This window comes from Medicago truncatula, chromosome 2 (genome assembly GCF_003473485.1).
Source record: "Medicago truncatula cultivar Jemalong A17 chromosome 2, MtrunA17r5.0-ANR, whole genome shotgun sequence".
Lineage (NCBI taxonomy): Eukaryota > Viridiplantae > Streptophyta > Magnoliopsida > Fabales > Fabaceae > Medicago > Medicago truncatula.
The window spans coordinates 10,667,440-10,727,835 of NC_053043.1; the positions used below are offsets into that span (position 1 = coordinate 10,667,440).

A 60,396-nucleotide genomic window follows, 5' to 3' on the forward strand; every position below is an offset into this window, starting at 1 on the left:
TTGCCAAGTCTGATAAATAAGTTTGATTAAAAGTTCAAAAAACTTAAAACTAACATAAAAATATTAAAACTATTATAGAACTTATAGCAATGACATTACATATTTCACTTGGACTAAAATACTAAAATTAATTTGATAGAAAGCACTTGAAATTCCAGTCTCAGTAGCCTCAGTTACACATCAAACTATTCAAAGACGTTGAAGACTTAGGTAAAGAGTGTTGTTGTTTCCAGCCGTTGGAGCACCAACAATCATGTATGCACCATGCTTAACTCTTCGAGCTTCGACCAGCCTCTTCCACTGACCTCCAACCTTAAATTGTTTTTCAGGCAGAGATTGGTAAACAGCAATATAGTCCCACCGATTGCAGCAATCGTCAATGACCTTGATAATGGTCGTTTTCTTTTCCAACGTCAGCTCACGAAATTGCTTGTTCTCGAGCATCTAAAAAAAAAAGACATTAACGGTTAGTGTTTATAAATTAATAACCATGATATAAGATATTATTCATATATGTCTCTTACCAAAATACCAGATTCAACATCATCAGCTGACAAATGAAATTGTTAGCATAAAACACATATATATAACACATGTCACGTTGGAAAGAGAGTAGAATAATATGGGCATGGGAAAGAGAGAAGAATAAATATATGTGCATGGAGAACACTAACAAATCACGTTGGAAACATAGAAATGAGGTCAAGGTATATTAAATGTCATCATTCAGCCTCTTGAGATATGATGACAGTCAGTCATTCACTATTTTTAGAATCTTTTTATGATATTTTTGAGTTCACAAGCAAGCTTAAGCAGCAAGAAAAACAAGAAAAAGCTGAAAAAACTGAAAAGAAGGCATCGTGTCACAATTACTGAAAAACGTGTCAAAAACGTGTCACGATTTGGAACATAGGATGAGGTTCATTCGACATTGGTTAAAACGTGTCACGATGGCTATTTCGTGACACGATTTTAGGAACATGTGGCAAGAGAAAATATGATTATAAAAGCCACATAAAACAAAGTGAGAATTGAATGAAAGGAAACAAAAGAATGTCATAATATGGAAGGTGTGAAAAGAAGAAACAACTGGGCTTTATTTATCATGTTTCTTGAGCATAAAGAAACGTAACATGCTGATTGGAATTGAGAAACTAGGTTACAATAAGGTTATAAAAGCAAGAGGCATCAAGTAACAAAACGACGGCTGCGGATGAATCACGTTTTGGCAGAAGCAACTTGTTCACGTTTGGAAAAAGAAAAGGAGCCGCTCATTCACGCTACAGGAGAAAAAGAAATAGGAGCACATGATATGGAAAAACAATAAGAACAGTAGCGAGTGAAAAGTAACCGGGTGGAAGGCCGGCGGCAACGACGGAACTTTATCGGTTTATTTTCTTTACTATATTGTTTGTTATTTTAATCATGTCTAGCTAATTTTCATTCTTTGTAACCCTTATTGAACCAATGTTGCTGTGAAACTCTATTTATTGTGAATGACAATCTAGATTTTATTCAATTCAATTGTTCTTAATGCTTTTTATATTCTGATCAAATATAAACATGATTTAGTGAGAATGAATGACTACTGACCATAGCTTTCTACTTAGACAGAATTGAATTGTTCTAATAAACATGATTAGTCTGGATAATCGTTTGTTAGTGATAAAGATTACTAGACCACCTAAGGAATTAAGGGCTGTAGTTTGAGAAGAGGGTTCTAACTCAAGGGATTGATTAGGATTATTTTGTTAACTATCGTGGAACTAGAGAATCATTCATAAAAATAGGTGCAGTATATCAATTAGGGGAACATCGATGATTCGAATGCAATCAAATCAAATCAACTGCCTCGGGCATCAAAATATTTTATACATCTTAAATATTTACTTTATTGCTAAATTGAAATTAACACAGTCCTCGTGTGAACGATATTTTTACTACTTCGATAGTATTTGGTACACTTGCCAAAATATTTATCAAGATACATGCATCGGTTCAAATGCAAAGGTTGTGAGTGGGAAATTACTAAAAATTGAACTTAGATTGCTGAGTAGGAAAACACTAACAAAAATTAAATGCTTAGGTGATGGGGGAAAAGATTATGTTAGAATTAGGTTAAACAATTGCTTGACAAGACAAGCTTTAGTAAAATTAAATTCTAATTTTTTGCCGGAAATGTTTTTTTTATGTTCTTAATATGTGTACAAAAAATAATGAAAAAATTCAACCTCTATATAACTTTTTCGGACGCGCAGTTAGAAAAATATTGCAATTTTACGTGTTTATTGAGGATTACTCGAAATACTAAGAAAATTTTCATATTTAAACAGCTTAAAATTCAATTTTTAGGTTGATGTTTTCGTGTCTTAAATTTTAGGCGTGTTAAAAATTCATATTTAATCCATCCCTTGTCGAAAAATTCAAATTTTTTGTGGGAGATGTTATTTTTTTGTTCTAAACATGAGTGCAAAAAATCGTAAAAAAGTTCAACCTTTAGGACACTTTTTCGGACTCGCACTTGAAAAAAAATTGCGATTTTGCATGGTTCGGTCGAAAAATCAAAATAAATCGAGACTTAGTCGAAATGTTACGAAACTTTATAGACACCTCTATATAAATACATATAGATGATGTTCAAAGTTTCGTAACATTCCGAATAAGTGTTGCTTTTTTTTTATTTTTTCAATTGCGATTTTGCGTGTTTCGGTCGAAAAAATAAAAAAAAAAATCGAGACTTATTCGGAATGTTACGAAACTTTTCACATCATCTATATGTATTTTTATAGAGGTGTCGTCCCTGTGAGCATGTTGGCAGAGACATGCATTGTTATATGCAGGGGACGGGGTTCGAACCACGGACACCCCACTTATTCACTTTGAAAAAGATGAATTCTAGCCACTAGGTTACCTGACAAAAAAAAAGAGGTGTCTGTAAAGTTTCGTAGAATTCTGAATAACTTTCGATTTATTCTGTCAATAGGAAGTCACCATTTCTGTCGCTGGGGTAATTTGGTCATTTACTTGTGTCAATAGGAAGTATTCAATGTCAAAAAAGCAATTTTCCCAACATAATATATATACAATTCAGTCCCTATTATAAGCAAAAATCAACATATTCGATTTATTTAGTAAATAATGTATGTGGTCTATAATAAAGACCATATACATCATTAATTGAATGAACTTAAATTGTATATTTTTTCTTATAATAGTGACCGGAGGGTGTATTTTTTGAATAGAGAAATATGAAAATAAAGAGCTCAACCAACACAATATTGATCTAATAAATATTAATACTAATGGTTATGTTAAATCATTTAAATTAATATAATTAATTGAATAACTAAAATAATAACTATGTAATTAAATAAAATAAAATTAATGGAGTGCAAAAAAAAAATTGCAAGAGATTTGATAAATTTAGGATCATATCTTACTTTTAAATATAATCAACTATTTTCTCTTCTCAATTTCTCTTATAACGAACGATTATTAAATATAATATTTTTTTAGAGAATATATTAAATATATTTTCGCTGAATAGTGATATTTGTTGAGTCATTTATGATATCTTTTGTGACAACATATTTTTTTCTCTATTATTGATAAAAAAAAAAAAAAAAAAAAGAGAAAAAGTATTATTTATACTCAAGTCATAAGGGATGCAAAATGAGGTTTGTTAAAAACAGAACTCAATGGTATCATTCCTGATTGGTGGGGAAACATTTTTTGCTTACTCATCCTTGAACCCTCCCTCATGCTGGCTGGACCTTTCCCCTTTCCTATTCTCAAATCCACATCATAATTAATCGTGTTAATTAAAATCAGACTAAAAAAGCATTGAATACCGGTTCAAGGTTTAATGTTCTGATCGGGTTGAACCAGAGTGATCAGACCGGTAGGTGGTAACCACTAGTTCAAATTCAATTCAATGTTTCTTTACCTTTTGCTGCAAGTCACGTGCTAAGAAAGAATCATATTTATTTATTTATTCTTTTTCTTTATCTACAGTTTTTAATCATTTATCTCAAATTGTCCATATGGTGAAAGAAAATACTAAGTCAATGTTGTCGTTAAGCTTAGAAAGAAAGAAAAATAGCCCACTAGTCATCCATATATAATATACTATACGTTGTTGTTATTTCTTAACTTTATAATTAGAAGAAAATACAACTTAGACTAAATATTCACCCAAAAAAAACTTGGAATAAATACCCAAATTAGCAGAACTTTTAATATGGATCATCTTCATAAGTGGTGCATCATGGAATCGTACTTAAAAAATGTTTAAAATTAAAACAACAGCTGACGTCGTCTCTCGGTTGGAGATGTTAATAATCCTCCTCATTTTTACAATTGAAATAGTGACTTAACCGATAGTGGTGTGATTAAAAAAAAGTAGAAAATAAATATGCCGCTCATATTGAACCAACATAGATAATGAGTTTTTATGTGGGACTATCGTTGAAATTTCTAAAATAGTAACAACTAACAAGGTGCCACTGTGATTTTGTCAAATTAGAAACATGTACATTTTCACTCTAAAACATAAGCAAAGGGCAGGTCAACTATGAAACTTATGTTTGCTAGAAAATGACAAATAAGGTTGTCTGCATGTGTAAGCTAGTTATGTCAATTGTCAACGCAGAAACATTCAAAACCTGATAAACTCAAGTGACCAAGTTACATGTCGTGATGCACCATTAACTATATTTTCTTATTGCCATGATTTATTAAAAAAAAAAAAAAAACTTTCATACTTTGTAACACTTCCTATTTTTCATATAATATAATCTCAATAGTATCACATTGCTAGCCAGTTTCAACTCTTGTTAACATTTGTTTAATTTTTATATTAATGTGATTGTTGACTTTATATGTTCTTAATCCTACTGGTTCATTATTTTATACTTATGTTCAAATGAAGGAATCATCATCGTTGTTTGCTAGTTGTAATTCTCCATTACTATGTAATTGTTTATTTATTTGATCTTATACTAAATGAAATGGTCACTGGATAAATTAAAGAATTCTTAACTATGTTGACTTTTTCTCCATTGATGTAATGGAATAAAATGAGGATTGTAATCTTTTTATTCAGCATTTGAAAGTGTCATTTTTAGGTTGATCATGGGTGAAAGAACTCTAGTGTTCCTACTCTTCCTTTTCAGTTATTTGTTAGTTGTTGTAGTAACAAAAACATCAAATGATGATTGTAAGCTTTTTTTTCCAATGCTATGCTCTATGTTGAATGTTTTTCCAATCATTCATCTACAGATTTCAGCCTATAACATCATGAAATCAGAAATATTCGACTTATTCTTTGTTGCGAAAAATTTGAATACTTGATAAACATCACATTTTCGAAAGAGACCTTAAGCATTTACTTTTATTCTTTCGTAACAAATTTTGTGTTTTAAGATTTATTGATTATGATTTGGCTTTGATTGCAGACCTTGCACTTTCAACTTTAAAGTATGAGTGGAAGAATGTTCCGCCAAGTTGGGAGGACTCAGAGGATCCTTGTGGTGATCATTGGGAAGGCATTGAGTGCTCCAATTCGCGCGTTATCACCATGTACTTTTTTTCTTAAATTATTAAATGAAGTAAACCTCTCCTGAGTTGTCTGACATGGGTTTAACAATTGGTTGCTAGTATTTCAGATCATTGTCAAGCATGGATTTGTCTGGCCAGCTTTCTTCAGAAATTGGATCACTATCTGAATTGCAGATTTTGTAAGTGTTCTACTTTCTTTTTATCTAGTAACATATTATTATATTCAAGTCACTTCTTTCAAATGAGTTTATAATTTATAACTTCTCTCATTTTAACTGTGATTTGAGTACCGGGAAACAAATTTTTCTTTGCAGGGTTTTGTCCTACAATAAGGATTTAACTGGACCTCTTCCGGCTGAAATTGGAAACTTGAAAAAGCTGACAAACTTGTAAGGGAGTTTGAATATTATTTGGATTATAATCCATAAAACTTGATCAAACAATCCTAACAATGCTCTATTTTTACTTTTATCTTACAGACAGCTTATTAATTGTGGTTTCACTGGTCCTATCCCAGATACAATAGGGAATCTACAACGGCTTGTATTCCTGTAAGGGTTGTTCACTTTATTTTTAAAAGATATATGCGAGCGCACACACAAGGTCTCATCATTTGGCTTAACTAATAATCCGTTAAATGACGGTTACATTTGAAGCAGTGCTTTAATCGTAGATTGCAGAAAACAGCGGTCTGTTCAGATTCTGCTATGCACCAGTGCTATAACACCGATATAGCCACTATTTGACAAGATTTTGTATTAAATAGTGTATCACAGAACAACTACGAATTGATCAAATTCTGCTAGGTTATAGCACTGTAGCGCCGCCATTTAACACCATTTATTTGAAGTCCTTTATACTTCCTTTGTTGATCTTTATATTTTGAGTACAATGTTACCAATACTTGTTTTTGCAGTCATGTATATTTTTCTGCTAATGTACTGATACCTTGTGCTATAGTAACTAAGTCAATTTCCATGGCAGATCTTTGAATTCTAATAGATTTAGTGGAAGAATTCCACCTTCTATTGGTAATCTGTCAAATATTAATTGGCTAGACTTAGCAGAAAACCAGCTTGAGGGTCCCATCCCAGTATCTAATGGAACTACTCCTGGTCTTGATATGCTTCACAAAACAAAGCACTTGTATGTGATGTTAACTTTTTTTTCTTTTGATAATATTTACAGTAATTTGCTTCATATCAATCAAACTCTTCATAACAAATTTCCATTTTTCTACAGTCATTTTGGGAAGAATAAGCTTTCAGGAAATATTCCACCTCAGCTTTTTAGCTCTGATATGTCCTTGATACATGTGTAAGATTCATCCCAAATTTTTCATCAAAAATTTGATCGCATTATTGAACAGATTTTAGAAGGAAGCCAACCAGTTTCCGAACGGCATTTCCTCATCGGTTAAGGAATCAGAAACTGAAAAATCTTTACTGAAAAGTGTATCTTTTTGGCAGGCTTTTTGAAAGCAACCAATTTACTGGAACCATTCCATCTACACTTGGATTTGTACAGAAACTGGAAGTGGTGTGAGTGTCCATATCTCATATTTTAAATTAATAACTTCAATTCTTGTTTTTCTTTTGTCTTGAAATATATTTTTGCATCTGCAGGCGCTTGGATAACAATATTTTAAGTGGACCTTTGCCTATAAACATCAACAATCTTACAAATGTTAGAGAACTGTAAGTACAAAAAGCACATGTTCCAAAAACAATTTCATTACTCCTTCATGTGTAATGCTGGTGGTATCCATCGCCATGAATTTCAAATATGTTAACGGAAGTTTTTGAGTTTATGTCTGTCAGGCTCGTCTCCAAGAATCGCCTATCCGGTCCCCTGCCAGACCTTACTGGAATGAATGTCCTCAGCTACCTGTAATTAGCGAATCATTTATCTAAGATACTTCTTTTTTATGCATAACTTTTTGTCATTTCAAACTGCATACTAATTCTGTAACAATGGCTGAGTCGGTTATTTAAATTATTTTGAAGGGATGTCAGCAATAACAGTTTTGATCGATCAGACTTTCCGTTGTGGTTATCAACTCTACAGTCTCTAAAAACAATGTATGTTTTTCTTTCTATACTCTTATAGTTATATATAATTTTTCCCTCTCTGTCAGGATTCAAAAGCTAAATTCTCATAGTTTTCTTTTATAACGGAAGAATGATGGAAGATACACAGCTTCAAGGACCTATTCCTGTTTCTTTATTCAGCCTGGTACAGTTACACACAGTGTAAGTACCATAGTATTGCATTTGACAGTGCAAGTATTTTGTTTCATCTTTTGCTATATTTGTACATGAGCTAATTTTTTTTACATTAAATGACTCATAGGATGCTGAAAAACAATAATCTGAATGGCACTTTAGATATTGGCACAGCCATTAGTGACCAACTGGGAGTCCTTAATTTGCAGACTAATTTTATTGAAGATTTTGATCCGCAAATTGATGTCTCTAAAGTGGAGATAATGTAAGTCATAATCATAGCAGTTAGTTCATCACAATATGTAATTTCATTTTTTCTCTAAAAGTATAAGTTTCAATATTTCATGATTTCTCGTAAGGTATATTATTGAATAATATATTTATCTGCAGACTTGTGAACAATCCAGTTTGCCAAGAAACCGGAGTTAAACGGACTTACTGCTCGATTGCAAAAAACAATGACACATATACAACACCGCTAAATAACTGTGTTCCGGTTGAATGCAACAAAAATCAGATATTAAGCCCGAAATGCAAATGTGCATACCCTTATACAGGAACTTTAACTCTTAGAGCTCCTTCCTTCTCAGACGTGAGAAACAAGACAGTATTTGCAATGCTAGAGTTTACGCTGATGGAATCTTTTAGACTTCATGAGAAACCTGTTGATTCAGTTTCTTTAAGCAATCCAAGGAAGAATGCATATCAGTATCTTGATCTGAGTTTAGAAATATTTCCATCAGGTCAAGATTCTTTCAACAGAACCGGGATTTCTGGCATAGGTTTTATGCTTAGCAACCAGACGTACAAGCCTCCTGCTGAGACTTTTGGACCATATTATTTCATTGCTGATAAGTATGAACACTATCTTAATGATTCAGGTAATTATATCGGATTCTACATGTAGTAATGAAATCAGTTATCGCATGGTTTTCTCATTTTAACGCTGTATTTTTCTCTTGTTATTTAGTAATAGAAGGTCCTGTGAAATCTAGTAAATCTTCACATATCGGCATCATAGCTGGAGCTGCTGCTGGTGGTTGTGTCCTGGTTTTATTATTACTCCTTGCAGTAGTTTACGGTTTCCGTCAAAAGAACAAGGCAAAAAGAGCAGCTAAGAAAAGCAATCTTTTTGGTAAGATCCCTAAAAAAGTACATTGCTGCTATTTTTGTACAAATCAGGGGAACTTTTTAATGAAAATATGCTTGCACTTCATAGTTTATTATATATTCAATTTCATAAAATGCAGAACAATGGGGTCCTGATGAGAGCAATAGCAGCATCCCACAGTTAAAAGGAGCAAGGCGTTTCACTTTCGAAGAGATTCAGAACTACACCAAAAAATTTGCAGAAGCCAGCTATGTAGGATCCGGGGGTTATGGGAAGGTATTTAATGTTTCCTTGCCTTTTCACTAAATTTATGTGTTTGTTCACTTAATTTATCTTCTGTAGTTAAGAAGTAGTCATAGTCATATACATTAGTTCTAATAAGTAGCGGTGTTGTTAATCACGGAAAGTAGTGGTTTGTTCAAATTTGGATACACTACAATACTGTAGCTAATATTTGACTACACTGGTAAGTAATAATATCTACTCACACATATGCACAATTGTGTAGTTGGTTATATCTGAATATCTGCATAAATAATGTATCGAAGATGACACATTCAAACATAGTTTCATGTGTTGTGTAGTATAGCCACCGTTATTACCGTGTTAGAATGTTCATAGCTATAACACTACCTAAACTTTTACTATCCAAATTTGCAAAAGTGTCTTAAAGGTATAATGATAATGACAGGTTTATAGAGGAGCTCTTCTCAATGGACAACTAATTGCAGTAAAACGAGCTCAAAAGGAATCGATCCAAGGAGGGCTGGAATTCAAAACAGAGATTGAACTTCTATCTAGGGTCCATCATAAAAATCTTGTTAGCCTTATTGGTTTCTGCTTTGAGCAAGGAGAACAAATATTGGTTTATGAGTATGTTGTAAATGGTACTTTGACAGATGCTCTTTCAGGTACAAGTTTATTTGCTTAAATATCACCATATAGTATTCGGATGATGATTTAAAGTAGAAAACCATAATGACAGTAATAATATGATTATATATGGCATTTGCAGGGAAGTCGGGAATTAGATTGGACTGGATTAGAAGGCTAAAAATAGCCCTTGGGGCTTCTAGGGGGTTGGATTATCTTCACGAACATGCCAATCCTCCTATCATACATAGAGATGTCAAATCGACAAACATTTTACTAGATGAACGCTTGAATGCTAAAGTATCTGATTTTGGTCTCTCCAAGCCTTTGGGTGATGGTGCAAAAGGTTATATAACCACTCAAGTAAAGGGGACAATGGTTCGTAGTATATTCTTCTAAACCTTTACATACTATTTCAATAATACACTCCTTTAAAAAAATACACATGAAAACCAAAAGACACCATATTCGACATCAAAATTTTGTTGTCAAAAAAATCATTTCTCATATGAAAATCACTATCTGCTGCATATTAACAGTACCATACGAAGACATATTAACTTGTGATTAACATTATCTTCTGCATATGTAGTAACATCTAATATGAAAAGCACGATGTAGATCTTCTCAAAATTATGTGATGATGGTAGCTTTTTGTATTTGATATATATAGGGCTACTTGGATCCAGAGTATTACATGACACAACAATTGACTGAGAAGAGTGACGTTTATAGCTTTGGAGTGCTAATGTTGGAGTTGATAACAGCAAGAAGGCCAATAGAAAGAGGGAAATATATTGTGAAAGTGATTAAGAATGCTATGGATAAGACAAAAGAATTATATGGTCTTAAGGAAATCATTGATCCTGTCATTGATTTTAAGGCATCCTTGAGCAGTTTTGAAAAATTTATTGATCTTGCAATGAAATGTGTTGAAGATTCAAGTTCAAGTAGGCCTTCAATGAATTATGCATTTAAAGAAATTGAAAACATGTTGATGTTGACTGGAACAAACCCTAATGCTGAATCAGCACCTTCTTCATCTAGTTATAATGAAAGTGGGAATTCTATGCATCCTTATGAAAATGAGTACTTTGATTCAAGTGTGATACTTCCGCGTGCATAAAGTGTACCATTGTAGGATCATTTTTTCATGTTTCGACTCAAAATTAACTTGTTGAAGTAATGTATAAAGTGAGGATGCTGTTAATCTTGTGTGTATTATATTGTTAGCTTAAGATTGAACATGATTGAAGCTGAAGTTTGATGTTAGTTTCTTGTTTACTTTCAGATTTTAGTTACTGAATTGTGTAACATATATTACTTTTGAACATATTATTGAAATGGAATCTATTCAAGTTGGTTGGTGTGTGTGGGAACGAAGTATTACACTTCATATGGCAGAGTTTGTTAGTATTTAGTTAGTTGTGTGACTTGTGTCAAGAACTCCGGATCTTTCCATTTCTTTTACACGATTATTTTTAAAACAATAAAAACTTTGTTCATTAAATATAGCATACAAATTCATATGTCTTCCTCAAATCATTGGTTTTTCCAACAGAGCTGAAATGTACCACACATTCTTTTGAACCACAGAATCAACTTTCATTCCAACATGCCATCGCAGTTTATGGAATCCAACTCTATCCAACATCGGCACATAAGTTTTTTTGATCTGTGAAGCAAAGCAGAAGAAATGATCAAGCCAGAATAGACCTCCTGGCCTCAACACCCTGTATATATCATACAACACAAACTCAACCATGGTATCTGGCATCCAATTGCCAATGACATCCCTAGAATGCACAATATCCAACGTGTTGTCGAAGAACGGAAACCTTTGAGATATGCTAATATACATCGATATTAAACCCCTTGATGCAATCATGTTGTTGAATGGACCATCCAAATTCAGCGTGCTTGTAATGATTGTCACGTTTCGTTCTCTCATTCTTGCAGCAAATGTTCCAGTCCCACCACCAATGTCAAGTCCTATCCGAATTGTTCCGGCTGCTTTTGTCGCAAGAACTTGGTCTATTCCAAAATCAAGTCCACCATCATCAAATATCCACTTAATCTTTTCTTCTTTCTCTAAGTCAAAGCAACTTTTGCAGTCATAGGAATTACCAGGCTCATTCTTTCTATCAACAAGACACTGGTAACTTTTACAACTATAAGGCTCCCAGATAACGCTTGTGTCCGGTGGAGTCATCCAAAGACTATCCGGTAAAGGCGTTGGCTCTACATAATTTGTCAGAGACTTCGAGTGGCATCTCCGACGAGGTAACGGTTCACACCCTTTTAGTATAAGTCCTTGTGAAAGTACATCATCTACAGGACATTCCCCTCCAATGTCATATGTCATATATTGCTTTAACTCCTCATGAAGCCTCAAGCAGGCTTCACCAACAGGCATGTAAATCTCCCCTGACCCGATCTTCGGTGAGTACTCGAAAGGGAGCTTGTGAGGGCCAAGTGCAATACCGAGCTCATCAGATATTGTAGCAGCAGCTGTATTGGAATCACCGTTTACAAGGTTTGCAGTCAAGGTGTTCTTGTCTGCATGGTTGGATTGTTTTTCTTGTTCGCGGGTGAGATCGATAAGCAAGGCCTGGACAAGTAAATTAGTGGAGTTTAGTCTTTGATGCAGCTCAGATAATATTGTGTGGCTTGCAGCAAGTTGAGCTTTGGTGGAGTTGAGTTCCTGCAAGATGGAGTTTGAGTCACTAGGACTCATAGAAGAGTACTTATACATGAAACTAAATGGACCAGTGAACATGTAAATGGTGACAAGGTTGGTAAATATGATTAGCATAGAAGATTTCAGCTTGTGCTTTTGGTTGTGAGTCATATGAGATTGAGTGTGAGTCTTTTGATTGTTATAAGATGAAAGTTTTTCGAGTATTTGTTGGTCACGAGTTTCGTTTCCCATTTTTTTTATTTCTCAATGGTTTGAGAGAAAGGAACAAAGAAGAGGTAGACTAGAATGTACAAGTGAACAGAAACATTCAGAACCTGATAAACTTAAGTAACCAAGTTTCATGTAATGATGCACCATTATCTATATTTGTTTATTGCCATGGTTTAAAAAAAACCTTTCATACTTTGTGGGACATCCTGTTTTTCGATATAATATAATCTCATCAGTGTCACATGGCCAGCCAATTTCAACTCTTGTTAAAATTTGAATACTTTATATTAATGTGGTTGTTGATTTTATATTCTTAATCCTACCAACTCATTATTTTATATACTTCTGTTCAAATGTTGGAATCGGCATCATTATTTTATCAACCATGTGATTGTTTTTTTATTTACTTTCATGCTGAAATGAAACAATCACTGGATAAATTAAGAAATTTTAATTATGCAGCCGTTTTCTCCATCGATGCAGTTGTTGAAATATTTATTCATTATTGGCATCAATACTATTTGATTTTATGCTTATTGTGTTTTATTTTAATTCCTTATTTCACTTATTAATTTGTGGTTAGTGATGGCTGCGGTGGTGTTTACGGTAGCATTGGAGCCTTCAACTCAGGAGACCGGGGTCACAATAACTCTATAGGTTAATGTTCAGAGTATGAATGGCTCAAACTACACAGAGTGACCCTAAATCTTATTTGTAAAGATTTAGGCTAGTTTAATGTGTCCATTAACTAAAATATCATATTAACTCTTGATTTCCATTTACTCATCATTTTTATAACTTGAGTAAACTGATCCCTATCCCTAAGTTGATCGGGCTCGAACAAGTATGTCACAATAAACATACAAGAAACAAATATGTAGCAATCTTGTGTGTATTATATTGTCCGCTTAAGATTGAACATGATTGAAGCTGAAGTTTGAGGTTAGTTTCTTGTTTACTTTCAGATTTTTGTTAGCTGGATTGTGTAACATATACTCCTTTTGAACATATTATTGAAATGGATTCCATTCAAGTTGGTTGGTGTGTGTCGGAACCAATTACTACAGTTTGTATGTCAGAGTTTGTAAGTATTTACTAGTTAGTTGGTATGAAACGTCCGGAAGGGTTGATAGACCCGCCTTCATATGCATGGTGGAGGCGACAACTGGAATTTCAAGTTTTCAGTGATAGAGATGGCGCACGAACAGAAAGGCTGAAGGTTTTGTGACGTTCAAGATCAGTACACAGTGGTTCGAATGGTGGAGGTTTTTCTGGAAAGTGTTCTAGCACAATGGCTAACTGTGGTTGATGGCGGCCATGGTCGTTGTAAGTGGAAGCAGCTAGGAAAGTTGGGTGAGGGCAGTGAACACAACATAGAACAGAATGCGGAAAAAAAGAAGGAGATCACACTGGAAAAGAGGAAACCATTTGAATACAATTGTTATTACATTCTCAAACTTTTTGAAACTAGTCAACATAATAGATATGTCAGAGGGTCGAACCAAAACTCTAGACACCTAATGTTAAAGCTGTGGCTTTTTAGATAAAAGATGGAGAGAATAATAATAATAAAAACTTTGAATATTACTGATAATTACTTGATACTAATCCTATTATAGGGAAACGTAGACCCAATCCTAAATAAATAGGGAAATATATGAACAAATAACAGTAATAAATAAGAAATGTGGAAATTAATTCAAAGAGATAATCTACGACACATTACGATTGAAAACTAATCCTAGGAGATAAACTAAGATATTCTAGCCTAATATCAAGATATTATGAGATATTATTTTATATGCTTACAGCCTTCATCATCATTTACTCATTTACTATTTACTATTCTTAATTTGGTAAGAAGCTTGAGAAGCACACAACTATCACTGCCATTGGAAGAAACTAAATCATGACTGAAGTACCGTGTATCTTAATAGAAGTTGCTTAAGTTTAGAAGAAAAATATAACATCTGATTTGCTCAAGAACTCGAGATCTTTCCATTTAAAAAGAAAAACTTTGTTCATTAAATATAGCATACACATTCATATGCCTACCTCAAATCATTGGTTTCTCCATCAGAGCTGAAATCAACCACACATCCTTTCGAACCTTAGGATCAAGTTTCATTCCAACATGCCATCGCAGTTTATTGAACCCAACTCGATCCAACATCGGCACATAAGTTTTGTTGAGCTGTGAACCAAAGCAGAAGAAATGGTCAAGCCAGAATAGTCCACCTGGCCTCAAAACCCTGTATATATCATACAACACAAACTCAAGCATGGTATCTGGCATCCAGTTGCCAATGACATCCATAGAGTGCACAATATCCAACGTGTTTTCGAAGAATGGAAACCTTTGAGAAATGCTAATATGCATTGGTATCAAACCCCTTGATGCAACCATGTTGTTGAATGGACCATCCAAATTCAGTGTACTTGTAATGACCGTCACATTTCTTTCCCTCATCCTTGCAGCAAATGTTCCACTTCCACCACCAATGTCAAGTCCAATCCGAATCGTTCCGGGCGCTTTTGTTGCAAGAACTTGATCTATTCCAAAATCAAGTCCACCATCATCAAATATCCACTTAATCTTTTCTTCTTTCTCTAAGTCAAAGCAACCTTTGCAGTCATAGGAATTACCAGGCTCATTCTTTCTATCAACAAGACACTGGTAACTCTTACAACTATAAGGCTCCCAGATAATGCTTGTATCTGGTGGAGTTGTCCAAAGGCTATCCGGTAAAGGTGTTGGCTCTACATAATTCATCGGAGACTTTGGGTGGCATCTCCGACGAGGTAGTGGTTCACACCCTTTGAGTATGAGTCCTTGCGAAAGTACTTCATCTACAGGACATTCCCCTCCAATGTCGTACGTCATATATTGCTTTAACTCCTCATTGAGCCTCAAGCAGGCTTCACCAATAGTCATGTGAATCTCATCTGACCCGATCTTCGGTGAGTACCCATAAGGGAGCTTGTGAGGGCCAAGTGCAATACTGAGCTCATCAGATAGCGAACCAGCAGCAGTAGTTGAGTCATCCTTTCCAAGCTTTACAATTAAAGGGTTCTCATCAACACGGTTGGAGTGCTTTTCTTGTTCGCGGGTAAGATCGATAAGCAAGGCCTGGACAAGTAAGTTGGTGGAGTTGAGTCTTTGATGAAGCTCCGATAAGATCGTGTGGCTTGCAGCGAGTTGAGCTTTGGTGGAGTTAAGTTCCTGCAATATGGAGTTTGAGTCACTACTACTCATAGAGGAGTACCGATACATGAAACTAAATGGACCGGTGAACATGTAAATGGTGAAAAGGTTGGTAAATATGATTAGCATAACAAACTTCAGCTTGTGCTTTTGTGTCAGAATGTGAGTCTGTGGATTATTATAAGATGGAAGCTTTTTCGAGTATTGTTGGTCATGATTTTCATTTCCCATCTTTTTCTTTCTTTTCGATGGTTTAAGAGAAAGAAACAAAGAAGAGGTAGACTAAAATGTACAAGTGATTTAAGGTGAACAGAACAGAGAACATTTTTGTGTGGTTTAAGGTGCTATAATATGGGAATTTTGCTGATGTACAGATCCAAGAAAGTTAAAATAATTCCACGTTGTATGCATTTCCTAATGAGCATGCACATTGGTCATTGTGAAGCGCCGGTGTGGGCGTTTAAGGAATGTAATTTGGCCATATTAAATGATGTATTGTAGCCCTTGCAAGTTGCAAATTTCATTCATTCATGACTGGCTTCTTGATACTTGAGCACTATCTTCGGATCTCACCCACTAGCTACTAAATTAGTCAACAATTATTCTTGGAATTTCATGTCAACCTCACATTGTTTGCATTTTTTTCAAAAATAACTTGATTCCATGTGAGATTTGATCGGCAAACGGTATTCTATTTCTATTTTTTTTCCTTCAGTTCATTAATGTGAGCAACTTGCTTTAATGAAATAATGGTTGAAGAATCCTCCATTATAGTTCTCGTCCAAATCAAATTATTAATGCTAAAAAAACCCTCAAGCAAGCATACTGATTGAATTCAACATGTTTGTAATTTGATTTTCCACATGCATAAAATTAGCATTATGATATTGATGCTGCACCAGGACAACTTGACAAGTGATGCTGATACAGCAGAAAATAAAGTTACTTTGGAATTAAAAAAAAAAAAATGAACAAGGGAGTACTATAACAAAAGTAAGAGGATAAAGAGATTTATTTACTAGATGAACGGTAGTATTATATAATTACATTAATTATTGCTTATACCTTACATCAAAGAAAAGAAAGGAAGCAAAGACTATTTTGCCTCAAGGGAAGAGCTAAATGAAATCTGAATTCTATTTCTGTGAGGTTGTTCTCTGCAGGAAGCCTTTAGCCATAAGGCTCTCTGCTGCTTCTCTGATAGCATCTTGAATGGGTGTGAAGACTAAGCCCAAATCTATTAGCCTCTTTGCTGCCTCTTTAAATGGTGTCAAACCAGGTTGAGTTTCATTCGGGAAACTGCATGTAGTTCATGTTCAGAGAAAACTATCATATTATATTAAAAAAAAATTGCACATCAGAAGTACAAAAAGAAAAATCTAACTATGAATTGTAATTTATTTAATTAAAAAATTTAACTGGATTAATGTTTATTCTTGGTATCCAGGTTGTCCTGTTTTCCTATATGAAATAGGTTGCTAACCGATCTTAATTGCATAAAATAATTTAAGATTTAGAATAAAGCATGTCATAGCATCACTTATCTCTAAATTAATCATTTGCCATGGCCCATATGTTCCATAAAGAAGCGATGGGGGGAAATAATTTTGAACACAAGTTTACAAAAGAACAGTGCTAACAAGGTATCTGTAATAATTTCAGCCATTGGGAAACAATACAATGGGGACCCTTTTTCTGATCCAACTCATGCTTTTGAACTCGAATATGTTGAACAGTTTTCAATAACTAAAGAAAAAAAATACTTCAAAATATACCCCATAAGTGATGATGATAAATTTAGATTTGAATGGTGTCATTTAGACCAAAAGAAAAAGTTGAAAAGCTCAAGAGACATCTAGCATACCGCACATGCTCCAAAAAGTAATAGCAACCAGTATCTGTTCACTCAATGGGTTATAGTAACCACACTGCATAGATACTCTTACTTGGCCCCTCACTACTCCATTATGCCGTTAGCAACACGTTTGAAGCTGGCAAATATGAGTTTGGTTCCAAACCTATGTTTGAGAAACTGATGTTGTTTGGTACATTCTTCATAAAAATGATTCTCTTTTCTCTTTTAAAATTGGGGTTTGAGTATAAGCAAGAATGTCTGAGTGTGTTACCTTTGCATTAGATTTTTCCTGCTTTTCTCCGTAACTTATAAACATTTCTAACCTTATACATCACATATCTAATAACTTATTGAAATCAGCCAAAGATTGATTTCTACTATGATCTATGATTGGAACTTGAGAAGTAAGTTTGCGAATCACTTCCTTCCTTAATTCGCTTAAAAAACAAAAGACTATATGTATCATTCAAAGTAGCAATAGATAAAATAACATGTTCTAGTCCAAGATTACAGCCACTTCATCAAGACAAAATGTCTAGTCACATAGTTTAATTAGATAATCTCTTAGTTCAACGATTTGCCAATTGTCTATTGATTCTTTATCCTGTTAGTGCTTTCAATATAAAATAATTACTTCTCAATCACTACACAGGCTGGTAATAGCTAAAGGACCTCCAACCATCACCCAATGCTTGAAAGTTTAAACTCATTAACACAGCATATAAGAACTTCAGTCCATTAGAAAAAGGAAAGGAAAAACATGTATAGAGCTTTATGTAATTCTTAACTCTGTATTTGTTCTCAATTCACCCAAATATCTCTGTTAAGTTCTTGTTTAGATAAGGTTGGTTGACACTATAACAAAGATGGCTGCAATGCAATGTTCTCCCATAAACAAAACATATAATAAAGATGGTTGTCAGAAGAGTTTCAATAAATAATAGAGTTTAAATACAAGTGTATATGCTTAAAAGCCATCTGCATTCTGCACATCAACCACAATATAGAATTATAATAAAAAATGGTCCCTATCTTCTTTGCTAATTAGGGTCTTTATATGTGCACTAGGTTATTTATGCTACAGCTGCCGGAAACGTCCGGTTTTTTTCATATTCTAGACTGCCTCCCGAATAATTGACTATAGGATAGAACTAGGATGTTCTATTTTCACCGTATTCGTTTGATTTAACTACTTTTTAAATATTTCAGGAAAATTGTGTCATATTTAGTGTCATCAAACCTCATCTAAAAGTGATTTTAATCAAACCTAATCAAATACTACTCTTCTAAAATCAAACTAACTTTAAACCAAAGAAACAGATGTTATTTCTATGATGAATGGTTTTAAACAAGAGAACATAACATGGCATGGGAATGAAATGAAGTGAAGCGAAGCAACAAACTAACCTGTGAATAGGGTAATCATGGTACAATTCAGAGACAATTTTGGCAAAACTAGAAAACTGATAGATACCATTAACACAAAGATATCTACCAGCAGCAGTTGGAGTCTCGTAAACCAAAACATGAGCTCTAGCAACATCTTTAACATGAACAGCACCCAACCAATAACACTCCTGTGTATCCTTCTCCCCCATCATCAACCTCTGCAACACCGCAGAACTTGCATTCATCTGATTCTGAAGCAACGGCCCCAAACAAGTCCCTGGATGAACTGCAACCACATCCACACCGCTGTGTTTCTCACAAAACTCCCACGCCACCTTCTCCGCCTCCGTTTTCGACACGGGATACCACTTCCCCCTCAACTTACAGTACTCAACATCAGTCCACGACCCCTCGTCAATCGCCTTGTTTTCCGGCCAATTAGGGTTTGGTACCTGTTGGAGGGACAAATTTACTTGTACTTTTATAAATAAATAAATATGCAAGAATGGCTAAAAGTATGTTTAAAATTGATTTTTAGTGAATTGATTTTGTAAAATTGATTCTAGCTAAAAATGAATTGAAGGTAAAGTGAATTATGTTTGTATACATTTATATAAAAACAACAAATTTGAGTGTTAAAATCAATTATAGAATCAAAAGCTCTAATTTCTAGCTTCAACTAGAATCAATTCTAAAGGCAAAATCAATTCAAGTGGAAAGCAACCAAACTTGTTATACTCAATTCTACCGCTATAGAATCAATTTTGGCCTAGTAGAAGTGAGCAAACATATACTAGGGCCTGTTTGGATTGACTCATTTGAGTTTATCTACTGACACAAGTTTTGTGAGACCCCTTGGGAGAACTCATGAAAACAGCTTATGTCAATTTTCTCGAGCATTTTTCAGCTTATTTTCATAAGTACTCCAATCTAGCTTATAAACACAACTTGTATGCGAAAACAATTTAACTTTGTTTTATCTTTTTCTATAAAAATAGCTAATGTATGAGCGCTTATCATGATAAGCACTTCTACTATAAACTACAAATAAGCTGTTTATCCAAGCATTTAAGTGCATGGATGATATTGAGAACAGTACCATGGCTGAAATGGAGGATGTAAGAACCACGCGCTTCACACCCGCGCGTTTTGATGCTTCTAGAACGTTAAGCGTTCCTTGTACAGCGGGTTCCAGAAGTTCCTTTTGTGGATCGGTTGGGTCTTCGAGAGTGCATGGGGAAGCGACATGGAAGACACCGGAACAACCGTTGATGGCGTTTGAGACGGCGGTGGAGTCGAGGATGTTAACGGGGAAGATGGTGATGCGAGATTGGGCTTCGGGGTGGAGTGTGAAAAGATGAGATGGATCGGAATTGGGGAAGATTGTAGCGTGGATTTTGTAGTGTGGGTTTTGTTTAGATAATAGGGTGTGAACTAGCCATGATCCGATGAATCCGTTTGCTCCGGTTACGCATACCACCTCTTCTCTGTTTTCGCTTGCCATCTCCGTATCTGCTTCTAGCCATGAACTAGCTCACAATCTTTGCATTGGAGTTGCTGCATGTGGTATCTCCAATGTGGTCCTTATTTAACAAGAGTATCGATGTTCCCACATGTTGTTTGGCTGTGCCACACGAGTAAAATACCAAAATACCCTTCGGCAGTTTGCTACCGAGGTTTTTAGGAAATCGGCGGCAGTTAACTGCCGAGGAAATTTGATTATGCAGACAGCAGGTTCTGCATAATTCTAAGTATTTCCAAGCCATTTTTTCGGCCAGTTTTTACCTGTAATTAAACCAGAGCATTCCAAAGGTAATATAATTCATATGTATGATTGAAACTCGGACATAATGAAGATAAATACAATATCTTTTACAATTGTTAATAATTAAATTAAACCGACATTTGGTTAAAATTAAACAGACGTTTGAAATTCATCAAAACATTACAAAGTGTCCATAATTAAACTACTCATTACACATCATTAAATTAAATCCCTACTTACATTCAATGCAATTACATATGGAACGAACATACATATATAATATATTGTCTTCCACCATATTCCGAAACATAAATCCGACGTCGCCGTCGTCGCGAATAAGCAAAGGCATATAGCTTGCCGTTTTCCATGCGTATTCATCTCTATCTTCTCCTAGGTCTATGCATGGCATTTGACCAAACAAGTGACGTGTATATTGATTTTCACCAAGATGCTCAAAATAAGTGTTAAGTTGTGCTTTCAAATTGTCAAGAGAGTCTGTCGGCGTTATCATAACCTTAACCGTCTTTTTAAACGCGGAGTACCTAACCCGCCCTTCAATTTGTGCAACCTCAGACATGTCTCACTTGAAAAATTTTGTAACAAAAGAATCATATATTAGAACAAAATTAAATGGAATGTAATAACGAATAAATGAAATGCGGAAAACATTAAAAAGCTATAAATTAGTATTGCATTATTTTCTCCACATAAAAATCATATTATCATATATATATATATATATATATATATATATATATATATATATATCAATATAAATTACATAATGTTAGTTATATATTGGCCACCAAAAAATTGGCGTTACAATTTCGACCCAAAAAAATACATCGGTGTAATTTCTACCAAAAAAAAGAACTAACACCGACAAAAAAATCACTCATTAAAGACCAAGTGATTGGAGAAGATCAAGTGACATAGAATCTTCCTCATCTTCCGCAATAACTTCAAATTGTTGCTTTGGTTTTTCGGGAGTGTCCAACAAAATAGGCGCCGCTTTGTTTGACTCCTTTTGTGGTTTGCACGGTTTGTTTCCACTTTCAATAGCCATGAGCTTTCGGAACAAGTCATGTCGATCCAAATACTCATCTTCCCAAGTCATCGCATCTTCTTTCTTGTGATTGTGCCACTCCATAGATGATGGAGGTAGTGGACAACCATTCTTCAAGGAAATAAGCACAAAATGATTTGGAATTGCCCCAAGGGACAAGATGGGAGTTTTTTGATTACCCGGCGGTGGTGGCCCTCTTAGTGGGAAAAACGATTCCGATTTTCCAACTTCAAGATTTGTCAACACAACCACACACATTTTGTAATAATTAGCAACAATGTGTCCCATGTCCGGAAATGTCAACCACTTATCAACAAGATGTGCACAAGTTTTTGTATTTGCGGGAGGATGTAATCCGTTTAAAATGTAGTTATAACGATCCTCACCCGCAAATACTTCAACATAATCATCTCTATGATCCATCAACTCTTGGATAAGATGTGTACGGATCATGAGATGATTTTTTTCGGTCAAGCCCATGAACTCCGCTATAGCCCGGAATCCGCAATGTCCATCGCCGATAACATCCACCACTTTTTCAATAAATGGAACCATGAAGCGTGGCATATAATCAATAGGACGCATAACCGGGATAGCTTTAGGCTTTGGATACCGAGTAGGTGGTGGAAGTGGGGAAAGTGATGTTTTACCAAGACGAGCACCTTTTTTCCTTTTATATGATGATGTAGTTGGTGATGGTGACGGTTGGCTATCCAGATTTTGGGAATCAACAACCTCCCAAGAAGAAGGGATCCGACTAGTCGATGTAATTTTTCCTTTAGACCTCGCAATGTCGACTTTTTTCTTTGCTCCCTTGGTTGGTACTTTTCGTGGTGGTGGAGACATCAAGGTGGTTTCAGGAAATGCCAATTGCCGCAAACCCTCTTTGACCTCAAGCTTCATTTGGAAATGGAGTTTCTTTAGACGCTCTACAATAGCCTTCAACTCAACCTCGACACAAAAAGCATCTTCATTACTTTGTTCACCCATAGATAACCGAAGCCAATGGTGGTATATCTCATCCAATAAAATTGGCTTCTCTTGAAGGAGTTTTGTAGCAATTTCACATGCACATGGTAGTCCATAAGATGTCCTTTGAACACAACCACAAATGTCATTGTCCATGCACAATGTTTCCCTACAACGTTTTTCTTCCAAAGCAATGTTGTCCAAAGCATTTCTAGACACATGACCACCTAACCCCGAGTACAAAGTGACATCTTTGAATCTATGTTCCAACACGCAAACATTTTGACCAAAGGATGTTTGTATAGCGGTCAACTGGAGCAACAACATGTGATGTATTTTCTCCCAACAAGTACCCAAATCACCCACACTATTGTCCAAGTATTTCTTCAACAAAGCATGGGCCGATTCGACCCTGTTTGTGGTCCTGCAACCAAGATGCAACACATGGTCTGTCCATGCCCTCACAATTTTGTCCTTCACTTCATCCAAGGTGGTCATGGCATAATCTACAAAAATTGGGAAATCACTACATGAATCTTTGAACTCCACTAATGCATTTGCATATAATTGTTGATTGGGAGATTCAACCATAGCTTTCCATGCGTTCATTATCTTCTTCACCACATCCCGATTGCTCACCTCTTTCCCATCCTTTTTAAAGCCCAAAGGATATTTACAATTCAAGACACACCTTTGTTTAACATTAGCTTGCACATGAAAAAAACAATTCAATGCATAACTTTCCGGAAAAACATGTGCAACCGCTTTCATCAAAGACATATCCCTATCGGTAACAATCACCTTAGGCATATTCATCTTTGACGAAAGAAGTTTACGCAACATTGTTAAAACCCAAACAAAGTTTTCTTCTTTCTCATGTGTCATAAATCCAAACCCAACCGAATATGTCAAATCGGTTGAAGTCACCCCAACTACCTCAAACATTGGCATCCTATACATGTTGGTCTTGTACGTGGAGTCCATAACCAAAACCGTTGGAAAATTGTTAAACAATTTAATGGATGTTAGATGAGCCCAAAAAATATCTTCAATAGTATTACTTTCAAGTTGTGTTCTTGAGTAATAAGTATAGTTGTGCTCCTCCAACTTCGAGATTAGAAATTGCAACGGCTTCTTGTCACCCCTATTTGCCTTCCATATTTGTTGACGTTCATTGTACACTTGCTTCACATTTGTCATGCAATGTGGTCTCTGGTTCTTCAAGTGTATCAAAATATTTCTTGGAAGCATCTTGCTCTTGGTCAAGTCACGTACGATCTTCTTGTCGTCCTCCTTTAATCTACCGGCAAGAATGTGTCCTTCTAAAGCCGGCTCCATGGGATGGTTGTGAACTCCATTAAGAATGTTCAATCCCCATTCCTTTGTTTGCTTACTTTGATATCCACTAATCATGAATAAGCAACCGCATTTTCTTGAGCCCGTGTTCGCATGCTTCGGTTTTTTTTTCGAAACTATGTGACTTCCACTCCTTTCACACACTAGCCGGAACATTGGATTGATCAAGCTTGATCTTTGTGTGACAATGGTAAATCCCGCCTTATTTGCTTGTCGGCGCACCCACTCAAGCAATTCATCTCTATTTTTCGACTTAACGTCGTCTGGAAAAAAATTAGCCGTGTCGACCTCGTGGGGTTGAAGTGGGAGTACACCGGAGCCGCCAACATACTTTGAAGCTTCAACATGGACGGAAGCTTCATCTATGTTTGTTTTCGCTTCAAAATTAGGCGGTTTGACATCTCCGGAATTTTCGACAAAATTTTCTTTTGTCTCTCCCGGAACATCTTTCGCATTCTTTACCATTACTATAATTAAACAACACATAAATATGAATTAACAACTAAGTAATGCATAAACATCAATGCCATAATGAATCAAAACAAAAAAAACAAAAAAAAAACAAAAGAAAATTTTTTTTGAAAATTTGGCAGTGGCTGCCATTTTTTCGTGGTGAAAATTTTCACCAAGAGTTCCTCGGTACCTAGCTACCGAGGTTTTCCTCGGCACTAAACAACCGAAGTTTTCCTCGGCAGTTAACTGCCGAGGATTCCCATGACAGGGTTCTACGTAACTGACGTAGATACCCCTAAAACACCCAAAAAATGACTCAAATAAAACGCACAATACCTGTTTTTTTACGTCAATAGTGTGTTGATACCTCCTATGCTTGATGCTTGAATGATTTTGGATCAAAAATTGATTATAGAAATAATGGATTTTGGGATTGAAATGAGGTTGGAAATGAAGGTGATGAAAAATAGTGTGTAGGGGGAGCAGGTAGCTGTTTCATCGTATGAAACATTTCCCTCGGCAGTTAACTACCGAGGAATTCCTCGGTAGTTAACTGCCGCCGGTTTCCTAAAAACCTCGGCAGTTAACTGCCGAGAGGGTATTTGCGTAAATTACTGGTGTGGCACAGCCATACTATATGTGGGAACAGCAAAACTCATTTAACAAAGACCACTCTCCGTTAAGACCCTCCATTGAAGAAATAAAAAATTAGTACCCATTAAAAAACGGGCAATTATACAAGGACCCCTTCTCTCCTAGGTAATTAACCGGTCCCAAATTTAAAAAGGTAATAAAATGTGTACTACTTGATCCCACTTGCATAAAGGAGTAATAAAATGTGTACTACTTGCTCCCACTTATAAAAAGGAGTAATAGGTAAATTATTTTTGTTTAATAATGTAAAGATAGTGGGATATATTTAAGTACTTTTAATTGGAGTTCTTATTAGTATATTCTCATTGGAGTTATTGAGTCCTAAGTAAGTACTTTTATTAAAAAGTTATAAATAAGTGATGTGTCACGTGGATTTCATTTAAGAAGTCCTTGTTAAGGAACCACTGTTGTGGATGCTCTTAGTATTCAATAAATTTTAAAAAATAATTTTTTGTTTGTAAATGTAACTTATCCCACTTATTTTTGTTTGATAATAGTTTTTTTCCAAAAGTAGTTTTTTGTTTACTAAGGCTACGAGATCTTAGACTACTATGGTAGAAGAAATTTTGACAAATTTTACAAATGTATTGGGGTTGAAAGTTAATATTTCAAAATCGAGAGTTTAAGTAAGATTGAATCGATGGTTGCAACAATTAGAATTAGGCAAACCTTTTTGCTGGAAAAGTATCTTGGTTTCTCTATGGTTTATGGGCGGTCAACTAAGAGTGGCTATGGATATTTGATTGATAAAATTCAAAGGAGATTAGCCTCATGGAAAAACAAGCTACTTAATAAGGCGGGTAAATTGGCACTAGTTTAGTCGGTGTTGACCTGAATTCCCATATATTACATGCAGATTGCTTGATTACCCTCTTCTATTTGTGAGCACATAGATAAGTATGCGCGCAATTTTTTTTTGGAAGGGGAACAAGGATAAGGGTGTCCATCTTGTGGAATGGGATAAGATCACCAGGCAGCGGAAAGTTGGTGGTTTGGGTATTTGATGAGCTCACGAATCAAATACAGTTATGCTGGGAAAGTTGGTTTGGGATATTCATTGTAACTCATATAAGTTGTGGGTCTCTCTGCTTGGATACAAGTATGCTGGGGATAAGTTCTTTCTTGATATACATATATATGACCCAAGGTTCCACTGTGTGGCAATCTATCAAAGACAACGTTTCGAAATGGGTTCGACTATAGACTAGGAGATTGGTCTTCTTTCTTTAGGTATGCACCATAGACTAAATTTGGGAAGTTGTGTGAATAAGTTTTATATGTTGATATTCATGATGTCCACTTGACAATAGCTAATGTGATTCAAGATGATACTTAGGTGTTGGATTGTTTATATACCTAACTTACTTCTCATGTAGTCGAGGGTATCTGTGGCACCCAGGTGTGTTTGAATGGTCAGATTCGGGATGGCTTTACGTGGAAGGGTAACTTGGATGGTGTTTATTTGATGAAAGTTGGGTTTAAGTGGCTTCTGAAGTGGAACGCAAGCGAGGATGAGGTTGGATCATGGAAGTGGATTTGACGTTTAACTGCTCTTGAAAAGATTAAATTTCTATATTGGACGGTTTTCCATGATGTTGTTCCTACAAGGTTGTTGTTGCACAACAGAGGTATGCTAGACACTAATAACTGTCTGAGGTGCCTCAATAGTGGTGAAAGCATCCTGCACTTTTTTCAGGATTGTCTATTTGTTAAGCATCTTTGGCTTGCTCTCGGATTTGACAATATTAACTTCTATTTGGAGAATTCTATAGTCACTTGGCTGAGGCAAGACGCGTTTAGCACAAATAATTATTTATTCTTTGTTGGATTTGGTGGACACGAAACTCACTTTGTATGGAGAATGAGATAATTTCTATTTTCTCCTCGAATGTAAAAATTTACAATTTTGCAGCCCTTCTTTGTTTTGTTTTCTCTTCGGTTTTATCCACGGATATAAGAGGTCGTTATGTCTTGGCATTTGGAGGAGAGTATGGTCGTTGTGTTGAATGTTGACGACAACAATTTTGGAAATCCTGGAATAACCAATTTTGGTTGCGTTCTTCGTAGTAATGATGGTAGTTGACTACATGTGTATGATGTAAAGGTTGGTATTTCCACAATCGTACATATAGAGTTGTTAGCTCTGTTTCATGGCCCTAAAGCAGCTTGAGAAAGAGGATATATGTATGTCATCTACTACTCTGAATGTTCACTTAGTTTCAACCATAGTGAACCATTGATATCATTATGCTTGTAAGTAATGTGTATAATTTATTACAAAGGAATTGGAGCGTTCTAGCAAACTGATGCTCCTGAAGATGTATCATAGAGATCGATTATTAGTTGTTTTCTTATTCTTTTCTTTTTGTTAGCTTTTTTCCAACAAAAAAAAATGTGATTGAAAAGAGTATACATTTTTACATTGTTTTTGTGAAGTTTTTGAGTAATATTTTAAGAAAAAAAACATTGATGGAGTGGGTCGGTCCGGGTGGTTGACCCGTTATGTCAACCCTGCTTTTTGTCATGACCCGCAAGAAAACTGCTGGATGGAAAATCCGTCTTTACTTTCCTTCCTCATTTTATTTCTCAAAACAAACACTATTTGGGCGTTTTGTTACACTCTCACATTTCCCTGTTCATCCATCGGATCGACAATCTCTATACCTGTACAAGGAAAACAATTTCACACAATATCAGATTCTGATTCACTCATTCTTCCTTCGTTCTCCCTCATCATCAATTTCGATCTCTCTCGCTTTCTTTCTATTGTGAGAAATGGACAAGGTTGTAGAAGAGGTGGAAAGGGTGAAGAAAGAGTGGAACGAAACATGCATCAAAACACAGGATCACATCAATGCAATTGGAGAATACGGTAAATCAGGAAGATCAAAAGATGAAAAGAATTCACTTGCTAGATTAAACGGTATTGCTCAAGATGGTTTAGCGCTTCTTTCTTCTTTGCATTTCAATCTCGATCTTCTCGCTCCTCAGTTGCCTACACAACAAGAAGTTGATTCTGCTCGTCAATTGCTTCAATCATGGAAAACCCTAACTCAAAAGTACTCTCTCTTTCTCTCTGTGCTTGGTTTATAATTGATTATTTGTAAATAAGTGAATTGAATTTCTCGAAATTGCAGGGGTTTAGGGATTTGGATTTCCATATTTATGAATTGTTGAATTAGTTTCTGTATTTGAAAATTGTCAATCAAATTAGTCTCTGTATCGTGATCAGAAATGTCCAGTTTGTGCATGTTTATAGAAATTTGTTTAGAGCTTCTTTGATCTCTATATTTTGATAAACAATTTCAGCAAAATCGTTGTTTGAATTAATTGATAGAGGGACTAAATTGATTGGTAGACTTTAATTTCGGGGACTAATTTACTATTTTGTAAATTTGTGGGAGGATATTGTCAAATTTATTCTTTGGAAGTAGTTCGGTGTAAATTTAGTCTTTGGAGTTTTTATCATTTCAAAATAGTTCCTCAAATTGTGATGGTGTTTTAGCTACTTCAATTGACTGTAATGAACTATAGACTTGTAATTGCAATTCCACTTTTTATGTGGACAATATATAGGTAGCTTTATGTGCAGACCAAACATTGATTGTTCTGTAGACACCCAATATGTATCAATTTCAGCTACTAATAGTTTAAATCACTTCGAAGGGAATTAACTTTTGAGGGAAAAAAAAAAGCCTTCGATGATAAACAAAATTTGGCACTACAAATGCAAGTGGGTTATGGGCACTTTATGCGCTGAGTGTTTGTGGCTTAGACATTTTGTACTAATTTGTTCTGTTGGACAATTTGCTAAAGATAAAATACAATTTAAAGAAATTCGTTTTTAATTTTCTCACACACTCCCTATGCTGATATACACAAATATTGGGGATCACGCCATTTAGCAATCAAACACAATATCAATCAAGAGAAGGGGAAGGAAGGGAAGAAAAGTAGAATCAGAAAACATAAAAACTCCTTCACAATTGTAAATAAGTGAATCAAAGTCCTAAAAATTGTAGGCAGTGGGCAATTTGATCTCTGAAATTGAAGATTGTGATTAATTTAGTTTCTCTGTCATCTAATAGGACCAGAAATGCTGAGTTGACACATTGTTTAAGGTATGCTCAACTCAGTTTGAGCATGTTTTTGGACATTTGTTTAGAGGTTCTTCGATCTCTATTTTGAAATCCAAAGTCAAAAAAATTGTTTGAATTGATTAACAGAGGATTAAATTGATTGGTAATCATTTCGAGGAATAATTTACCATTTTGTAATTTTGAAGGAGGAAATTATCTTACACTTAATTTGTGGAACAGAATCGGTGGTTCACTCAATTCTAAAGAAAATGGATTTAAAATGAATGAATCACTTGACTTTGAAAGTGGTACGCTGTCAATTTAGTCCCAGGATTTTTTATTATTTCAAATAGTCCCTCAAATTGAAAATATCTATTTATTTTAGTCTTTTCAGATCAGTCAATTTAGTTTTCGAAAATGCGTGACAGAGACTAACTTGATTGAAAAATCTCAAATGAAGTGATTATTTTGTTAATTTCAGAAAACAAGTTGACATTTTCCAACAATGCCATGACTAAATTGGCGATTCACTTGGTTTAATATAGAGATTAGTAATGATTGTGTTTTAATGTGTTTACAATTTCTGTTGATAATATATGTTTGTATGTTTTGAACAGTTTGCGGATAAGTTTGAGGAATGCTAATCTACAAGCCAAGGCTAACTTGAGGAAAGCTGCTCAAGAAGAGGCAAATATACTTACTTGAATATCTTTAACCTTAGCATTGTGGTGTTCATGTTGCTTAAATACTTTTCTGGTTTGATTTTCCAGTGTTATTGGGAACATCTTCTAGTCACTGACTCTGAACCTATTAGTTATATTGTGGTTGTGGTCGTGGTCGTGGATGTGTGCTATTTGTTTATAATGATGGATTGGAGAGTGCAGTGTAACTTATTCCGTTTTTATACGTTGCAGAGAGAACTACTTCTAGGTGGTGGAGAAGAATCAACAGTTCGCAGACGCAATTTGCAGTATGTCCTTGGTGCAATTTTCAGTTTGCCCTAGTTTTATTCATCGTTTATTCCCATTTCATTTGGCACTTGACATGATGCTGGGATAAAGTATTTTAATTCTCAAATCTGTGTTCTTCGTCCAGGACAAAAGCTGGAATGACATCTGCCGCAGAGAGCATAACAGAAAGCCTCCGTCGTACCCGTCAATTGATGGTTCAGGTTAGTAGTTAGGTATCTTTCTTTGTAAACTTTAGTTTGATCATGCTCCTGTGTTAGTATTTTGCCCCATCCTTTTCCTTTTTAAAATATAACCTGTTTATGAATGATTAATTAATAATTAGCATACTCGTTGTATCTGTGTGTTAATCAGGAAGTTGAAAGAAACACAAGCACACTTATGACTCTTGGTAGGTATATTTTTCTCCTATCCTGTCTATATTAATGATTGTTGTTTACCATTCTTTCTATTGATAGGAATTTACATTGATGGTTAAAAATAGAGTTCAATATCACAAACCAATATTATTGAATCTTTAGACTGTGATATGATATAAACCGATTATGTTCCTTATCTTTTTAGTATTTAAAACTCTCTTGATGTGATATGAGTACAGACTTATGGTGAAACTATTCAAGGAAATTTCTATCCCCTGCCACTTTTTGGGCTTGAACTTTATAGGGTGTTTGGCCAGTGATTTTTAGCACTATGGAAGGCTTTGCAAAGGGATTGACATCTTATCTGATGACGCTCCCCATTTTTATTGTGTGTAAAGTCCTTTCTTTTAGCTTCTGCTTTTTCCTTCCATGAATTCACCTTTTATCCCCCTTTCCTACCTTACCCCTCCAAAAGATTAAGCATAACCTTGAAGCATAGTAAGATCTTAGAATAGAATTCATCCATTCTAGCCTAAGTACAGGAAGCATTAAAAAGAAAAGAAAACTACATGAAGCTGAATATTGAAGAAAAATGAAGTTGACACATGTTGGCAGCTTGTTAAATCATGTTTTAACTTTTTAACAATTGTAAAGCTTGCTCTGTGTTAGAATTCATAAATCTGAATCATTTTATTTTTATTTGTATTCCATTAGCCCAAACTGTAGAATGTAATGCATAATTTTCCGAGATGCAGTTAATTACATAGTGCAGCAAAGGTTAAGGATATTGTAGTTTGTATTCCTATATGTTGAAATAAAAAGGTCAAACTTTCCATGTGGATGATTTTGGTATGCAGAGCCCTGAATTAGGAAAGGTAAATGTGATGGGAAACCGGAGTACATCAGATGATCCTAGCCTCTGAAGTAGTTAAGGCATTGCAAATAGAATAGACTAACCAACTACTGTTAGTTACAGAGGACTTAGGATAGTTAACAGGGCAGATAATTAAAAGGAGAGAAACTGGAGGGGAGGGCATAGGGCAGAGACTGCAGTTAGCATTCAAGGAACATTTCTTGACTTCCTCCTTAAATACAGGTGCCTTTTTTCTTCGAGTCCGGGTTTGCTCCATTTATATACCCTCCATTTGTTGTCCATTTATGAGAGAGATAGACACAAGTGATAGATTAGTGAGACCCATTTTCATAAGTGGGTCCCAGTAATCTTCCACTTGTGTCTATCTCATAAATGGAGGGTAGATAAAGGAGCAAACCCGGACTCCTTTTCTTCAGGGGGAGGCCGTACGTATTGATTGGCAGAGATCCTAGTCTAGCCGCAGAAGTATTCAAGGCATTGTAAATAGAACAAACAGACTAACTACTGGTTAAGACTCAGGATAGTTGGACAGGCAGTAGAAATGAAAGAGGAGAGAGGATGGCATTGGAAATTTAATTTTGGTTGCATGTAGTCCAATCTCTCATATTCCCACGGACAATTCTTCCGTCTTGTATCTTCCATAGTGCCCTAGTTCTGATACCCAATGTTGTCAAAATTGTGATTGAACATGTAGGATTGTACGATACACATTTAATGTAGTTAACCAATCCCGTGACACACCTAAAATCTCCTTTGCGTGTAATGTAAATTTGTTCACTGTTTCTGTTGATATGCTGGTTGAAATTTTAGTTGAATTAAATTTCTATTTTGATGAGTTGTGATACTGATATTGTTTTCATCAATATGATTACAAGAAGTATGAAATAATCTTATTCTCTGTATTTGTTTTGCAAATTGCTTGGATATATAGATGAATCAACTGGAGTGTTAAAAAAGGCTGAAAGTGAATATAAAGGGCACCGCTCATTGTTGACGAGAACTAGAAATCTTCTTTCCACAATGCAACGTCAAGATATCATAGACAGGTATCGAAAAAAATGATTCTTTCCTGAATCCTACCATGGTGGGAGTTTGGCAGTATCAGGTTGTCCTTTTTTACTGTGCACTCACGTTGTTTGGTCTTTTTAAATCCTAACAATCAATTTGTATACAAACAGGGTGATACTTGGGGTTGGCTTTCTGTTGTTCTCCCTTGCCGTTCTTTATGTTGTTTCCAAACGTATTGGAATACTTACGTTGCAGAGAAAGGTTACTGGGGCCATAAAAGCTGGTATGATGGGCCAGGCAGGGCTAAGACCACAAGCTGTTGCAGAGAACATGAATCCTCATCAAGCCAGAGTTGATCGTGTTCATAATATAGAGGCTCCTTTAGAACAACAAATACATGATGAACTTTGATACATTTCCAATAAATGGTGTTGTGTTGTCCGCAATTATTTACATTAAGAGATATCGTTTACCTTCACACACAACTTTAGCACCCTTCCGATTGCTTAAAATGAAAAGTCTTTATCATCTTGAGAGTTGAAAAGCCATGTGGTACCTTTCTAATTAGAAGGTTACTATGAGAGGATTATTAAGCTGTTTTATGATATCGATTTTGAATTTTTTTTATCCTGTAGCCATTATAATTTGGGCTAGTGATCTCGTATTTGTTGACATAGTGAAAATTGTATACAAGAAAATTTTGGAAATAACGTGTTGTCTCCTTGCTCTCTCACGGACACATCAAAACTATATTTAACAGCTGAAAAAACATGCAATCTAACAACGAAGCATTCAATTACGCGGGTGCACAAGATTTTTATGAGATATTTTTCAAGATGAATAAACTTGTGTGATTCAAGTTGAGCTAATATGCACTTAGCCCATTTTCACGGGTCTTCGCTTCATTTAACTATAGCATAATCATTGAATATAATCCCTCGCCATTCGATTCTCTTGTTGCTTAACTAATATGGAGACTAGATAAAAAATAATATAAGTGAATACAGGCAATAGTAATAAAAAAGTAAAATCTAATGTCTAAAACATATTTCACATTAATTTTAGTGGTTGATGTGATTAAACGGGTGTATTAAGTGTTTATCAATCAATCCAATATATTATTTTGTGAGCGGTGTATCTCCAAGTAAGTAAGTTACAAAGACTAATATTTAAGTTGAGTACAATTGTTCCCTCAAAAAAAAAAAAAAGTTGAGTACAACTGTAATAGGGGAAAAAAATTCTCGGTCGATTCAAACTGAGAACCTCTTATTAAAGTGGAAGAGATTCTTTACCTATCATCTTTAGTGTGTTGGGAATCAATCCAATACATTTGATCTGTATAGAGAATTTTTAGTGGTTTGGAGTGGAGAATTTTTGGAGTGTGGGACCCTAGAAGAGACAACAAAACTGAATAAATTCATGCACAAAGTATTATCCCCTTAGTATTTTCTCATTCCCTTAATTTAGCGTGAGCATTTTTCAACGTGAGTTAACTCACAGTGATCCTTTGAGGATTGATTCAATCAATTTTTAAGTCGTTTCAACCGATCTTAAAAGTATCAGCGTAAATTAATTTTCACTTATGCTAAAGAATGTCGAGTGTGAGTTAACGGTAGAGAATGAACAAGTTTAAAAAGGAGATAATCAATTTTCTTGAAACAATTTGGGCCACAAGCCCAAAATGAGGCATTTGGACCACCAGCATCCTTGACCCATACAGAAAACACGCAGAGCAGATATCTATAAGACACTGTCACGCTCCTCCACACACCTTTTTCCTTCACATTTCTCGTTCTCTTTCTCTCTCTCCGATCGAAGAAACCATCACACCTTTCTCCTATATCTTCTCCACAACCTTCGCTCCCAATCAATTCTCCAACAACCACAACTAACCCATGGTTCGTTTTCTCTATCTTCTTCTTTTACCACTCAATTCTTACACATCGATTACAATTTCCGCAAATTTTGCCTTTTTTTTTTTTTTTTTTAATTTAAATTATTTAGTATATACGATTGAATTAGTCCTCTCGAATTCATCTCCGATTTCAGCTCTTTTTGTTGACTATAGTACAATCCGAGCTGGATTTTTCATGATCTGATCTTTTCACTTTAGCTGCATTTTTTTTTTTTTTGCGAATCTCACTTCATTTTCAGATCTGATCTTGTTGTCGATTTCATTTTTTGAATTGGATTATTTTCAAATTAATCGTATAATACGATGATTTAGTGGATTATTAATTTATTATTACAATAGCTGATGAATTGTGGTTTGCTTTGATCTGTGTGGATATATTATCTGATTTGTGTGAATTTTATTTAATTATTTTGTTCGGGTAAGCTTGTGGTAGTTAATTATTGGTGCAATTTTTAATTAGAGAATATTCTTTTTATTAGATTTATTTATTTTGTTTAAGTTTCTTTGATTAGATTTTTTTTTTTTAATTTTTTAATGAACTGAGATATGCTATATATTTTTAGCTTGAAGAAGACGCATCTAAACATAACTTGGCTTTTTTTGTTGTTGTTTACTTAATTTTGCACTGATCACTGGTATTTGTCTATATTCCATTGATTTGGACAGCACTATGCTTGTATAAGGGTTATTCACTTTGTTAGCGGGCTAAGTATTGCTATAACATTTTATCATTCACCATGTATTAATTTAACTCTTTGTTTTTCAGCTTTTTAAAGATCAACTATTAGGAATTGTTTTGTTTGAGGAAGAGTTTGTCTTTGCCTTTGATTGAAAAATTGTCACCTTCTATCCGAAGATTTGTATATTTCCAATGTGATACAAAACTTTTAGGATCTTGTTTTTTTGATCCGTATGAATTGAATTTGGTATTAGGCTTTACAACACTCACACACGATATGCACCAACGACTTGCGCTAGACTCTCTTGGACTGTAGAAACTTCAAAAATAGGCAATCATGTGAAAAAAAAAAGGTGGTATTTTTTTAATAAGTTTGAAGTGAGAAATGAAAATGGTTAGCAACTAAAAACTTCTCATTTGATTCAGACTTTTAGTATTTCTATCAGATCATTTTTTCCTACCGATACTTTGGCATGAACAGTCTTTTTCTTTGTATTTCTCTTTTTTGCTGAGTAACAAGTTAAATTACAAAGTTTGCTTATTTGTGTACAATCACATGTGATCTGCTGGTGCCTGGCATTGATGATTGATTATGATGTGTTCCTAACTGCAATTCTACAGGCAAATGCAGCATCTGGTATGGCAGTCCATGATGACTGCAAGTTAAAGTTTATGGAACTCAAGGCAAAAAGGACACACCGGTTCATAGTGTATAAGATCGAGGAGAAACAGAAGCAAGTCATTGTGGAAAAGCTTGGTGAGCCAGCCCAAGGCTATGAAGATTTCACTGCATGCCTTCCTGCTGATGAGTGTCGTTATGCTGTTTATGATTTTGAGTATCTGACAGAAGAGAATGTCCCCAAAAGCAGAATTTTTTTCATTGGCTGGTAATGTTTGCTTTTTGATACATGGGTATAGTTTTCCTTGGTTGTTTACTTCCTATCTGCATTAATTCTGTTGGCTTTGTGTGTAGGTCGCCTGATACAGCAAGGGTGAGAAGCAAGATGATTTATGCAAGCACCAAAGAAAGGTTCAAGAGGGAGCTGGATGGAATTCAAATAGAGTTGCAGGCAACTGATCCTACTGAAATGGGTCTTGACGTGTTCAAAAGCCGTGCCAACTAAATAATGATTCTGAATAGTACAGGCTTTCTGGTGAGGGAGCTCCCCTTAAGCCTTAGTTAGTCATATTGAGATATCCATAGTTTGTGGGTTGGTCAACTTGACTAGGTTATGGTCTAAAATTTTCCAAAATTGTGGCATAAAGTGTATTGCACCTTCAACAGGCTTCTCTTGTTCCTGTGTATTTTGTTATGATTTGTGATTTATACAATCTTTTCGTTTGAGTGGCATTTTAGTATATCCTTACTGGGTAAATTTGTAACTGTTTTGTGTGATGATCAGACAACAAATGGGGTTCGCCTTTTTTAATATTGACACTAGTCATTCACTAATGCCTTTTGACTTCAGTAATTTCATTTTTTTGTTTTTCTGGTATGGATATTCAAATGCCTTCTGTAGTCTTGTTCATGCAAACTCTGTTTATTGGTTTGATGTAGTGATTAGATTAGTTAATGGATTAGGCACAGTAGTTACTAATTGGTTCCTATCAATCAAGTATTAATAACGATGCCTTGCTCCATAGCTGGCTTGAGTTTGTTGAAGTCTTTGTTCCTTTTGTAAGATAGTCTCACGGATGGAATAAGTAACTTCGTTTTTTTCTTTTTCTTTTCTGGGGTTTTTGTTGTTAGAATCCATAACCACAACCAATTAGGAAATGTGTGCTTGCACTATGAGGTTCTTATGACGCACTATAAAGCCTGGGGTTAGGTTGGGATAATATGGTTGGATTTTTTGTGTAAGAAATCGAAAGATGAACGTGAGTATAGTGATTAGGCTGGGAAGAAGAAAGGAGAAGAACAGTTGTCATACCATACACTGCAAATTTGGATTAAAAAAACATAATTTGAATTGCGAATCAAAATAAGTTTTTTTATTTTATTTTTATTTTTATTGTACTAAGTGCTCCCCTTTGCGTTTTTAATTTAATATAAAAAAGTCATTTGATTGTCCAAAAGACCATGAGGCTCCAAGATTTTATTGCAATTTCTTCACACTACATGGTGAAGATTTTTTTTTAAGGAACTACACGGTGAAGATTTTTGTTGTTTTAAGGAACTATGATAAATAAATTAATATTTGTAATTAAATTTTGATTTTAAGTTTCCTTCAAAAAAAAAAAAATCGATTTTAAGTTATTAAATTCATAATTCATTACTTCGGTAAAAACAAAGTTAGATTCATTACTCAATGGTGCACAAAAAAAAAGTCATTAGTCAAAGTGTATTCTGCATGCTAAAATAAAACTTCATTATCGGTAATTTTTCCGGCATAAACTGTACCGAAAGAGATTACAAGATAAACGGAAAGTCACCAAAATGTATATGAGAAATCATAAAGCAAGAATAGCAAAAGAGCCATGAGACTAAAACTAAGCTTCGACGAGGATAATGCATAAAACGATCTTCGTGCATAAAACGTATAAATGTTCCCCCGTATTCTTAAAAATCCGATCATTGCGCTCATTTCAAATAATCTGAACCGTACAAAGCCAAACAATGTTCAAGAAAAATCAATCCCTTTTTAAAAAATCACAACATACTAAAATGCAAACGATGATAAAAAAAATATGAAATTGTGACCAATTGTTGTAAAACCTAACCAATTTGCCACCATTTACCTTAATCTGCCATAAAATTCACATCTAACAAATAAAATGTCCCCTATCTTTATCCAAACCACACCCTCATGAATAAAGACACTCGTTGTTATTAATAACTTCTCTACGACAAAGGTTATTGGGATGCGGTTACGAGGTATAACATTTGGACGAATTTAACTGCCAAATTCACATATCCTCCTCAGCCTCCTGCAAAACAAATGTTACTAACTTGTAAAGTTTTTTCACATGTTCTTCCTCCCACGCAAACAATCACTTTCACCACTTCCACACCTCTACATTCACGCCCCACCCCAAAGAAAAACAATTTTGTCACCGTCTCCATTTTATTCTCTGCCAATCCATATAAACGACTTAACATATTAGATAATAGATTTCCCTCCACCCAATGGTCTCTCCAAAACAAAGTAGAAGACCCATCTACCATCTTACGATAATAGAGTTCCCTTCCTCACTGTATCGAGCAATTAACACTCGATACCACAAGTTATCCCTCTCCTCCAACATCCTCCACCACCACCTATCAAACAAAGCTAAGTTAAAACTCATGCAATCTCCTAAACCTCAAACCCCTTCCTCCTTTTTCAAACAGACAGTATCTCATTTTATCCAAATGATTTTCCTAATTTCCTCAACCCCCCTCAAAAAAAAAAAAAAAACATTTAAAATAGATTCAAGGGAAGAAATTATATGTGAGGGAGTCTTACCGAAGGAAAGAAAATAGACCGGCGTTGAGGACAAGACATACTTCAAAAGTGCCAAGCGGCCCCCCAATGAGGTTGCGACTCATCCACCCCGACGATCTACTCTTAATCTGATCCATCAAGGGAGTTCAAAAGTTCAATTTTCGCGGATCTTCACTTATAGGTAGCCCCAAATATAGAAAGGGAAGACAAACATTTTTACAATTCATAACCAATGATGTCTCATGCAGCCAATAGTCGACCACATTAACCCCAACCAACAAACTCTTATGAAAATTAACCTTTAAACCATAAATAGCTTCAAACAACATAAGAACGACCTTTAAAGCTCTGGCATTGGCCCAACTTTTAATTTCAACAAGCAAAGTATCATCTACAAACTAAAGGTGAGTTATAGTAACTGCCATATGCGCCCTCACCGTATACTCAGTAAACAAACTTGTTTCCAACATGGCTTTCATCGTAACATTTAATCCTTCTGTTGCTAATAAAAAAAGGAAAGACGACAAAGGTTCGCCTTGATGTAACCCTCTTTCCAAATTAAACTCTTCCATCTGACTCATATTAACCAAAATTGACGCGGTAGCTGTAGTGACACATTCTAAGATTCACTTTCGCCACATAGTTAGAAAATTCATTTTTGACATTACATCTTTCAAATAATTCTAGTCCACTGAACCATGAGCTTTTTCAATAATTCAGTTTTGCCATTTAATAAATTTGTTGAAAACTTAAAGAAGGAAAAGAAAAAAAAATTGCTATAAAAAGAAAAAGAATGATTAATAAATTATTTTGAAACTTTTTTCTTTTTTCTTTACCAAAGATATGTTTTGTTCCAGAGATAAAAGAGTTTTTCTACCTGCACCCTAGTTAATCATGGTTGCACCCTAAAATGACAAGATTACCCTTTCATAAAATTTGATTTTCAAAAAGCATATTCCTTCTTTCTTGGTTACACCCCAAACCCCTCTTCCAAAACCATAATTCTCCAATCGATCGATTCTGTTATGCGAAGATTTTCAAAACCATACTTTCTCACGTCCATTCATGGTTTTAAAGAAAATTCGAAGCAAATCAGGTTAGCAAGTGTTGTTCTTCAATCAATTGTGTTTTTCTTCTTATGGGTTCTCAGTTCTGCGATTTTGTGTTTTCCTTGTTCTGTAAACTCAATTTAAGTAGGTTCATGTAAACTCAGTTTAAGTAGGTTCATGTAAACTTAATTTAAGTAGGTTCATGTAAACTCAGTTTAAGTTTACATGAACCTACTTAAACTGAATTTAAGTTAACTTTACCAATATAAATTAAAACCGTAATCGTACAGTGCATCAGTGCAGTTGAAGGAAAAAATTGAAACTTGCAAATAGAAGAAGAAATTCACTTACTTATATCCAATTGAGTATGGATGAAAAATATTTTGATTCACTCTTTAATTTTCATGGAGATTGATATTGAACATCAAATTGTTTGATCGTGATCGCTTGTGGGGTGAAGAGGGTGAAACTCAGTGACAATGAATAAAATTAGGGTTTTAAGAAAATTTATATAAAAGGACAATTTTGGTATTATAAAAAACTTTTAAGAAAATTTAGATGTAACCAGAAAAACATGGAGTGTAAATAGAAAAACTCGAGATAAAATTGTATATTTTATCTTAATTTTTTTTTTTTTTTTTTTGGTCTTAGATGAAGTGGTAATCCACTGAAAATAAACTCACACACAACTGTGAGGTCCCGGGTTCGAACCCGGGTCATGACGTCCGGCCTTGCAATTTCGGCATTTGCCAGTTGAGCTAGGACTTCTAGACATTTTATCTTAATTATTATATATAAATAATTGATTTACGTGACAACTCAACATTTGATATATGTGTAATTTTTTTTAAGGATTTCTATTTTGTGTAAAATAATTGTACAATTAATGACAAAAACATATTAATTAAACTCATTTTTAATTCGAGAAAAGATGATATACATTTAGTTTTTCACTGACATCCAATAAAATGAAAAAATAGATGGATTTTTTTTTTTGTTGAGAAAAAGCAGACTTATGAAACACTTGGAAAAAGTGCGAAAAAAAATCTACATAATTCAACCTCTTCGTTTGTTTTTCTCATCTTCAATGTTTTTATTAGATGACGGTGTAAAAATATTTTAGAGTGTTACTGCATCATCATTAAACTCAATTAATTATACAAGATTGTGTAAACAGGATGAATGAGAGCGGGTAAAGGGTGAATGATTTGATCATGTCGGAGTTGGAGGGCGAAAAGCTCGTTACCTTGGACGGCGTCGATTCTCAACAACGTCAAGGAGAAGAAGAAGAAGAAGAAGAAGGAGGAGGCTTGAAGGTAATTATCTTTTCATATCTATGCTCTTTCTAAGATCTAGTTATTCTTAAGCTGAATAATTTCCACATGCTGTAATTCTTAAGCTGATTCAATGTTAAACAACTCAGCACCATTGGTGTCACTTTAAGTCAAATTGAAAAATCAATTACTTTTTGCATGTAATTTAAGCTGTAATTCTAGTTCTAATAAGTATATTCTTGCTTGAGAAGTATAGTCATTTAAAATGATCGAGGTTATTTTGTTGGTTTTATATGTCGAATAATCTGTTAAAATATTGTTTAGGTAGCTTATTAATTTTGTTTTGACGATAGGTGGACGACATTTCTGTGTGTTATGACCAATTACCCGATAAAGAATGCCAGGTAATTGAATTAGATTGTCAAAATGATATCTCTGAAGGAAGAAAAGAATTTCCCGCACCTGCTCTTGCTATGGAATTTGAGTCATATGATGATGCTTACAGTTATTATATTTGTTATGCCAAGGAGGTGGGATTTTGTGTGAGGGTTAAGAATTCATGGTTCAAGCGAAATAGCAAAGAAAAATATGGTGCAGTGCTTTGTTGTAGCAGCCAAGGTTTCAAAAGAACAAAAGATGTTAACAATTTGAGAAAAGAAACCAGAACTGGTTGTCCTGCCATGATAAGGATGAAGTTAGTGGAATCTCAGAGATGGAGGATATGCGAGGTTACTCTCGAACATAACCACGTCTTAGGTGCTAAGATACATAAATCCATTAAAAAGAACTCGTTGCCTAGTTCTGATGCGGAAGGGAAAACTATTAAGGTATATCATGCACTTGTGATAGATACAGAAGGTAATGACAATTTAAACTCCAATGCAAGAGATGACAGAGCTTTCTCCAAATATTCTAATAAGTTGAACCTGAGAAAAGGTGACACACAAGCCATTTATAATTTCCTCTGCCGTATGCAATTGACTAATCCAAACTTCTTTTATTTGATGGATTTCAATGATGAAGGGCATTTAAGGAATGCATTATGGGTTGATGCTAAGTCCAGGGCTGCATGTGGTTATTTTAGTGATGTCATTTATTTTGACAACACTTATTTGGTAAACAAATATGAAATCCCTCTTGTGGCTTTAGTTGGAATAAATCACCATGGTCAATCAGTTTTATTAGGTTGTGGCCTGCTTGCAGGTGAAATTATAGAATCATATAAATGGTTGTTTAGAACATGGATCAAATGTATACCAGGATGTTCTCCTCAAACTATTATTACAGATAGATGCAAAGTTTTGCAGAGTGTAATTGCTGAAGTCTTTCCCAGATCTCATCATTGCTTTGGATTGTCATTAGTTATGAAAAAAGTACCAGAAAAACTGGGAGGGTTGCACAATTATGATGCAATCAAGAAAGCGCTGATAAAAGCAGTTTATGAGACATTGAAAGTGATTGAATTCGATGCAGCATGGGGATTCATGATTCAACATTTTCGAGTTAATGATAATGAGTGGCTTTGTTCACTATATGAAGACCGAGTTCATTGGGCACCAGTATATTTGAAGGACAAGTTTTTTGCTGGAATGTTTGCAACACGGTCTGGGGAAAGCATTAGTCCATTTTTCGATAAATATGTCCACAAACAGACTCCTTTGAAGGAGTTTCTTGACAAGTATGAATTAGCTCTTTACAAGAAGTACAAGGAAGAATCTCTTGCAGATATTGAATCGAGAAGCTCAAGCCCTTTGCTAAAAACCAAATGCTCTTTTGAACTGCAGCTCTCTAGTATGTACACAAGAGAATTATTCACCAAGTTCCAACTTGAAGTGGAAGAAATGTTCTCTTGTTTTGGGACAATGCAGTTACACGTGGATGGCCCTATCATCGTCTTCTTGGTCAAGGAGCGCGTTTTGATCGAGGGAAACAAACGGGAAATTAAGGATTTTGAAGTTGTGTATAGTAAAACATCAGGTGAAATTCGTTGTATCTGTTGTTGCTTTAATTTTTATGGATATCTTTGTCGGCATGCGTTGTGTGTGCTCAATTTTATTGGGGTGGAGGAGATTCCTCCTAAGTACATTCTTTCGCGGTGGAATAAAGATTACAAGCGCTTCTGTATTCCCGATCACAACTGCTGTAGTTCTGATGATACTGATACTGACCCTATTCAATGGTCTAATCGGTTATTTAGAAGTGCCTTACAAGTTGTGGAGGAAGGAGTAATTTCTCTGGACCATTACAAGGTAGCGTTGCAGGCTTTGGAAGAATCACTTCATCAGGTTCGTGATGTAGAACACAAACAGGAGTAAACCTTAAATGTACTTGATAAAAATTAGTGCTGGTGTAAATATTTATATCTCTGATTTACCCCATGGTGTTTAACTTTGGTCATTTTACAATGTCTATAACTTGCATAACTATAGATATTTTTGGTCCTGAGTAGCTTTTCTTGTCATTTCTGCAATAATTAATCAATCTAATTCATTTACATAGTGGCGGTACCACTTTGGAAGCCGAACAGTTGACATGCTGTCTCCTGAATGAGTTTTGCTTTAAATGGAGGTAAGCCATACTCCTCCTGAATAAGTCCTATTTTACTTGTTGCATATGGTTTGTGACTGCAGTAGCAGCTGTTCCATTGTATCCACTAGGTAGCATGTTTTTTGTTGGATGCATTAATTCGCCTAGTCGAGGGTTTCAAGGTTGTGGACATTCTTAATGCTGAAAATAACTTTGAAGAAGTAATTAGGATAATATTTGGTAATAATGAGGTTTGAGTCTAGTGGTAGGAATTAAAACTTGACAAACTAAATTTGAATTTCGGCTGAATGATGTGATGATGTACTCACTTTTATTACTCAACACCGTATCAATGAGAAGTAAGATTTGGTAAAGTTGCGCTCAATTAATAAAATTGATTGCAGTGATTACATATACTTCTAATCATTTTTTTTGTCAAGAAGCTTGTTGACTAGGAATTCACTTTTTATTAATAAGAAGAGTTAAGCTCAACTAGAACATGCAATGTCTCTATCAACCGAGTTAAGTTCAATGAGGTATCATATTTTATTATGGGTAATCTCAAAGTAATAATTACACTACTTTCTATAGGAAAGTAACTCCTTTTAGTTGACTAAACAATTCTCTGAAGCTACTTATTAGCATCTCCCTTTTATTATTTTATCATGGTATATATACTCTTTTCCGTCTCAAATATAAGAAGAAAAATAATTTTATTAAATAATCTTGAATGTAAGTAAATTTTAACTACTTTTACAATATCCATATATACTATAACATAAAGGAATATAAGATTTTGAACTGCCTTTTCATTATTTCAATTATAATCTCAAACAAAATTTTCTATATTAATGTTGCATTGTTGGTGTGATTGAAAACGATAATAATTTATATTATATTTATTATATTGTTGGTATCGTTGAAAAAAATAAACATAGTTTGTTGGATTTTATAATTTGAAAGTCATAAATATCTATACTTATACTTTTAATCAAAATTTTATAAAAAACACCGTTTATAATTTACAAATGTTAACGTAATAAAAAGAGCGAAAAGAAGAATATGTGAATACCCATCTGACTGCTAGTTATAATAAGAGTAGAGTACTCTCGTGGATAGCGGTTTTTTTTCATGGATTTGAATTTTTTTCGATTTCAAAACACGATACAGGAGGAGTAATAGAGATGTATGTATTTACCCAGAACCCATCACCAAATATGTCTCGAATGTGGAAAATTACTTTATTACTCAAGTGAGATTTGTCATGTTATAAAATTTGTCATTGAAATTTAAAAGAGCAACTAAATTATTCGGTTAAGGAAATGTTAAAGGGAGCATATTGCTCGATAATGCATTACAACATTGCCTTCAAGATTGAATCTTTTTTTTTTCTTAAAAATGATTCACTGTGGGGATGCTGATGGGGTCGGGATACCCAAAATTATCGAGGACGAAGATATGATTCAATTTCTCATCATCATTGAATATGTGTAGGGTAAATGGTAAGTATATGAGAATCGGAAAAGATAAAACTCATCCTCACTCCGTTGTCATGCCTATTTGTTACTATCTGGCTAGTTATATACTACTACCTCCCTCCTTATATACAAATATATTTTACTTTTTTCACTTTTATTAAGAAAAATTGGTAGTATTATAAATGTGTCTATTTTATGAATGAATATACCTAAAACACTTCAATAAGTTTTTATTTTTTCATATTCCTAGACACTTATTTGTGTTTGGTTCCACTTTTAAAGGAATCATAATTGACTCTGAAGGTGTAGAATTGACTCTGACATGTTTGTCTGTTTCGAGTAGAATTGATTCTGCCTCCAAAATTTATTCTACTTGAAGTTAAGATTTGTAGTTTTTCATTATAGAATTAACTTTCATACATAAATTTATAGTTCAACTCACTTTTATATAAATGTATCCAAACTTAAATACTCCCTCCGATCTCATACGCAAGTAGAAAATCAAAAAACACACCCATTAACAAAGTGGTCTTTCTTCAAAACAAAATAACAAAGTGGTCTATGTGCATTAAGTCAACATAAAAAAGTAATCACTTTCCAATTTTACCACCGGAAATGCTTTGGAAAGTGTTGAAAATAATGAAATATGAATAATAGTAGATTTATTTTAAGGATAAATTTGGAATAATGACATTAAATATAATAATTATAGTGAACTTTTGCTTATATCTGAGACGATGATTTTTTTTTTTGTTGCTTACATTTGAGATTAGAGAGAGTAACTTTTAGTGAGAAATGCTTTTAATCAAAATCAATTCTATCAAAATTATTTCTCTCCACCGCCCAACCAAACACATGTGATGTTAATCAGGAGTTTATTTGAAAAGGAAGCAATAAATAATCTAATAATTTGAAAATGGATATATCTAGTGACAAATTGTTAGTCGAATGATTGCTTGTATTTAGGGACAAATGAAGTAATATCTATTATCCATACTTTTTTTCATAACCTTGTTATTTGTGTGAAATATCCGATTAGTTTTGTCGATGATTAATATCCATTGAAGAACCTAGATGACCACTTATAGTGTGATCTCCTCTCCCAACATACTATTTTTCATTCACTAAGACTCAAATCCAAGATTTATAGTGTGATCTTCCGTCCCAATAATACTATTTTTCTTCCACAAGACTCGAATCCAAGATTTTGCTTAATGAAACCTTAATTTAGTTTCTTGGATCAACATAATATCGGTATCTATTATCCATATTTTTAAATATAATAAATCAATAAATTATATTATAAAATATATATATATATATATAGACATCTAAATAATGAATTTTTAAAGAAAATGTTAACGAGTGTCTCCTTGACACTCTTTTAACACCTAAAATGATAAGATTTTATTAAAGTTTATGTATTTATTACATTTGGAAATTGAATAATTTTTTTTTATCATATATACATTTGTGAAATTTTCCACAGAACTAACATAAAATTGTATTATTGTATGATTTGATGTGTAAACAAAAGTTACAAAATAAATGCATGCTAATTATATTTATTCTCTAAAATAGTTAGTTTATTTATTTTAATAAACTAATTTAGAAAATTATTTCCTAAACTTTATTTCAAAATATTTTTGAAAGAATATAAAATATCACCTTATCAAGTTTAGTACTTATAGAATTCTTCTTTATAGATAACAAAAAGAAATAATCTCCTAAAAAAAGTAAAAAATCTTCCTCAATTTTAATTATTTTTCTAGCCTTTTTTTTATACCAAAATTCACATTGACTTTCCCTCGAAAAATAATGTAAAAAAAAGAAAAGAAAGGGAACAACGCAGTGTGCACAGATCATCTTTTTAAATTGAACTTCTCCGGTGAGTTTGTTATCACCATCTTAAAATTATTTATATCTTATTAACCGTTTAGTTCTATTAGTCCGTGAAGATTGTGTTACGGATTCTGTCCATGTTTTTAAATTAATTAATCTTCGTTATTGGTTTATTTGAAAAACTTATAAAAACAGCTTGTGACATTAGCAATGTCATAAGCAGTTTTCATCTTATTTTCATAAGTTCTCTAAAATAGCTTATGAAAAGGGCTCAAAATTTATAGGAAAATAATTTGACTTTATTTTATCTTTTTTTTTCTTTCTTTCTATAGAAATAGTTTTTAAATAAGCGCTTATCTTGTGCTATAAAATGCAAATAAGTTGATTTGAGTTGAAATGCAACATTCGTGGACATCCTATTCTTTTACAGAAGTAGTTATGTGAAGTCTCTGGGCTAATGATGACCGACGATGCAGCGTGTTCTCCAAATGATAAAGGATTGTCGCTGAGCCCTAATCTGGACATCACGGTAAATCGAACTTAATGACTTGTTTTTATACTGTACTTTTCAGTTTATTTGTGTATCTGCCTCTAACCAAAGTATTTATTTATACTGCAATAGAGGATTTATGTGATCCTCTATTTATAACACTGATTATAAATCATTTATCTGAGATCGATGTCAATCCGTTATAGTTGGTGTATTGCTTCAAAGATATAATGATAGTATAATGGGAGAGGTGAAAACGGGTAGGTACAAGATCATGATTGTGTAGGGTGAAAATAAAAGAAACCTTCATACCTGTAAGTAATATAAAATTTCAAGTTGGGAACTGTAGGCCATCTTTGAGCTTAGATTGTGTTTAGAATTTGTTTTTTTTATTTCATTACTATTTCCAGATAGATGAGGGATCTCCACAAAGTAAGCAACTACTTGAGCTTGAAAATGGAAGGGAGGAAACCACGGGAGTTGACAGTCATAGTGAAGAATCTCAAAGAACAAATGACTACGCCCAACCTGTTGAGGGATTGGAGTTTGAAACTTATGATGATGCCTACAACTATTATAATAGCTATGCCAGGGATATTGGATTTGCTATTCGGGTTAAATCTTCGTGGACCAAACGTAACAGTAAAGAGAAGCGTGGTGCTGTCTTGTGTTGTAGCTGTGAAGGTTTCAAAACAATTAAAGAAGCTAATAGTCGTAGGAAAGAAACACGAACAGGCTGTCTAGCAATGATTAGATTGAGAGTAGTGGAATCTAATAGGTGGAGGGTGGATGAAGTCAAGCTTCAGCATAACCATTCATTTGATCCTGAAAGACCGCAAAACTCTAAATCACATAAGAGGATGGACAGTGGGGCCAAAAGAAAGGTTGAGCCGACTCTAGATGTTGCTGTACGGACAATCAAGTTATATCGAATGCCAACTGTAGATGTTTCCGGTTATGGGAGCTCAAATTCTAATGAAGGAGGAACTAGCACCAACGTTAAATTTTCCAGGAGACTGAAGCTAAAAAAAGGTGATGCAGAACTTGTTTCAAATTACTTCTGCCACCGTCAACTGGGGAGTCCTAATTTTTTCTATTTGATGGATCTGAATGATGATGGACAACTGAGGAACATATTTTGGATTGATTCTAGATCTAGGGCTGCATATAGTTATTTTAGTGATGTGGTTGCATTTGACTCAACATATTTGTCAAACAATTATGAGATTCCACTAGTTGCATTTGTTGGTGTTAATCACCATGGTCAATCTGTTTTGCTAGGATGTGGTCTGCTTGCAGATGAGACATTTGAAACGTATACCTGGTTATTTAGAGCATGGCTTACTTGTATGTCTAGTCGCCCTCCAGAAACTATTGTTACAAACCACTGTAAGACCATAGAATGTGCAATAGTAGAGGTTTTCCCGAGGGCTCGCCATAGAATTTTTCTATTGCAAGTCTTGCAGAGCATCCATGGATGTCTGGTGCAGTTTCAGGAAGATGTGGCATTTCAGATGGCACTGACAAGAGCGATATATGACCCTAAAACAGTAGATGAATTTGAAAGAGATTGGGATTCTCTGACCCAACATTATGGAATAAGAAATCATGCAAAGCTCCGAAGCTTGCACGAGGACAGAGAGCTTTGGGCTCCAGTTTACTCCAAGGACACATTTTTTGCTGGAATTTCTAATTACGAAAAGGGTGAGTCTACGATTCCCTTTTTTAAGGGTCATGTGCATCAACAAACTTCTTTGAAAGATTTTTTTGAGATTTATGAATTAGTTCAACAAAAAAAGCAAAAAACTGAAGCTCTTGATGATTTGGAGTCACAAAATTCAAGCCCGCAACTGAAATCAAGATGCCACTATGAGTTGCAACTCTCTAAATTGTACACAAATGCAATATTCAGTAAGTTCCAAGATGAGGTGGTGATGATGTCTTCCTGTTTCAGCGTCTCACAAAATCAAACAAACGAGTCTACAGTGACATACATGGTAAAAGAACATCAAGGGGAAGAACCGGTAAGAAATGATAGACATTTTGAAGTCATGTATGATAAAGCATTAACCGAAGTACGTTGCATTTGTAATTGCTTTAACTTCAAAGGCTACCTATGCAGGCATGCCTTGTATATCCTTAATTACAATGGTGTGGGGGAAATTCCATGTCATTATATTTTGTCAAGATGGAGGAAAGATTTTAAGCGATTGCATGTACCACATCTCAGCTCTGACGATGTTGATATTACCAATCCAGTTCAGCATTTTGATCATTTGCACAAACGTGGTATGCAAGTAGTTGAAGAAGGCATGATATCCCAAAATCATTACTTGGCTTCTTGGCAGGCATTTAGAGGGTCTTTAAATAAGATTCACCTTGTAGCAAACAAAATTGAATAAACAAAGCAAGAATAGTGCTAATATGTTGTGCATAATGTACTATTCGTTTCTTCATTTGCCTAGCTTTGACGCACATATATGGTTCTTTTTAGTTGTGTTATAAGTTTGAAAAATCATATGAAAGTATAGTGTGTATTCCTTTTTGTCAAGTTTTTTTTTTTTGAAACAGCATAATATATATAAAACCTTGCACAAGAAGTGCATAAGTCCAAAATTACAGAGAGGCCATAACAAACTGGCAGTAGAAGAAAAACTCCTAACAGGCGCTAGAGACTAACCAACACACCACCTGAAGAGCCTAAAAAACTCCTACACAAAAGGAACAAAAATAGACAGCAGAACTAAAAGGAACAAATCCAAACTGTCATCCCTGCCTGCTACAAAAAACAAAACCTGAGTCAAGCTGCCCGTTCCAAAAAACAGCAGACCACCCATCATCTTTTTCTTTTTAAACATTCCCTTGGATTCCAACACCCGCTGTCAAGTTAACCATATCAATATGCATAAACCACAACAGCAGTTGGTCATGCTGCTGTTAAGGTACCCTACTAGAAATACAGGTCTTCTACCTCAAATACATGTCTATTTCAACCTTGGTTACTCGATATTTTCCTCCACCTTGTTCATTGCAGATTGCAATGTGTCATGAGTTTCAAGGTGGTGAATCTCATTTTTAGTGTTTTTATCACATTCAAGTGAATCTCGTTGACAAAATTGGTATACCTCTTTGTTTTGTACTATCATTAACATATGTATTCTACTGATTATCACCTTACATGTATGTTCTTTTATATATTAAAAATAAAATGTACGTTCTTTTAATGTTTTTATAACTATCACTTACTTATGTATTCTACTGATCACCACGTTACATGTATGTTCTCCACATTGTTCATTGATCTTTTGTTAAAGCTATCTGACTCAAAATTAATAAAAGATGAGAATAAATTTTATAAATTTATTTTTTGTGTGAGAAATTTAACATTGCTGAAAATTGGTTAATCTTCTGTTAATTTTAACTGTTTTTCTGCTTCTCATACTTATCTTTTTCATCTAGCCTACAGAATAGCCAGTCAAAAGTAATTTTGTATGTCCGGTTTCATTTCTAGAGGGGACACAATTTACTCCAAAGGTGTAAAATTGATTGTGATATATTTGATTGCTCTAGAGTAAAGTGTGTGTTTGGTTTGAAGTTTGGCGCAACAAAAGTGAGTTTGGCACAATTAGTGCAATATTTACATTGAAAGAAACAGAGACTCTCCAAATTGGAGAGTTTAAGAGCATGAATTCGGGAAGGACTTTTGGTTTTTCAAGGAACCCCGGATCAAGCGATATTTGGTTCCAACTTGGGTCGTAATTTTCACCCACGAGTCCAATACTAAGGTCGGGTATTTATGGGTGAATGAGTCTTTAGCCTAGTATTTCTTGTTGATTGCGATACTATGAGATGGGAGTCAGACCTAAAGAGAGATTTGCTTTGCTAGAGTGAAGCCGGCGATGCACACTTCATATTTGACTTGGTTGTTAGAAGTAGGGAAGGAAAAAGTCAGGGATACCTCCATTATCAAGGCTTCATCGCTTAGAAGTAGACTTGCTTCACTTTCTTTCATATTTGGGTGTCATCGACCACGAAGTCTGCTAATACCTGGCTTTAAGAGCTTTTCTTGATTCGAAAGAAATATGTGAAGGCATTGGAATTAAAAGAAATGGAGTTTGAATTGTGTTGACCGTTTTAAAAAAAAATAAATCTGAAGTTCTTTATGAAAAAGGTTTTCCTCATTTAACTGAACTTTCCTTAATAAATGAAGGTTGAAGAAAAGAAATAAAGAACTAACTAAAATTAAGAACAAAGGAAAAAGGAAAGAACACATATTTTTATACTAGTTCAAAACAATCTGTTGTTACATTTAGTCCTCCCCTTACAGAGAGATTTAGCCTTCATCACTCAAAGGACTTAATCAACTAAACAAGTATTCTTTGCTCTACCTTTGCAGGAACTTTAAGTATTCCTACTTTGCCTCTCTAAGCTTACACCACTAGAACCTTGTAGTCTTCTCAACAACTACTAGCAATCGCCTTGTTGAGTAACCAAATGTTTACAGTCTCTTCAGACTTCCTTCCTTTACTGTAAATAAGTTTGCCACTACTGAAATGAGTTACAACATTTGTATCTTAATTAGTTGAAAGTCGAGTAGATGAGTTTTACTTTCATATAGAGTATATTACAATTAAGGTGTTTGAAAAAAAAAACTTGACTGATAATAACTTTCAACATAGAGGATAATCATATAAGCTCTGTATGTATTCTAGGCTTTTTCTGAATAGTACATTTTATCTTAGAACATGCCTTTTCTTTTCTCTATTTTTTTTTTCTTTTTTTCTTTTCTCTCATCCATGGATGTTTAACAGAAGCGTATTATGGTGACTAAAGTCGTATGATTTCCTGTGTATAAGACTTAGTCATTCATCTCAATTTGGACTTCAAAGGTCTGCATGGTACATTTATCATGGTTTAGGACTGGCTCTTGCTGCAGAGTCTTCAACTTCATCTGTTAAGGATGTAATTGTTGGCATAGTAATTTCCACATTGCAATTGTACAACTAAACATTTGAAATATTAGAATCATTTCAGGATATATTGTATTATCGGAGAGTTGACAGAGAGGGGTAGAGAGAGAGAGATAGTTCTTTTCTTATAGTGCTTCTAGTTGATCTTCAATCTTATACTAAAGGAATTCATTCACCCAAGAATGTGGAGCAACCACTTAATCCAGGGTGATAAGTATCAGAAACACATAATCACAGGATGTGCATGTATGAGTTAGGCCATAAGATTAGAGGATACACTTTTAGCCCTTGATTGTTTCTATTTGAATAGAGGATGCGATCAGAGAGTTTTTAAATAAAGTTAAAAAAATTCTTTGACATTTAGTGACAAAAAATGATGATTGAAATTGTTTGAAGGACTAAAAGTGGAAGAAATTTTTTAGAGGGATTAAAACAAAAGGTTTGTATATTTATAAAGACAAAAAACATATTAAACCCTTAAAAAGAAATTACCAATTCGATCTAAATGAGAATTAAAAATTATTTTTGTGAATTGGTTCGGTTTTAGTTCAGTTTTAAAAAAATGGTCCAATACAAAACAACATTCAAATGCATTTAAAAAATTTCCATTTTCTAAATTCATTTGCGGTTTTGTTTTGACTCGGTTTGAATTTAAACACCTTGCTAGAAACCTGAACGGACACTATACAAGATTGTCTAAACACAGAGAGACTGAGCGTGTGTGAAGGGTGATTTGATGATGTCAGAGTTGCAGACCCGAAAGCTTGACACCGTCGACGGCGAGTCTCAACCTCAAAAAGAAGAACAAGAACACCCAAAGGTAATTAATTTTACATATATATGCTCTTTGCCTCTTTCCAAGATCTACGGTAATTCATAATGAAACAAAATCTCAATTTAATTCTAGCTATCAAAATAAGTTAGATACATGATATATTTATGCAAGTAAGTGATTCCATGTTTATGCTGCATACCTCTTGTGTAGGAAACCTGGGTAGCGAAATTTAATGTCAATTTAGATTTTGCGTAAGGCATGCCGATATTGTTTAGGTAGCTTATTGATTTTGTTTGACGATATGCTAGGTGGATGACATTTCTGTGGGTTGTGATCAATTACCAGATGGAGAATGCCAGGTAATTGAATTAGATTGTCAAAATGATATTTCTGAAGGAAGAAAAGAATTTCCCGCACCTGCTCTTGGTATGGAATTTGAGTCATATGATGATGCTTACAGTTATTATATTTGCTATGCCAAAGAGCTGGGATTTTGTGTGAGGGTTAAGAATTCATGTTTCAAGCGAAATAGCAAAGAAAAATACGGTGCAGTGCTTTGTTGTAGCAGTCAAGGTTTCAACAGAACAAAAGATGTTAACAATTTGAGAAAAGAAACCAGAACTGGTTGTCCTGCCATGATAAGGATGAAGTTAGTGGAGTCTCAGAGATGGAGGATATGCGAGGTTACTCTCGAACATAACCACGTCTTAGGTGCTAAGATACATAAATTAGGTAAAAAGATGGGATGTGGAACTAAAAAGAACTCGTTGCCTAGTTCTGATGCGGAGGGGGAAAACAATTAAGGTATATCATGCACTTGTGATAGATGCAGGAGGTAATGGTAATTCAAACGCCAATGCAAGAGACGACAAAAGTTTGTCTGAATATTCTAATAAGTTGAACCTAAGAAAAGGTGACACACAAGCCATTTATAATTTCGTCTGTCGTATGCAACTAACTAATCCAAACTTCTTTTATTTGATGGATTTCAATGATGAAGGACATTTGAGGAATGCATTATGGGTTGATGCCAGGTCCAGAGCTGCATGTCGTTATTTTAGTGATGTCATTTATTTTGACAACACTTATTTGTCAAACAAATATGAAATTCCTCTTGTGACTTTTGTTGAAATAAATCACCATGGTCGATCAGTGTTATTAGGTTGTGGGTTGCTTGCAGGTGAAACAACCGAATCGTATTCATGGTTGTTTAGAACATGGGTTACTTGTATATCAGGATGTTCTCCTCAAACTATTATTACGGATAGGTGCAAGACCTTGCAAAGTGCAATTGCAGAAAATTTTCCCAGATCTCATCATTGTTTTGGCTTGTCATTAGTTATGAAAAAAGTACCAGAAAAACTGGGAGGGTTGCGCAATTACGATGCAATCAGAAAAGCACTGATTAAAGCAGTTTATGAGACATTGCAGTTTATGAGACATTGAAAGTGATTGAATTTGAGGTGGCATGGGGATTTATGATTCGACATCTTGAAGTTAGGGATCACGAGTGGCTGCGTTCCCTATATGAAGACCGAGTTCATTGGGCTCCAGTATACCTAAAGGACAAGTTTCTTGGTGGAATGTCTACTAGACGCCCTAGTGAGAGCATTGGTCCTTTTTTTGATAAATACATGCACAGACATACACCTTTGAAGGACTTTCTTGACAAGTATGAATTAGCTCTTTATAAGAAGCACCAGGAAGAATCTTTAGCAGATATTGAATCTAGAAGCTCTAGCCCCTTGCTGAAAACCAAATGCTCTTTTGAACTGCAGTTGTCTAGCATGTACACAAAAGAAATATTCATGAAGTTCCAATTTGAAGTGGGAGAAATGTTCTCTTGTTTTGGTACTACTCCACTACGTGCAGATGGCCCCATCATAATCTTCTTGGTCAAAGAGCGTGTTTTGATTGAGGGAAACAGACAGGAGATAAAGGATTTTGAAGTTGTTTACAGTAAATCAGCATGTGAAGTCCATTGTATTTGTTGTTGCTTTAATCTTTATGGATATCTATGTCGGCATGCGCTGTGTACTCAATTTTAATGGGGTGGAAGAGATTCCTCCTAAGTACATTCTTTCACGGTGGAAAAAAGATTACAAACGCCTTTATATTCCTGATTACAACTCTGGTAGTTCTGATGATATTGAACGTATTCAATGGTCTAATCAGTTATTTGGAAGTGCCTTACAAGTTATGGAGGAGGGGATGATTTCTATAGACCATTACAACGTAGCGCGTCAGGCTTTTGAAGAATCACTTAATAAGGTTCATGATGTAAAACTTGAGAGATGAATAAACAACAACAGCCGTTGGTCATGCTGCTGTTAAGGAATCCTACTAGAAATACAGGTCTTTTACCTCAAATACATGTCTATTTCAACCTCGGTTACTCGAAATTTTCCTCCACCTTGTTTATTGCAGATTGCAATGTGTCATGAGTTTCAAAGTGTATCATAGTGTCAAAGAGATATTCAATTTAGAATTGAAGCAAGATGAATAAAAGGAAGGAATTTATCATGAGTAATGTGATAAAAAAAGGTGTTACCCAAACATAAAATATTCACTGCATAAAGCCTATTAAACCTGTAATGCTATATAGGTCTGTGAGAATGTTAAGACGATTGAGTGAATTCAAAAGACAAGAGAGGCATTAGGGATATTATTATTGAAGAGAGACTCTTTATAGCTTTCTTTGTAGAAAAGGCAGTGAATCTCATTTTAGTGTTTTTATACCTGTTTGTTTTTATCACATTTTAGTGAATCTCGTTGAGAAAATTGGTATACCTCTTTGTTTTTGTACTATCATTAACATATGTATTCTACGGATTTTCACCTTACATGTATGTTCTTTTATATACTAAAAAAAATGTTTGTTCTTTTAAATGTTTTTATAACTATCATTTACTTATGTATTCTACTGATCACCACATTACATGTATGTTCTCCACATTGTTCATTGATCTTTTGTTAAAGCTATCTGACTCAATTAATAAAAGATGAGAATAAATTTTATAAATTTATTTTTGGTGTGAGAACATTGCTAAAAATTGGTTAATCTTCTGTTAATTTTAACTGTTTTTCTGCTTCTCATACTTATCATTTTCATGTAGCCTACAGAATAGCCAGTCAAAAACAATTTTGTATGTCCGGTTTCATTTCTAAAGCGTGTGTTTGGTTTAAAGTTTGGCACAACAAAAGTGAGTTTGACACAATTAGTGCAATATTTACATTGAAAGAAACAGAGACTCTCCAAATTGGAGAGTTTCAGAGCATGAATATCGGGAAGGACTTTTGGTTTTTCAAGGAACCCCTGATCAAGCGATATTTGGTTCCAACTTGGGTGGTAATATTCACCCACGAGTCCAATATAAGCATTTCTTTCCATTACTAAGGTCGGGTATTTATGCATGAATGACTCTTTAACCTAGTATTTCTTGTTGATTTCCGATACTATGAGATGGGAGTCAGACCTAAACAGAGATTTGCTTCACTAGAGTGAGGCCGGCGATGCACGCTTCATATTTGACTTGGTTGTTAGAAGTAGGGAAGGAAAAAGTCAGCATACCTCCATTATCAAGGCTGTCATCGACCACGAAGTCTGCTAATACCTGGCTTTAAGAGCTTCCCTTGATTTGAAAGAAATATGTGAAGGCATTGGAATTAACAGAAATGGAGTTTGAATTGTGTTAACAGTTTTAAAAATAAAAAATAAAAATTCAAAGTTCTCTATGAAAAAGGTTTTCTTCATTTAACTAAACTTTCTTTAATTAATGAAGGTTGAAGAAAAGAAATAAAGAACTAACTAAAATTAAGAACAAAGCAAAAAGGAAAGAACACATATGTTTATACTAGTTCAAAACAATATGTTGTTACATCTAACAGAGAGATTTTGCCTTCATCACTCAAAGGACTTAATCCACTAAACAAGTATTCTTTGCTCTACCTGTGCAAGAACTTTAAGTATTCCTACTTTTCCTCTCTGCACCACTAGAACCTTATAGTCTTCTCAACAACTACTAGCAATTGCCTTGTTGAGTAACCAAATGTTCACAGTCTCTTCAGACTTCCTTTCCTTTACAGTAAATAAGTTTGCCACTACTGAAATGAGTTACGACATGAGGAGTTTGTATCTAAATTAGTAGAAAGTCGAGTAGATGAGTTTTACTTTCATATAGAATATTACAATTAAGGTGTTTGAAAGAAGAAAAAAAACTTGACTGATAATAACTTTCAACATAGAGGATAATCATATAAGCATTGTAAGTATTCTAGGCTTTTTCTGAATAGTACATTTTATCTTAGAACATGCCTTTTCATTTCTCTCTTCTATCTTCTCTATTTTCTTTTTCTTTTCTATCATCGATGGATGTTTAACAGAACCTATTATGGTGACTAAAGTCGTATGATTTCCTGTGTATAAGACTTGGTCATTCATCTCACATTGGACGGGTCATCTTCTACATTCAACGTATACATGGGACATTTATCGTCGTTTAGGGACTGGCTCACGCAGAGTCTTCAACTTCATCACTAAAAATGAAGTTAATCTTATAGAGAAGATATGTATGTTAAGGATATAACTGTTGGCATAGTAATTTCCACATTGCAATTGTACAACTAGACATTTGAAATTACTAGAATCATTTCTCAGGATTTATTGTATTATTGGAGAGTTGACAGAGAGAGGGGAGTGTGAGAAATAGTTCTTTTCTTAGTCCTTGATAGTGCTTCTAGTTGATCTTCATTCTTATACTAAAGGAATTGATTCACCTAAGAATGTTGAGCAACCAAATGATCCAGGGTAGGGATGTCAATGGGGCGGATCGGGGGCGGGGGATACTTCCCCGATCCCCGCCCCGCCGGTGTATTTGTTTCCCGTCCCCGATCCCCGCCACGGGGGAACATTTTCCCCGATCCCCGTCCCCGCGGATCCCCACGGATCCCCATTATTTTTTTTGTCCCAAATTAAGGGGGATGTATTGGATTTGGATTCTATGGGATTTTAAATGACTTTTTAGTTATGAAAAAGTCGTGTGGTATTCAATCAAGGCTTTTTGAAACTTAAAAAAAGTCTTGTGGTATTCAATCAAGATCCTTTGTCATTTTAAAAAAGTTTTGAGGTATTCAATCAAGACTTTTCATCACTTAAAAAAAGTCTTGTGGTATTCAAAATCATTCAAATTTCGAATGATTGTTTAATAAATTGGATTTTGATGGATTTTGTGGGATTTTGTAGTGTAATTTTAACAAGAAAAAGTATTTCATGAAAAGATGAAATTTCTTGAGATTGTTTTTCTTTTAAAAGTTACTATCTCTTTCTTCTCCTCTCTCTCTCTCTCTCTCTCCCTCTCCCTCCCCTCCCCCTCCCCCTCCCTATTCTCTCCTTTCTCTCTTCGTTTCTCCATCTCTCCGTTCTCTCTCTCTCATCTCTCATTCCCCCTCTCTCCCTCTCTCTATCTCATAAAAAAATAAAAAAATTTATTGAGAATATTATGATAGAGAGTAAGTCGTAATCAATGTTCCGTAAATCGAGTGTTAACTCTCTGAGATTACCGAGTTTACGTTTTTAGGTACAAAAATCGTGTTAACTCTGAGGTAAAATCGATTTTTGGTAAAATTGGAAGGTTTAACGAGTTTAACTGAGTTAACACTCGATAAACTCGTGTAACTCGATCGATTTGTAATGGCTGACACAATATATTTTTTTGAAAGATTTGTAAGTGCTGGCATAATTTTAAATATGTACAATTGAATTTTGTGGGAATAACATTTTTAACAAATAAAAAATGTGTATTGAGAATAATGTGCTAGAGTGTTTTTTAGTCCCTTAAAATCTTATAAAATCCATAAAAATCTTAAAATTTGAAAATCAATAGTAAAAGAATTTTTTATAGGTTTTATTTTTCTTTATTCAAACGCTAGAATTTATTTGTTCATTATTTTTATCATTCATGCTTGTAAGTTTATTTTTTTTCCCCTAAAATTCATTGAATCCTTTGAAATTTTAAAATCACATAAAATCCTTTGAAATCTTTAAAAGTCAGTGTGATAAATCCTTTAAAATCTTGAGTGTATAAAGTCTTTTACATAAAAAGTATTTAAAAACTCACAAAATCAATACAATCTCATACAGTCTTTTAAAATCTTAAAAGACTTTTTTATTAAAATAGTCTTTTAAAATCCTAATCCAATACACCCCCTAAAGCTGTATTTTATACAGAAATGTCTTCTTAATTTGCAAAAACTTGCTCAGGAATTGGTTCTGTTACAACTCTATGAACCATTTGACACATAATAATTCTGCAATAGCTTTTTCACTTCAGAAGCTAATGAAGTATGCATAGAAGAAAAAATTAAAGTATGTATGGATGAAGAAACATAGAAGAAGAAACAAAACTGGATCTGCAGCATAACCCAGGAGTATAAAGCGTAAAACATAGAAGAAAAAACGAATCTGGATCTGGATCTCGCTTGCGGAAAACAAAGAAGAGGAAACAAAGCGTAAAAGGAAGCTTAGATCAGTGAAGGTCGAAAGATTGGAGATTCGGAGGCGCAGCTGGGTTTGGAACCCATGAGATGAGATGAGATTGTGATACGGGTTCAGTAATAACAACCAAAACCATTCTTTTACATTTTTTTATTTTTTATTTTATTAAACCATATATGAAAAGTCCAAAAACCCACCGAAAAACATTAAAGCTTTTTAAAAACACAAGAACATTACAGTATTTTCACGGGGGTCGGGGAATCCACGGGGTGGGGGATACTTCCCCGATCCCCGCCCCGGAATGTCTACAGGGGGAATATTTCTCCCCGTCCCCGCGGGGGAAAATTCCTCGAAAATGGGGCACCGAATGGGGAATCCCCGCGGGGATCCGCTCTGAAAAATCCCCACTGACATCCCTAATCCAGGGTGATAAGTATCAGAGACACAAAATCACAGGATGTGCATATATGAGTTAGACCATAAGATTAGAGGATACACTTTTAGCCCTTGATTGTTTCTATTTGAATAGAGGATGTGATGAGAGAGTTTTTAAATAGAGTTTCACTGTATGCTTGACATTCCACCTGTTGATCAACATGTTATTAAATGAATTGTACCAAATGACTTGTTAAATACATTTGATACACTTTATTTTGACGCTTTGATTTGGAAGGTTTGACTTCAAAATCTCCAGAGGCATGACTTTTACTTTGATGGAGCTGGTTCAGTCCAAAGGCATAGTTGAGATGCTTTAATATGTAGTCATGGATCATCAAAGGCATGATTTATGTGACTAAATGC

At 34.5% G+C, this 60,396-nt stretch overlaps 8 protein-coding genes across 11 annotated transcripts; 5 read left to right on the plus strand and 3 right to left on the minus strand.

The window, feature by feature from the left end:
- Positions 1 to 5,057: 5,057 nt before the first annotated feature.
- On the plus strand, positions 5,058 to 11,129 carry LOC11412112 (leucine-rich repeat receptor protein kinase HPCA1). Of its 3 annotated transcripts, none has more exons than XM_003594386.4 (19): positions 5,058 to 5,218; positions 5,457 to 5,580; positions 5,667 to 5,738; positions 5,874 to 5,948; positions 6,039 to 6,110; positions 6,544 to 6,705; positions 6,802 to 6,876; positions 7,029 to 7,100; positions 7,185 to 7,256; positions 7,380 to 7,448; positions 7,566 to 7,640; positions 7,740 to 7,811; positions 7,912 to 8,049; positions 8,175 to 8,665; positions 8,755 to 8,919; positions 9,035 to 9,171; positions 9,587 to 9,806; positions 9,911 to 10,146; positions 10,442 to 11,129. In XM_003594386.4, exons 1-19 carry the CDS (start codon positions 5,134 to 5,136, stop codon positions 10,892 to 10,894), a joined length of 2,865 nt encoding a protein of 954 aa, XP_003594434.2. In that variant the 5' UTR covers positions 5,058 to 5,133; the 3' UTR covers positions 10,895 to 11,129. The 3 variants fall into 3 exon arrangements, with proteins under 3 accessions (XP_003594434.2, XP_024631755.1, XP_024631756.1); XM_024775987.2 differs by having other exon boundaries at positions 8,761 to 8,919; XM_024775988.2 differs by lacking the exon at positions 5,058 to 5,218 and having other exon boundaries at positions 5,659 to 5,738.
- A 78-nt stretch (positions 11,130 to 11,207) lies between these two features.
- LOC11410055 (uncharacterized) lies at positions 11,208 to 12,785 on the minus strand. Its single transcript, XM_003594387.3, has one exon. It carries the CDS (start codon positions 12,698 to 12,700, stop codon positions 11,306 to 11,308), a length of 1,395 nt encoding a protein of 464 aa, XP_003594435.1. The 5' UTR covers positions 12,701 to 12,785; the 3' UTR covers positions 11,208 to 11,305.
- A 1,889-nt stretch (positions 12,786 to 14,674) lies between these two features.
- Positions 14,675 to 16,812, minus strand: LOC11406470 (uncharacterized). Its single transcript, XM_003594389.4, has one exon. The coding sequence runs from the start codon at positions 16,113 to 16,115 to the stop codon at positions 14,736 to 14,738; it is 1,380 nt and encodes a 459-aa protein (XP_003594437.1). The 5' UTR covers positions 16,116 to 16,812; the 3' UTR covers positions 14,675 to 14,735.
- Positions 16,813 to 16,878: 66 nt separating this feature from the next.
- LOC11406471 (cinnamoyl-CoA reductase 1) lies at positions 16,879 to 20,709 on the minus strand. Its single transcript, XM_003594390.4, has 3 exons — positions 20,228 to 20,709; positions 19,147 to 19,580; positions 16,879 to 17,183 (listed from the first exon to the last, which is right to left on the minus strand). The coding sequence occupies exons 1-3, from the start codon at positions 20,630 to 20,632 to the stop codon at positions 17,021 to 17,023; spliced, it is 1,002 nt and encodes a 333-aa protein (XP_003594438.1). The 5' UTR covers positions 20,633 to 20,709; the 3' UTR covers positions 16,879 to 17,020.
- Positions 20,710 to 27,953: 7,244 nt separating this feature from the next.
- On the plus strand, positions 27,954 to 33,386 carry LOC11405623 (uncharacterized). The gene is made up of 7 exons (XM_003594391.3): positions 27,954 to 28,450; positions 30,088 to 30,157; positions 30,385 to 30,440; positions 30,566 to 30,641; positions 30,793 to 30,829; positions 32,603 to 32,717; positions 32,850 to 33,386. Exons 1-7 carry the CDS (start codon positions 28,167 to 28,169, stop codon positions 33,088 to 33,090), a joined length of 879 nt encoding a protein of 292 aa, XP_003594439.1. The 5' UTR covers positions 27,954 to 28,166; the 3' UTR covers positions 33,091 to 33,386.
- Positions 33,387 to 34,417: 1,031 nt separating this feature from the next.
- LOC11408216 (actin-depolymerizing factor 2) lies at positions 34,418 to 36,769 on the plus strand. Its single transcript, XM_003594392.4, has 3 exons — positions 34,418 to 34,577; positions 35,895 to 36,160; positions 36,247 to 36,769. The coding sequence occupies exons 1-3, from the start codon at positions 34,575 to 34,577 to the stop codon at positions 36,395 to 36,397; spliced, it is 420 nt and encodes a 139-aa protein (XP_003594440.1). The 5' UTR covers positions 34,418 to 34,574; the 3' UTR covers positions 36,398 to 36,769.
- A 3,973-nt stretch (positions 36,770 to 40,742) lies between these two features.
- Positions 40,743 to 43,528, plus strand: LOC112419054 (protein FAR1-RELATED SEQUENCE 6). Its single transcript, XM_024775846.2, has 2 exons — positions 40,743 to 41,063; positions 41,375 to 43,528. The coding sequence occupies exons 1-2, from the start codon at positions 40,962 to 40,964 to the stop codon at positions 43,334 to 43,336; spliced, it is 2,064 nt and encodes a 687-aa protein (XP_024631614.1). The 5' UTR covers positions 40,743 to 40,961; the 3' UTR covers positions 43,337 to 43,528.
- Positions 43,529 to 46,825: 3,297 nt separating this feature from the next.
- Positions 46,826 to 49,908, plus strand: LOC112419053 (protein FAR1-RELATED SEQUENCE 8). 2 transcript variants are annotated; one of them, XM_024775843.2, is made up of 3 exons: positions 46,826 to 46,913; positions 47,298 to 47,396; positions 47,768 to 49,908. In XM_024775843.2, the coding sequence occupies exons 2-3, from the start codon at positions 47,325 to 47,327 to the stop codon at positions 49,757 to 49,759; spliced, it is 2,064 nt and encodes a 687-aa protein (XP_024631611.1). In that variant the 5' UTR covers positions 46,826 to 46,913; positions 47,298 to 47,324; the 3' UTR covers positions 49,760 to 49,908. The 2 variants fall into 2 exon arrangements, with proteins under 2 accessions (XP_024631611.1, XP_024631613.1); XM_024775845.2 differs by lacking the exon at positions 46,826 to 46,913 and having other exon boundaries at positions 46,976 to 47,396; positions 47,768 to 49,381; positions 49,480 to 49,651.
- The last annotated feature ends 10,488 nt before the right edge of the window (positions 49,909 to 60,396 follow it).

Bases quoted from the DNA above. Each gene is read 5' to 3' on its own strand.
- LOC11412112 (XM_003594386.4), top strand. From the start codon at position 5,134: ATGGGTGAAAGAACTCTAGTGTTCCTACTCTTCCTTTTCAGTTATTTG. The intron at 5,581-5,666 runs GTACTTTTTTTC...CTAGTATTTCAG, and splicing joins AATTCGCGCGTTATCACCAT to ATCATTGTCAAGCATGGATT. The intron at 7,812-7,911 runs GTAAGTACCATA...AATGACTCATAG, and splicing joins CTGGTACAGTTACACACAGT to GATGCTGAAAAACAATAATC.
- LOC11406470 (XM_003594389.4), bottom strand. From the start codon at position 16,115: ATGGGAAATGAAAATCATGACCAACAATACTCGAAAAAGCTTCCATCT.
- LOC11405623 (XM_003594391.3), top strand. From the start codon at position 28,167: ATGGACAAGGTTGTAGAAGAGGTGGAAAGGGTGAAGAAAGAGTGGAAC. The intron at 30,158-30,384 runs GCAAATATACTT...TATACGTTGCAG, and splicing joins GGAAAGCTGCTCAAGAAGAG to AGAGAACTACTTCTAGGTGG. The intron at 30,830-32,602 runs GTAGGTATATTT...TTGGATATATAG, and splicing joins AAGCACACTTATGACTCTTG to ATGAATCAACTGGAGTGTTA.
- LOC11406471 (XM_003594390.4), bottom strand. From the start codon at position 20,632: ATGGCAAGCGAAAACAGAGAAGAGGTGGTATGCGTAACCGGAGCAAAC. The intron at 19,581-20,227 runs GTACTGTTCTCA...TCCCTCCAACAG, and splicing joins CATCCTCCATTTCAGCCATG to GTACCAAACCCTAATTGGCC. The intron at 17,184-19,146 runs GTTAGTTTGTTG...AACTACATGCAG, and splicing joins CATGATTACCCTATTCACAG to TTTCCCGAATGAAACTCAAC.
- LOC112419054 (XM_024775846.2), top strand. From the start codon at position 40,962: ATGTCGGAGTTGGAGGGCGAAAAGCTCGTTACCTTGGACGGCGTCGAT. The intron at 41,064-41,374 runs GTAATTATCTTT...TTTTGACGATAG, and splicing joins AAGAAGGAGGAGGCTTGAAG to GTGGACGACATTTCTGTGTG.
- LOC11410055 (XM_003594387.3), bottom strand. From the start codon at position 12,700: ATGGGAAACGAAACTCGTGACCAACAAATACTCGAAAAACTTTCATCT.
- LOC11408216 (XM_003594392.4), top strand. The intron at 36,161-36,246 runs GTAATGTTTGCT...CTTTGTGTGTAG, and splicing joins AGAATTTTTTTCATTGGCTG to GTCGCCTGATACAGCAAGGG.
- LOC112419053 (XM_024775843.2), top strand. From the start codon at position 47,325: ATGATGACCGACGATGCAGCGTGTTCTCCAAATGATAAAGGATTGTCG. The intron at 47,397-47,767 runs GTAAATCGAACT...TACTATTTCCAG, and splicing joins GCCCTAATCTGGACATCACG to ATAGATGAGGGATCTCCACA.